The sequence below is a fragment of the Zalophus californianus genome, chromosome X (genome assembly GCF_009762305.2).
Source record: "Zalophus californianus isolate mZalCal1 chromosome X, mZalCal1.pri.v2, whole genome shotgun sequence".
NCBI classification, from domain to species: domain Eukaryota; kingdom Metazoa; phylum Chordata; class Mammalia; order Carnivora; family Otariidae; genus Zalophus; species Zalophus californianus.
In genome coordinates this window covers 110,879,916-110,952,004 of record NC_045612.1, presented here as the reverse complement: position 1 = coordinate 110,952,004, position 72,089 = coordinate 110,879,916, and the positions used below count along the sequence as shown (strand labels likewise).

The window sequence follows — 72,089 nt, the reverse complement described above, 5'->3', positions numbered from 1 at the left end:
TTAATCTTTCTAAGGACTTATGGATTGACATAGTATATATATATACATGGTTCATAAATAAATCGACATAATCTTAGGGTGTATCTTAATGTTTTTACGGGTAGGTGTGTGCATAATCAAAACGTTTAGGGATCATGTAATGAAAACAATGAATGACCAAGAATCATTGCACAGAGTAAGCAGACTCCAGACTCCCCTCCCCCGCCTTTACCTTTTCTTTAAAGGCGGCTGTTTGGCTTCCACAGCCCAGCTTAAACTCCTCTCTGGTAACCAGAGAAGCTTCATTGTCTCAAATTGTTCCCGCCCCTGAAAGCTCCTAGCATTGCTGGTCTGAGTCAGTATTTTGTTGTTTTAGTAATACTGCCCTTTATTGCTTTCTAGTGTTTTCATCTGCGATGGTCTTGTCTTTCCAAGTAGACCTAGGTGGCTCTGGGACTAGATTGAGTCTAGTACATTTTTACTTGACATAATGCTGAGAAAATAGAAAATACTCAATGGATACTTCTGGACTAAACCTTCTAGGACTTTGCTATTCAAAATGTGGCCAAAGGACCAGCAGCGTCAACATCACCTGGGAGCTTATTAGAGCACATTAAATTTGTACTATTCTTTTGCTCTTCTCTACTTCTCTAATTTATCCTGAAGGCCCATCCTATTAAACCAGTTCTTCTCAAGTGTTAATGTTCATGAATCACCTGGGCTGGATCCTGTTAAAATGCAGATTCTGACTCAGTAGGTCTGGGTGAGACCTAAGAGTCTGAATTTTAAAAAAGTTCCCAGGTTGTTCTGGTATGTCTGGTTTGGGAACCATAATTTATTTTTAAGGTCCTTTAAGTATGCTACCCATTATGGTAGCTCTGGCTACATGTAGCTATTGAGCAGCTGAAACATGGGATTTTGAAGCTTAGTATGGAACAGAGAATGTAAAATATCGTTAATATTTTTGATATTGATTGTATGTTACAATGATAATATTTTGGATAGATTGGATTAAATAAATTATGGTTTCCCATTTAGTTTATCTGTTTTTTTAAACATTTTTAATGAAGTTTCTGGAAAATTTATAAGCACATGTGGCTCATGTTATATTTCTATTGGACAGTACTGTTCTAGAAGATTCCCCGAGTTCTCTTAAACATATAATCAATTGAAAATCCACCTCAAGTTCATTCTCCTAAGGCAACACCAGTATATGGATAGCCAAAAGAAAACCTGTAATTAAAAATTAGCACTGCGTGGGGCGGGGCAAGATGGCAGAGGAGTAGGAGACCTGGATTTCGTCTGGTCTCAGGAATTCAGCTGAATAGGGCTCAAACCATTCTGAACACCTACGAACTCAACAGGAGATCGAAGAAAAGAATAGCAACAACACTCTGAACAGAAAAGCAACCACTTACTGGAAGGTAGGACATGCGGAGAAGTGAATCTGAGGCAATATTTGGGAGGATAGACGGCGGGGGAGGGGGCCTCCGTCGGCCGCTTCTGGCAAGTGATAGAGCCGCGGAGCACAAAATTGGACATTTTAGAAGTTGGCTGCGCTGAGGGACGTCGCTCCAGTGGCTAAGCGGGGGGTGGAACCCTGGCTGGGAGGGTGTGGTCTCAGGACCCTCGGGGTCACAGAAAGACCGGGGGTGCCTGAGTGCGGCAGAGCTCCCAGGGATCGGAGCGGGGAAGCCGGCTGCAGAGACGGAGCCGAGGCGCGGGCTCTCAGCTCGGGGTGGCCATAAACTGTGATCCGCGGCCCAGCCGGGCCACTGCTCCTCCAGCGGGGACCCAACAAGCGGCAGAGCCGGGGAGACTCCCCTTCCTCCCCCGGGAGGAGCGGCGCGGGAGTGCACCGCAGGGATCTGCTGGGTTTGGAGACTCCACACGGGGTCGGGAGCCAGAGATAGAAACGCTCGGTCACAGGCCGGGTGAGTACGGAGTGCGACCGGGGACACGGGAGTGATTGACTGCTTTTCTCTGGGGGCACACTGAAGAGCGGGGCCCTGAGTTCTCGGCTCCTCTGAGCGGAGACTGGAGGCTGCCATTTTCACTCTCGTCCTCCAAAGCTGAATGGAAAGCTTGCAGGGAACAAAAGCTCCCGAGAGCAAACCCGAGCACCTTGCTTAGCCTGGACCGGCAAGGGCGGGGCAATTCCGCCTCCGGCAAAGACGTTTAGGAACCACGGCAACAGGCCCCTCCTGCAGAAGATCAGCAAGAACAGCCAGCAAGCCAAGACCAAGTTTACCGATCAAGGAGAACGGGAGAACTCCAGCGCTAGGGGAATACTGCACATAGAATTCATGGCTTTTTTACCATGATTCATTAGTCTTTCAAAGTTATTTTTTTTAACTGTTTTTTTTAAATTTTTCTTTTTCCCTTTTTCGACCAACATCTTATCAAACCCTTTTTTAAAAAAAAAGTTTTTATTTTTCATTTTTAGAGTCATATTCTATCCCTTCATAGTAGTTACCCTTATTTTTGGCATATATATAAGTTCTCTCTTTAAAATTTTGAGATACAGTTTCTTCTAACAGATCAAAATATACCCTAAATCACTAGTGTATGGCTTTGTTCTAGTCTCCTGCCTGATCACATTCTCTCCCTTTTTTCTTTTTTTTAAATCTTCTTTCTTTTTTTCAAACAACTTCTTATTAATTCCTTTTATAAAATCTTTTATAATTTTCATCTTTACAGTCATATTCCATCCCTTCATTGTATCAACCCTTATTTTGTACATATATAAGTCTTTCTTTCTTTAAAATTTTAGGAGGCACTTTCTTCTAACAGACCAAAATACACCCAAAATCTAGTGTGTGGCACTGATCTATGCACTAGCCTGATCATATTTGATCATATTGTTTTTTGTTTTGTTTTGTTCTGTTTTTGTTTGTTTTTATCTTTTTCTTTTCTTTTTTCCTCTTTCTTTTTTCTTTCTTTCCCTTTCTTCTCCCCTAGTTTCAGGTCTTTTCTGATTTGTTTAGAGTATATTTTCTGGAGACATTGTTAACCTGTTAGCAGTTTGTTCACTCATACATCTATTCTCCTTTGGACAAAATGACAAGATGAAAAAAATCACCTCAACAAAAAAAGCAAGAGATAGTACCGTCTGCCAGGGACCTACTCAATATGGACATTAGTACGATATCGGACCTAGAGTTCAGAATGATGATTTTAAAGATACTAGCTGGGCATGAAAACAACATGGAGGTTATTAGAGAAACCCTTCCTGGAGAAATAAAAGAACTAAAATCTAACCAAGTTGAAATCAAAAAGGCTATTAATGAGGTGCAATCAAAAATGGGGGCACTAACTGCTAGGATAAATGAGGCAGAAGAGAGAATTAGAGATATAGAAGACCAAATGATAGAAAAATGAAGCTGAGAAAAAGAGAGATAAACAACTACTGGATCACAAGGGCAGAATTCGAGAGATAAGCGATACCATAAGATGAAACAACATTAGATTAATTGGGATCCCAGAAGAAGAAGAAAGAGAGAGAGGGGCAGAAGGTATATGGGAGCAAATTATAGCAGAGAACTTCCCTAATGTGGGGAAGGAAACAGGCATCAACATCCAGGAGGCACAGAGAACGCCTCTCAAAATCACTGAAAATAGGTCAACACCCCGACATCTAATAGTAAAACTTACAAGTCTCAGAGACAAAGAGAAAATCTTGAAAGCAGCTCGGGAGAAGAGAGTAACCTATAGTGGTAGAAACATTAGATTGGCAACAGACCTATCCACAGAGACCTGGCCAGAAAGGACTGGCATGATATCTTCAGAGCACTAAACGAGAAAAGTATGCAGCCAAGAATACTATATCCAGCTAGGCTGTCATTGAAAATAGAAGGAGAGATAAAAAGCTTCCAGGACAAACAAAAACTAAAGGAATTTGCAAACACAAAACCAGCCCTGCAAGAAATATTGAAAGGGGTCCTCTAAGCAAAGAGAGAGCCTAAAAGCAGCATAGACTAGAAAGGAACAGAGACAATATACATTAACAGTCACCTTACAGGCAATACAATGGCACTAAATCTATATCTTTCAATAGTTACCCTGAATGTAAATAGGCTAAATGCCCCAATCAAAAGACACAGGCTATCAGATTGGATTAAAAAACAAGACCCATCCATATGCTGTCTGCAAGAGACTCATTTCAGACCCAAAGACATCCCCAGATTGAAAGTGAGGGGTGGAAAACCATTTACCATGCTAATGGACACCAAAAGAAAACTGGGGTGGCAATCCTTATATCAGACAAATTAGATTTTAAGCCAAAGACTGTACTAAGAGATGAGGAAGGACACTATATCCTACTTAAAGGGTCTATCCAACAAGAAGATCTAACAATTGTAAATATCTATGCCCCTAACATGGGGGCAGCCAATTATATAAGGCAATTAATAACAAAAGCAAAGAAACACATTGACAACAATGCAGTAATAGTGGGGGACTTTAACACCCTCCTGACTGAAATGGACAGATCATCTAAGCAAAAGATCAACAAGGAAATAAAGACTTTAAATGAGGGCGCCTGGGTGGCTCAGTTGGTTAAGCGACTGCCTTTGGCTCAGGTCATGATCCAGGAGTCCCTGGGTCGAGTCCCTCATCAGGCTCCCTGCTCGGCAGAGAGTCTGCTTCTCCCTGTGACCTTCCCCCCTCTCATGTGCGCTCTCTCTCTCTCTCTCATTCTCTCTGTCTCAAATAAATAAATAAAAAAATCTTAAAAAAAAAGACTTTAAATGACACACTGGACAAAATGGACTTCACAGATATATTCAGAACATTCCATCCCAAAGCAACGAATACACATTCTTCTTTAGTGCCCCTGGAACATTCTCCAGACTAGATCACATCCTGGTCACAAATCAGGTCTCAACCGGTACCAAAAGATTGGGATTATTCCCTGCATATTTTCAGACCACAGTGCTTTGAAACTAGAACTCAATCCCAAGAGGAAAGTTGGAAAGAACTCAAATACATGGAGGCTAAAGAGCATCCTACTAAAGAATGAATGGGTCAACCAGGAAATGAAAGAAGAATTAAAAAATTTCATGGAAACCAATGAAAATGAAAACACAACTGTTCAAAATCTTTGGGATGCAGCAAAGGCAGCCCTAAGAGGAAAGTATATAGCGATACAAGCCTTTCTCAAGAAACAAGAAAGGTCTCAAATACACAACCTAACCCTACACCTAAAGGAGCTAGAGAAAAAACAGCAAATCAAGCCTAAACCCAGCAGGAGAAGAGAAATCATAAAGATCAGAGCAGAAATCAATGAAATAGAAACCAAAAGAACAGTAGACCAGATCAACGATACTAGGAGCTGGTGCTTTGAAAGAGTTAACATGATTGATAAACCCCTGGCCAGACTTATCAAAAAGAAAAGAGAATGACCCAAATCCACAAAATCATGAATGAAAGAGGAGAGATCACAACCAACACCAAAGAAATACAAACAATTCTAAGAACATATTATGAGCAACTCTATGCCAGCAAATTAGATAACCTGGAATAAATGGATGCATTCCTAGAGATGTATCAACTACCAAAACTGAACCAGGAAGAAATAGAAAACCTGAACAGACCTATAACCACTAAGGAAATGGAAGCAGTCATCAAAAATCTCCCAACAAACAAAAGCCCAGGGCCAGATGGCTTCCCAGGGGAATTCTACCAAACACTTCAAGAAGAATTAATACCTATTCTCCTGAAACTGTTCCAAAAAATAGAAATGGAAGGAAAACTTCCAAACTCATTTTACGAGGCCATTGCCTTGATCCCAAAACCAGACAGAGACCCCATCAAAAAGGAGAATTAAAGACCAATATCCTTGATGAACATGGATGCAAAAATTCTCACCAAAATACTAGCCAATAGGATCCAACAGTCCATTAAAAGGATTATTCACCATGACCACGTGGGATTTATCCCTGGGCTGCAAGTTGGTTCAACATCCGCAAATCAATCAACGTGATACAATACATTAACAAAAGAAAGAACAAGAATCATATGATGCTCTCAATAGATGCAGAAAAAGCATTTGACAAAGTACAGCATCCTTTCTTGATCAAAACTCTTCAGAGTGTAGGGATAGAGGGTACCTACCTCAATATCATAAAAGCCATCTATGAAAAACCCACGGCGAATATCATTCTCAGTGGGGAAAAGCTGAGAGCTTTCCCCCTAAGGTCAGGAACGCGACAGGGATGTCCACTATCACCACTGCTATTCAACATAGTATTAGAAGTCCTAGCCACAGCAATCAGACAACAAAAAGAAATCAAAGGCATCCAAATTGGCAAAGAGGAAGTCAAACTCTCACTCTTTGCAGATGATATGATACTGTATGTGGAAAACCCAAAAGACTCCACTCCAAAACTGCTAGAACTCATACAGGTATTCAGTAAAGTGGCAGGATATAAAATCAATGCAGAGAAATCAGTGGCATTCCTATACACCCACAACAAGACAGAAGAGAGACAAATCAAGGAGTCGATCCCATTCACAATTGCACCCAAAACCATAAGATACTTAGGAATAAATGTAACCAAAGAGGCAAAGGATCTGTACTCAGAAAACTATAAAATACTCAGGAAAGAAATTGAGGAAGACACAAAGAAATGGAAAAACGTTCCATGCTCATGGAGTGGAAGAACAAACATTGTGAAGATGTCAATGCTCCCTAGAGCAATCTACACATTCAATGCAATCCCCATCAAAATACCATCCCCTTTTTTCAAAGAAATGGAACAGATAATCCTAAAATTTGTATGGAACCAGAAGAGACCCCGAATAGCCAGAGGAATGTTGAAAAAGAGAAGCAAAGCTGGCGGCATCACAATTCCAGACTTCCAGCTCTATTACAAAGCTGTCATCATCAAGACAGTATGGTACTGGCACAAAAACAGACACATAGATCAATGGAACAGAATAGAGAGCCCAGAAATGGACCCTCAACTCTATGGTCAACTCATCTTTGACAAAGCAGGAAAGAATGTCCAATGGAAAAAAGACCGTCTCTTTGACAAATGGTGTTGGGAAAATCAGGCAGCCACATGCGGAAGAATGAAACTGGACCATTTCCTTATACCATACACAAAAATACACTCCAAATGCTTGAAAGACCTAAATGTGAGACAGGAGTCCATCAAAATCCTAAAGGAGAACACAGGCAGTAACCTCTTCGACCTCAGCCGCAGGAACTTCTTCCTAGAAACATCACCAGAAGCAAGGGAAGCAAGGGAAAAAATGAACTATTGGGACTTCATCAAGATAAAAAGCTTTGCACAGCAAAAGAAATAGTCCAGAAAACCAAAAGACAACCCACAGAATGGGAGAAAATATTTGCAAATGACATACCAGATAAAGGGCTAGTATCTAAAATCTCTAAAGAACTTATCAAACTCAACACCCAAAGAACAAATGATCCAATCAAGTAATGGGCAGAAGACATGAACAGACATTTTTCCAAAGAAGACATCCAAATGGCCAACAGACACATGAAAAATGCTCCACATCGCTCGGCATCAGGGAGATCCAAATCAAAACCTCAATGAGATACCACCTCACACCAGTCAGAATGGCTAAAATTTACAAGTCAGGAAACGACAGATTTTGGCGGGGATGCGGAGCAAAGGGAACCCTCCCACACTGTTGGTGGGAATGCAAGCTGGTGCAGCCACTCTGGAAAACAGAATGGAGGTTCCTCAAACAGTTGAAAATAGAGCTACCATACAATCCAGCAATTGGACTACTGGGTATTTACCACAAAGTTACAAATGTAGGGATCCGAACGGGTATGTGCACCCCAATGTTTATAGCAGTAATGTCCACAATAGCCAAACTGTGGAAAGAGCCAAGATGTCCATCGACAGTTGAATAGATAAAGAAGATGTGGTATATATACGGAATGGAATATTATGCAGTGATCAAGAGGAATAAGATCTTGCCATTTGCAACGATGTGGATGGAACTGGAGGGTGTTATGCTTAGTGAAATAAGTCAATCAGAGAAAGACATGTATCATATGACCTCACTGATAGGAGGAATTCTTAACCTCAGGAAACAAAGTGAGGGTTGCTGGGTTGCTGTAGTGGTGGGGGGGGTGGGAGGGATGGGGTGGCTGGGTGATAGACATTGGGGAGGGTATGTGCTATGGCGAGTGCTGTGAATTGTGCAAGACTATTGAATCACAGATCTGTACCTCTGAAACAAATAATGCAATATAGGTTAAGAAAAAAAAAAGAAGAAGAAGATAGCAGGAGGGCAAGAATGAAGGGGAGTAAATCGGAGGGGGCGATGAGCCATGAGAGACGATAGACTCTGAAAAAAAACTGAGGGTTCTAGAGGGGAGGGGGTGGGGGGATGCGTTAGCCTGGTGATGGGTATTAAAGAGGGCACGTTCTGCGAAGAGCACTGGGTGTTATGCACAAACAGTGATATCATGGAACACCACCACAAACTAATGATGTAATGTATGGTGATTAACATGACAATAAAAAATTTAAAGTAAAAATAATTAGCAGTGGGTGTTATACGCAACTGATGAATCATTGAACACTACATCTGAAACTAATGATGTACTATATGTTGGCCAATTGAATTTAAATTTAAAAGATTACAAAACCACCCCCAGAAAGATATTTTTCCTCGTGGAAGAATATACCCTAGAGATGCTATTTTTATTACTTAAAATACTGAGATTTTATCAACATCTCAGATTGCTGTTTATATGTGTGGTGATATAGGTCTCCTCTTACATGGATGAATTTGCATGTAAGTATTGGATTAATCATCTGTGATTAACTTCTTGACGAGTATAGATGATGGATGAGAATGTTGTTATTATATTCAAAGTGTAATGTAATTGTCCCTCAGCTCTTGGATATTTTGCCCCATTTTTCTGGTTTTCTCTTTCCCTTCTGCATTTCAGTTTTGGAAGTTTCTATTAAAAAATCTTCAAGCCCACTGATTCTTTCCTTGGTTGTGTCCAGTCTACTGATGAACCCATTAAAGGCATTTTTTTTTTTAATTTCCCTTAGAGTGTTTTTTATTTCTAGCCTTTCCTTTTGGGTTTGTTCTTAAAGTTTCCATCTCTCCGCTTACATTACCGATCTGTTGGTGCATGTTGTCTGCTTTCTCCTGTTAATGCCATTAGCATGTTAATCATAGTTATTTTACGATCATAGTGCTGTATGCGGCCCATAATTTCTAACCTTTTTGAGTTTTGAAAAATCTATCCTAACATCTTGTCAGGTACAGAAGGAAGGGGCAGGCTTGTGAACATTTAGTCTTTGCAGGCCCTCTTAGCTTAATTGCATGACTGTTCTGTGTCCTCCCTTAGTGCACTGGTTGGAGGGCTGGTGCCATGTTTTGATCCATGCATAGCTCTTTGGTATCATACCCTACACTAGACTCTGGGAAAACAGCAGTAAATAAATACCACTCACCCCTCAGAGAACCCCAGTGTAATGGGAGAGGCCAAATGATGAACAGGTACTTAAGATACAGTGTGTTATGTCCTCTCTATGGGTGGGTGTGGGAATAGTGAGATGCTTCCTGGAGAAAATGGTGCGTAAAATAAGACACAAAAATATGAATAGGAGGCAGCTAGGCAGTGAAAAGGGAACAGTATTTACCGAATACATATATTATTTTGGTTATTTTTTTTGTCATGTTAACAAACCACCATAATGGTGCAAAACAACAATTCTCTCTCTCTCTCTCTCTCTCTCTCTCTCTCTCTCTCTCTCTCTCTCTCTCTCTCTATGGTCACAGATTCTCTTGGTCAGGTACGGAGTGTAGTGGGGAGGGAATATTTTTTCCTGCAGTGTCTGGGTCGTCCTCTGGGAAGATTCAGTTGGCAGGAGCGGCTTGGGAGCAGGGGCCTGGAATCATCTGGAAGCCTCTTCTATCATGTCTGGGATGACTCAATGCCTGGGTTCAGCGGGACTGTTGACCAGAGGGAACTCCACATGGCTTGCCCATGTGGCTTGGGCCTCTCAAAGAATGGTGGCTGGGTTCCTAAGAGAGCATCCAGAAGGGGATAGCCAGACAGTGAGCATTCCAAAGGCGCAAGGGAGAAACAACACTGCTGCTGCTTAAAAAAAAAAAATGTTTTTTTAAAGGCTTCTTCTGATTGACCCTTGGAAGTCACACAGATACTGTTGTGGCCTTGGGAAAATTCAATTCATCACACCATATTAACAGAGCATGGTGTGTTAGGGGCAGCAGACAGCTCACTCTGACTGGAGCATAATGTTCCCCTGGGACTCTTTATTTTCTCTTTTCAGGGGCTTCATTCTACGGAAGGACATTCTTTTGATTCTGTAACAGGCAGTCTGGAATATTGGAGAGTCCTTGGGCCGTGCAATCAGCAGGGCCTGAGTTCGCTTAGTTTCTTTATTTTCTGTATTCATTGCACAGATTCAAGAGAGATATAGTTTTATTGTAAATAAAAAATAAAATTTTATGTGTTGGAGAGTATTTCGTGCTCCCTTTTGTTAATTTTTAAAGTGGAGAACATTTAATTTTTCTCTCACTCTAAAACAATAAAAATAAAGTTACTGTTTCCTCTGGGAGCTTTGATCTTTTTTTTTTTTTTTTTTTTTTTTGGCTTTCGGAGTATCCATGGCTCTCACAGGAACATTCTCTATCCTACCTTTGGTGCTTCAGAATGGATGAATGTGTAGGTAGCATTTTTTCTGGTGAATATAGTTTTCACTTTTATATCTTTTTTTAATTTTTTAGTTCTTGAAAAATGGTACTGATATACTATTTTTATAGTGCAGCTGTGTTTCTTAAAAATATTTTGCTGAACTCTTCCCTTCTAATTCTGGTAAACTAAAAATTCTGCCCTTTGGACACTGAAGGAAAGAAATACTTTCTTTCAGTGGTTCTTGATGTATGTAAGTTCTCCTAGCCCTAGTATAAAATCTCAGAGGGCTTGTACTAAGGTGGCCTCTGACCTGAAGCCTGGAGGACTGAGAAATATTTTGAGTCCTTCCCATGTGAGATGTTTTGGAATTTCTTATTTTCCTTGATCTTCTTTATACATAGTATCATCAGTTCTGCAAAAACACTCTCCAAAGGCAAAACCCTAAAATGTCACCTTATTCCTTTATATGTAAAATTGGTTACTTCTTACCTGATTCTTTACTTTTAATTTGATAGCATGCAACTATGCATCTTTTATAATAACCCATCACTTGAGGTAGAAGCCAAGATCATTGGAGAATGCTCCCCATGACCCGGATACATCTCAGTCATTTACCGTGTTTGTGAATTCTACCTCTTAAATATCTTTTGAATAAAACATTTCTTACACCGATCCCCACCCCCAAGGCATCATGGTGTAGAAGTGAAAAGAACAAGGTTTTTGGAACGAGAGAGTCCTGGGCTTAGTCTCAGCTCTGACACTGTGACCCGGGGTGGGCTTGTCAAGCTCTCTGATTCTCCATTCTGTATAAGATGGGGTTAATTGTGTGTACCTCACAGTGTTTTGTGATTAAATGAGGTAAGAGTTACAAAGTATCTGGAATGTAATGGACCTTTGACAAATGTTGGCTCTCCTTTCAAATCCTTATCTTCTCTGTCCAAAACCATTTCATTGAACTCCAATCAGGGTTGTTGCTTTGGTAATTTCTTTTGTCCAAATTAAGTGCAGACCTCTCATTATGGCTTTCAGCACTGCTCACATTTTGGCAACTGTTTGGTTTCTCTATTGCTGCATAATAAACCAGCCCTCAGCAACCTTTTTATTAGCTGCTTAAAACAACCTTTTAAGTATCTCTCACAATTCTGTGGGTTGGATGGTTCTTCTCCTGGTTTCTCTTGGGGTCTCTGAAGTCAGATAGCAGCTGGGGCTGGTATACGTAAGATGAATGAACTCCTATGTCTGGTACCTTGGCTTGAACAGCTGTGTTCAGGGACCCTAAGACTCCAGGATCCTGGCCTCTTCATTTGGCCTCTCTCTTTGATGGCTCTTGCAGGGTGACCAGACGTGTTACATGGTAGTTCAGGGCTCTGTAAAGTGTAAAATGTAAAACAGAAGTGGTCAGGTCTCCTTAAAGATGAGGCCCAGAACTGCTCAGGTCACTTCCACCATGATTTATTGACTACAAAGGATTCATAGGCTAGCCCAGATTCGATTTGGTAGAGCATTACACAAAGGCGTGGTTATGGGGAGGAAAGGTGCATTGGGCTACCAGCCACCAAGCAACTAATTTAAAAAAAAAAAATACTTTTATCTTCCGTATTTCTTCTCAGTGTACTCTGGCCTCCCAAGTACACAAGATATTTCAAGGCTTTTGTACCTGTGCGTGTAAAAGGTGGTAGGAGTACCATGCTTGTACATGCTCTTCCCGTTGTCTAAAATGCCTTTCTCTTCTTATTTAGATATAAACCTTCTACTCATACTTTGTGACAGCTAGAATGTTTACCTCATCTGTGAGGCCTTCCTTGTGTGGAGAGTCATTCCTACTGTGCTGCTGGGATCTATTTTATATGACCATATCTCACTTATCAGCTTGTTTGGGTCTGTCTCTCAAACTGTATTTGAATCTCTCAAGGGCATGGCTGTGTCTTTTTCACTCTCCTATGACCTAGGGTTTTAGTCCAAGTTCATCTAGAAATAGACCTTGAAGATGAGGCTTTGAATGCAAGTAGGTTGTTTGGAAGGTGATTCCAAGAAGCTCTAAGAGGGAGTAGGAAGTAAGATGGGGAAGGGAAGGAAGACTGTGTAGAATATATTCATAATCATGTTGTGAGCACCTGGGGCTTGATCTCACCAGGGACTTGTGAGAAGCAGTACGAAACCCCTGTTAGACTTGTCCCACCCAATGGTGAGGAAGTTGAGATGTTTATCCACCAACTCCCATCCTTCATTGCTTGAGGGGTATTAGCTCCTGGCATTTGGGCCTGCCTTGTACTCGAGCTTAGCCCAAGAACACCCTCGGGTGGAAAGTTAGGTGGTTGACGAAGAAAGCCCATGTAAGAGCATGCTGAGAGCTAAGAAGAGGGTGGATGGCGGCATGCGGGGCATCTACAACAGTGAATGCCTAGAAAATAACACGTAATCAATAAACGTTGGTTGAATGACATCATTGGATGAGTAAAGCTTGTAAGGGTCTTTTTGATGTCTGAATCCAGAAATAATAAAATACTTAAAAGTTTTTGAGACCATGTCTTTTAAAATCAGAATTTGTGATTTCCACTAATGTACTCAGTATTCTTTCCTTATTTTCTTCTCAAGAATACTTTCAGCTTTCCTGCATAAAATAACCCATACAACATGACTATGGTACAGTGCACCGTGTGATTATAATGCTTTGTTTTTGAACACAGTGTATATGAGATGGGATACACCCATCCTAAAGGAAGGGGTTTGAAGGGTTTGGGCAAGTTACTTTGGATGGAGCTCTGTCTAAAGGTTTTGGCACAGGTTGCATTAATACATTTATTGATGCATCATTTGCTCATTGAGCTGTAAATTGTTCCATTTATACATTTAGTTTTGCCATTGACAGACATCTGAAAAGATTCTTTTTTTTTTTTTGGTAGTTCTAGTTGTTATTATTTTTTTTATTATGTTAATCACCATACATTACATCATTAGTTTTTGATGCAGTGTTCCATGATTCATTGTTTGCGTATAACACCCAGTGCTCCATGCAGAACGTGCCCTCTTTAATACCCATCACCGGGCTAACCCATCCCCCCACCCCCCTCCCCTCTAAAACCCTCAGTTTGTTTTTCAGAGTCCATAGTCTCTCATGGTTTGTCCATCTGAAAAGATTCTACTACATTTTATTTTTATTTTCTATATAACAATTTTCTTCAGGCCACTTGCATTCAGGACCTGCAAAGTTACCTTAATAATTAAAAGAACAAAAATCCCAACAGTTAATTCACACACAGTGCAACCAACAGAAAACAGTGGTGTTGGGAAATGACATATTTATTAGTGTTGAGACAAGCACATCTCCCTGGACTTCTTAACATAGTTTGGATGTGACTTGATTTATAAATTAATCTGTACAGTAAAGAGGCATCTTTTAAAGAAGCGAGGCTCTCAAGCTTGGGTGAATGTCAGAATTACCTAGAAGCTTATCACAAATACAGATTTCTGGAACCCATCCTACTGAAATACATATTTAATATGCAAACCAGATCAGTGTGAAGATCTTGCGGGTTTGAGGATTGTTATCTGAAAGATAGTAAAACCACTTAGCCTGCCTGAATGAAGTTTAGTCCACCTCAGTTATTAACTCCCTGTGGACCAAGGCCATTGTTTCATATTGATTTGGCTTCTGCGATGGCACCAGTACAGTGTTGCATATATATAGTGAACCATTAGTAAATACTTACTGATGACAACTGTTTTAAGGCCAGCCTATTTGTACTTTACTAAATCAAGGAGGAAAGCTATTCCAACAAATGGTATACCTTGGGTAAATATAAAAAGACATCTGATGTCTTGCTGGGTTTGCAATTTGGCATCTTGGTGGAATTTTGAATCAGTTACCTTGCTATTTAACACATTCTTCAGATCATTCAGTCAAAGGTATATTAAGTGTATTCCATCGATGGATGCTTTCTCTAGGTTATCTCCTTTAATTTCTACAACAATCCTGTGAGGAAGCCTTTCTTATCCTTATTCTGTAGATGTAAACACAATTTCAGAGATGGTAAGTAACTTGCCCGAAGTCATACAGCAAGTAAGTGATAGAGCTGGGATTAGAGTCCAAATTCAGCCATTCCCAACGTTCATGCTATTTTCAAGACACAAAGAGTCTTCTCAAGGCATCTTCCAAGTCCAAGTTTACTGTGAAGCAGCACTTGATGGGGTTGGGATGTGAAAGATGGGAAGCAAAGTTGGGTTCTTTTTTAGCCAGATTTGATTCTGAGGATCCTCCTACTAACCCCTTCTCTTACCCTGATCTTTTCCTTGGTCTTAATTCCTTTTCCCTCCTAACTCAAAACAATAAGCACATAGATGATGAGAGAGTAGCCAGTATTGGTGGTAAAACCATTCAAGTTTCTAATTTTTCTTTCAGCTCTTCCCTGGATTATTCATATTTTTGCCTCAATTTTCCAATTAAATTTTACAGTGGAAACCTGACATAAAGGGAATGAAGCCCTTAGCTATAAAATGAGCTTCAAGAAGCAATACATGAGAAGTTTACCAGAAAGGTTTTTTTTTTTTAATGATTAGAATAACTATAGTTGAGGTCAGCGAGTTATGGGTGGCTACACCAAATAGAATTCTCATGTTCAAGAGGCATTTAGAAAGGTATTAGGAGGTCGTATTGCAAGAGTTGACACAAGAAGAGGTCAAGATATATTGGGGATTTTCTGTTTTATTGGAGGTCAAGGTGAGAATATTTTCAAGTAGCATCAAAGCGAATGTGAAAAGTCGTCTCAGAGATAAGAGAAATGTGAGAATTGCAAGGCATGGATCATTCCCAAGATTGCTGTCTTGGGAGCCTTTGGGGATAAAAGGAATTAAGATTGGTTACACTTAAATTCCGTCCTGCAAATTGTCCTAATGCAGAGAAGGCTGTCAAGGTCAGGAAGGTCATCTGATAAGAGACCAAAGTAGGTGCCAATGGATGTGCATGAGTCATATGTTCTCATAGCCAGAATCACATCCTTAGTTGCTGTTCACGGTGAGAAAACTAAGTGTAAAGTAAGCAAAGAACCAAATGAATTCTCAGAAGGGTGGGCAGAATGTTCGGAAGCTTTACAGAATGTCAGAGGCATATTCGACTTCATATTATCGTTGCTATTTACAATGGCTATCATTTGCATTTTATAGCACCATTGGTCCATTCTTTCCTCTCTTACCTTCTTCTCTCCTCAGGAATTTTGTTTAGTTTCTTTTCTTTTTCTCTTATATAGCAGAAAAACCATATCTACTGACAAATTTGCCTTCAAAACCTCAAAAGAGAATGTGATCTGAGGGTAACCCAGGGAAGCCAGGATAGGTGGCTTCCTGTAATCTCTTCTGGTGTTTCTTGGCATGATTGCTTCTTAAACCTCTCTCCTTCTTTCACCCCTTCAATATGTGGAGAATTCCATGCTTACTGCACTCTCTGCATGGCTGGGTTATTTTTCCATGTGCCTCCATTTGTGGTGCCTGAGGGGGCTTTGGCTCTAGCTGGAGGATTTTACAGTAAAAAAGGATGACCATTTCTTTTTCTTTTCAAAACACATCATTGTAACCCTCCTTGACATGATGGGGAGAGACAGTAAGAGCATGAAGTGGAAAAAAATCAGTTATGATGGCTGTTGGAGGAGTGAGAATTGGCTCCGGGAGGGCTAAAGTGGTAAGACACTTGAAGGACATGCCAAAGGCAGAAAGGTTGTTATTCATCTGCCAGTCACCCAACTGAACTGTGAACTCCATGAAGGCAGGATCCATATCTTTCTTCCTTATTGTAAAGATTAGCTTCTTTACAGCAAAATTCCTGGTATGTAATAGGTGCTCAATAATTATTTGGTGAATGAATGAATGATGACATTCTGTCATAACCATTAGACACCATTATAATTATTTGAGCCATTCAGCATGGCTAATTCCATAATAACTTTGTACTTAGAGTCCAGCTCTCTACATGTTATTCACTTTCCTTTTCTATTGCCATGTATCCCTCTCACCTGGTACATTTGAAGCATCTTAGAAGTCAGGGACATCAACTAGATATATTATCATCCTCAGACCTCAATTCCTAGCATAGTGGGCCATATATAGTAGGAGATTAGCATGTATTTTTATAAATGAATTAAATACCATTCATCATAATACTATGACTACAAAGGAAAACTTTCAGACATTTGAAAGTGATATTGTAAGAGATTTGGGGAGCAGATTTTAAGAGATGATAGAAATCGGCTTCTAAGGATTACCTTGAACTGATATATACTAGTACTCTCCAGTGGAAACTGAAAATTCCAGCTTGGTACTGATGATGACTGGTTCACTGGCATCTTACTTGAACAAATGTTGGTTGATTTTCGAAAGGATATGCTTTAGTAATAAAACAGGCAGAAGATGAGTTTTTGATGGTTTAGTTTCCACAGTTGGTGAGATATTTGCAAGGGTGTTAGAAAGATAAGACAATTCATTTTTCTTAAGGCAAGGATTTAAATCAGATCTCTTCCTGGTGCAGACATCGAATGCCATTTCCAGAAGGGCTGTATTAGGACCTACTAGGTACATCATGTAAGTAAGTTTTCTGCTTATTGCTAGCTCCTCTAAATGTACCTTATAAACTATTCCACAAGAGGAATGACACAAGTTGAGTTTGTGTCAAACAATGGAAGTCAAAACATACAGCAGATGAATATACCATTACTCCTGCCTGATTTTATCGGAAGTCAAAGATTATAGGTCTCTACTAAGGAAGGAGGCCTACAGGTTATTGCGTTAAGAGGAAGCCTGGTAGTAAGTAAGGGTATTGATTTTGGAGCCAGGCAACTTGGATTCCATTCCTGGTTCTACCATTTACTACTCATGTGACTTCATTCAAGTTACTTCACTACTTTGTGCCTCAGTTTACTTCTTTATAAGATGGAGATAATAGTCTTCATCTCATTGCTTGTCACGGGGGTTATGTGAGTTAGTATCTGCAAAGCCCTCAGAATGGTGTCTGGCATGTAATAAGGCCATCTAAGTGTTTTCTGTTATCGTTAGCTTAAGCCTTTGATCTACATTGAAGAAACTGAGGTCCATAGTCAAGAATCATTGTATGTAAGGCCACAGAGTCTAGGCTTGAACCTAGCTGTGCTCATTCTAAATTCAGGGCTTTTTGTTTTTTTTTTTGTTTTGTTTTGTTTTTTTTTTTGCTCTGCCATGATGACTTATTACGTGAATGAGATGAGTTCAGTAAACCCCAAGAAATTGGAATTTCATCAAATGCAATACTTTTTTAAGGTAAGAGCCCAAAACAGCCAGTGATACTTAGGACTAGTATCAACAAGTATATATTAACTTTTGGCCATAGGCATTGTTGCAAATATGCTGGTGCCCTGCCCTTGTCTCCTCTAGGTCACTGGACCGGTGCATGCTATTAGCATCCTTCTACAGACATCTTTGTCTCTGCCTTTGGGTTTTTTTTCTTGACCTTTGTATAGGAAGGCCAGAAATATCCAGGAGCTAAGTCCCCTGGGGGACAGTCTCCCCGCCAATGATGGAAAGGATTTGAAGAAAAAATACCCCATGTACTTGCCCCTCAGATGAGATGACACACACACACACACACTGAAGCTTATTCTATGCTCTGTCTCCCAGAAGTCCCCAGCAAGACAAAGTCTCGGGAGCCCATGGTAGACACCTGCTCCCTGATAACACATCCTGAATTGGCTGCTTTCTTTTCTTACCTCACTTCACTTTTCTCTACTAGCAGTTTCTGGGATCACCTTGCAAATAAACTTGTTGCACTCAAATCCTTGTCTCATAGTCTGCTTGACCTCATCGAATGCTGATTAAAAATAAGCAAGAGGTATAAGTACTCTCTGATTTGGGGCTAGCTATACCCAAATGACTGATGTTCTAGAAGATGAAAAAAAAAAAAAACAAACCTGGCTGTGAGGCCCCTCAGAAAAAATGGACATGTTTTTGGAGTGTCTGTTTCATCTATAACAAACTAGGCCTACTTAGAAATAGAAAGTTCTCAGAAACTTTTAAGCCCTGAAGGAAACTGGAAATGTTTGAACAAATAAAAATACTTACATAGCTTATATAATTTTTAGCACCCTTCACAGATCTAAAGTCACTTTGTTAATTTAGGAACATAAAAATGCATTATGTATAACTTGGTTGGCTCCTAAAAAGTATCATGTTTGATATCTTGAGAGATGTGAAGGCCTGGAAAATTTGAGGGGCAAAAAGAATATTTTGAAAAGGAATCTTGAAATGCCATGATTAAATACAATTCCAAGTTTATTCTATAAACTGGTCAGGTATAGGCTGCTGGTTCAGGTGGGGTTATTTCCCAGGTCCTGAAGTTGCAATAGGAGGTCAAATTTCAGGGAAATTTGGGAGTTTGGTCTATGGGCACGAGACACTGGAGTTCTGGAGTGTGCTTAAATGTGCTGCAGTTTCGGTTTGGGGTACTTGGGAATAGCCCTGAGTTGTTCCATTGTCCTACGTTTTCAAACCCCATGGAGTGAGTCCTTGACATTCTCTCTGCATCTCAGGAGATCTTCAGGTACCACTATATTCATAAATCCATCTGTAATATGAAAACAACATAAAGACAGCTCTGTTGAGATGAAAATGCTGGGTAGTCTGTAAGACCCATCCATACGCTGGCTAAGGGACTTGGATCCTCATACCAGCATCGCAGAGATGGAGGTATATAACCACACTTCCTTGCAAAATCATATAACTAAATCATTTAGCAAACGACATTCCCCTGGCCACAGGGATTGGCTTGAATGTGGCTTTTTTAGCTCAATGGTCAGAGTTTTTGTTAAATGCATGTAAATTGCTACCTGAAGTCACTCTCTGAAATCAGCCTTTAAAAGAGGGTAGGCAGAGCTGAGAAAATTGTCTATAATTTAGGAGTGAAGCCAGAGGCATGATCAAACTGTACCTGAAACTGACACTGTCTATGGGCTTCTCAGTTAGATGAGCTGCTGAATCCTCCATAGCGTTTTAGCTTCTTCATATGAGGAATTCTATGTCTTACACCAGAAGGCATCCTTTTGGACACATATAGGCATAATAGGAACCTGACCACTAGAACGTATTCTTTGAAAGTAATTCAGTAAGAATTTTGCTTTAACTATAATCTGTCACAATAAGCTGTGCTCTCTAGCCCCATTTAATGGACTTTTCTGGAGTTGATGTTAGATGTGGCTGAGAAATCTGAACATCATTACGAATTCAGCAGAGGACAAAGTTCAGGGTCTTTTTGAAGTGGAGGTTCAGTATAAACATCATAGAGGAGGATGCTGTCTAGCAGTCAATAATAGTTTATTATTTTGTAAGCACATTTCACAAAACGAACTGGCTACATTCCAATTTGAATAAGCAAATTAGAATAAACAGTTCCACCTGGCTTAGATACCGATTTTATTTGGGCAATTGGCCATTCACTTGGTATGTAGTATTAAGCATTCAACAGCTGGTGCTCCCCCACCCATGAGGCCTTTCTTTTCAGAAGATAATTACTTCGGAGACTGACAAAGAACTGGATCTGAGCTGTGATCTCATTCAAGACCAAGGGTGTATTAAAATCTTAGGATATCACTATTTTAAATAATGATGAGAACTCACAAAATGGAAATCTTTTCTCTTTAAGACACATTGTAAGCACTTTCCTCTAAGAATGAGGAACATACTTAAAAGGTCTTTCCTTTAGATATTCATTTAAGAAAGTATTTAAACTTACCGAGTGTGGCCCTGTGCCCATGATGGATAATTTTCTCTTGGTGAGATGTTAGCAATTTGTAGAATACAAACAAAATGAAATATGGTTTGGCCATATGCATTATTTTTTAATTAGGGAATGTTTTCCATTCTATCAGGCTCTCTGCCTGGGACACTCCCCATGCCTCAGGATACACATGGCGAACAGGTACACATCCTCTGTGTCTCAGCTTATGGTCGTTCCTCTAGGAAATCTCACCACCACCACCACCACCACTCACCCATCCACTCAGAAAAAGCTATGCACATACCCCTCTATACCTAGCACTCTGTACTTGACCATCGCAGCAATAATTATACTGTTGTAAGTGCCTCTCTACTCGTCTTTATCCCCAACCGGGACATAGAGGCTTTGAGGCGGGCCCCATGATCCCTACCTCCTGGTGATTACATTCTTGTATGATTTTTAACCCTTGATTTCAGGGTCTCTGACTTGCTTCTAATCAATGGAATATGGCAAACGTGATGGGATGTCACTCCCATGATTAGGTTACATTGTATAAAAACTGTCTTATCAGCAGGCTGACCCCAGAGACTCTCCTTGGTAGCTTTGAAGAAGTCAGCTGCCAGGAGCCCTATAGCTGCAAAGATGAATTCTGCCAACAACCTGAGTGAGCTCGGACGTCCTATCATTGTTTCTATTTTACAGCTAGAAATTTGAGGTTAGAAGTGTTAAGTATCTTTCCTTAGGGCACTCTGTGAGTAATTGGTGGAACCCGGATCTTTGAATTTCCAGGATGCAGCATGGTGACTAGCACATAATAGGTCTCCAAAAGATGCCTCTCAAGTCCATGCGTGAGGCCCAGGCTGGGTAGAACAATTCAACTCAAGCACTTGTGAATCCACCCATGCTTTCTAACACAAGCCTCTTCGCGTGGATGATTAGAATAGAAAACCTAGTGTAGCTTGAAGCACCTTACTTTAGGGTTTGGTGACCAGATCCATCAATACTTAACATTTTGAAAACCTGAAAGAGGAAAGTCAGAATTGGCACCTGTAGGAATTAATTCTGTGCTTTGTCTCCAAACATTTTCTTGTTAATGCTCCTTTTTCTCTAGATGATCAGCTCATCTGGGTGGAAGGATGGTGCACTGTTCTTTGGTTGAGTGACCACACTGTACTCTTCCTGGTTAGCCTGGCATTATGGATGGGGACTAGAGTGATGGAAAGATGAGCAGGCAGGCACACTTTGCAATTAGGCCTCTTGAGCTGTAACAATGTGTGTTCAGTCTTCATCTTTTACAATTGTCTCTTGTCCTTAAGATATGACCATGACATTTTTTTAAAGTTACTGGGTGCTGTGAATAATTTCGTCCTCTGGAAATGTCTTTTCGGATGCTGCTTGAAATCTTTTTATGACAGATTTTTAAACGGAGTACTTAAAACTGCTAAATTCCTTCCCTCCTTCCCTCCTCCCCCCTTTCCTCCCTTTCTTCTTCTCTTTCCCTCTCTTCCTCCCTCCCTCCTTCCTTCTCCACATTTACTGAGCACCTACTAGGTACTGGAGTTCGAAAGGTTATACACATCTGACAACATCCCACATCTCAGAGTTTACGTTATAAAGTGTGTGCATGCGTGTGTGTGACAGGGGGTGTTTATAGAAATAAAAAGTCAAAGAATAAACAAAAATGTCTATTTAAAATATTATGATCAAGAGAAAATAGGGTGAGGGGTGCCTGGGTGGCTCAATTGTTTAAGCATCTGCCTTCAGCTCAGGTCATGATCCCAGGGTCCTGGGATTGAGCCCCCACATTGAACTCCTTGCTCAGTGGGAAGCCTGCTTCTCCCTCTCTCTGCCTGCCATTCCGCCTGTTTGTGCTCTCTCTCTCTCTCTTTCTGTGTCAAGATTTTTTAAAAAGAGAGAGAGAGAAAACAGGGTAATATGATAGAGAGGGATTAGCAGGTGAATTCCTTAGGTTGGGTGAGCAGGAAAAGTCTTTTAATGATGTTTTGAGCTGGGACAAGAAAGAACCAGCCATGCAAAGATCTGATGGAAGAGAATTGCAAGCAGAGGGAATGGTTAATACAAAGCTTCTGAGGTGAGAGTGAGCTTGGTGTGTTTGAGTACCAGCGGTGAGGTCACTGTGAGTGACTTGTAAGGGAGGAGAAGAGAAGTATGGGGACAAGGTTATAGATATGGCCAAAGATTAGATCATAGAGGGCCTTGTAAGACATGGTAAAGAGTTAATATTTTTTTCTAACTACAATGGATAGCAATTAGATGGTTTTAGGCAGAGAAATGGCAATGATCTGATTCATTATTACAGAAAAACTTACTGGGTGGTGTGTGTGTGTGTGTGTGTGCATTATATATATATATATATATATATATATATATATATATTTTCTGTTTGCACTTCTGAAATGTTGCATATTTCCAAGACAATTCTTATTACTGTGGACAAGATTAGTTGTTCAGGGGCAATAATGGAGGTAGTGGGATGAGTCAGGAGGTCATTGTATGAATTTAGGTGATAAAGGTTGCTAGAACTAAGATGGTAACAGGTGAGTGAGAGAATTAGGCAAATTTAGGATGTGTTTGGAAGGTTGAGTTGATAAAACTTGCCTATGGATTGGGTGTGGAGCATGAAAGAAAGAAACAGGAATCAAAGATAGGTTTTGCTTGAGCAATTCGTTTAGAAGATGGTTTTATTACTAAGATGGGAAAAACTGGGGGAAGCACAGGTTTGGGTTCTGGAAGGGTGATCAGAAATTTTCTTAGGTATGGTGCCTGGGTGGCTCAGTTGTTAAGCGTCTGCCTTCAGCTCAGGTCATGATCCCAGGGTCCTGGGATCGAGCCCCGCATCGGGCTCCCTGCTCAGCGGGAAGCCTGCTTCTTCCTCTCCCACTCCCCCTGCTTGTGTTCCCTCTCTTACTGTCTCTCTCTCTGTTAAAAAATAAATAAAATCTTTAAAACAATTTTTTTCTTAGGCCATCTTAGGCGTGATTTTCCTATCACATCTTCAAGTGGAGATGTCAGAATTGGATACAACAGGCTAAAGATGAAGATCTGGGATCATCAGCTTATCAGTGGTCTATAAGGCCATTCATGGGATGAGATCACCCAGGTAGAGTTCAGATTGAGAAGAGAAAGAGACCCAGGAGTGAGCCATAGACCACAAATGCACAAGTCAAAGAGAAGAGGAGAAATCAACAGAGAAGACTGGCCAGTGAGATAATCAGGAGTATACAGCTGAGAAAATTGAGAAAAGAAAATACTTCAAGTTGGAGGGAATAGTCAACTTGGTCTAAAGCAGAGGTTTTTAAATGTTTTTGTTCCATCCTGTCTTTTGTTGGATACGGAGGCCTATGGAACACTTCTCAGAAAAACATACATAAAATATATAGGATTACAAACTATACCAAGCAGTGTGTAAACTAGTATATGTGTGCTTTGCTTACTTTTTAAAAATATACACTGTGAGCAGTTACTTCATCTACATTGCATTGTCAAGAAAAATACATAGGATTACAAAGGAAATCACGGTGAAGTAGAGTTGTCAAAATACTAAAATATTTGATAGTAATATATTTTTTATTGAAGTCTAATCAATAGTTTTATATTACTTTCAGGTGTACAACATAATGATTCAACAATTCTATATATTACTTGTGCTCACCATGATTAGTGTACTTCCCATCTGTCAGCATACAACATTATTACAGTATTATATAGACTATATTCCCTTTGCTGCACTTCTTGTCTCCGTGACTTATTTATTTTATAACTGGAAGTCTGTACCTCTTTATCCCCTTTATCTGTTTTACCAGTTCCCTTTACCCCTCTCCCTTCTGGCAACCACCACTTTGTTCTCTGTATTTAAGCATCTGGTTTTTTTCGTTGTTGTTGTTGTTGTTGTTTATATCTTTGTTTCTTTGTTGTTTTGTAGATTCCACATATACATGAAATCATATGGAATTTGTCTTTCTCAGTCTGACTTATTTCACTTGGTATTATATCCTCTAGGTCCATCCATGTTGTTGCAAATGGCAAGATCTCATTTTTTTTATGGCTGAGTAATATTCCAGTGTGGGGGTGTGTGTACACACACCTCTTCTTTACCCATTCATTTATTGATGGCCCTTGGGTTGCTTCTTTATCACAGCTGTTGCAAATAATGCTGCCATAAACATAGGGGTGCATATATCTTTTCAAATCAGTGTTTTCATTTTCTTTGGATAAATACCCAGGAGTGGAATTACAGGATTATATGGTATTTCTATTTTTAATATTTTGAGGAACCTCCACACTGTTTTTCATAGTGGCTGCACCAATTTACATTCCTGCCAACAGTGCGCAAGGGTTTTTTCCTCCTCATCATCACCAACAGTTGTTATCTCTTGTCTTTCTGATTCTAGCTGTTCTGACAGGTAGAAGGTAATGGTAGATCATTGGGGTTTTGATTTGCATTTCCCTGATAAGCAGTGATGCTGAGCATCTTTTCATGTGTCTGTTGACCATTTGTACATTTTATTTGGAAAAACATCTATTCAGGTCCTCTGCCCATTTTTAATCAGATTGTGTGTGTGTGTGTGTGTGTGTGTGTGTGTGTGTGTGTGTGTGAAATTGTTTCCTTATATATTCAATATTAACTCCTTATCAGAGATATCATTTGCAAATATCTTCTCCCACTCAGGGGATCTCCCCTTCCCTCTTAGTTTTGTTGGTGGTTTCCTTTGCTGTGCAAAAGCATTTTACTTTGGTTGTAGTCCCAGTAGTTTATTTTTGCTTTTGTTTCCCTTGCCTCAGAAGACATACCTAGAAAAAGTTTCTACAGCCGATGTCAAAGAAATTATTACTTATGTTTTCTTCTAGGAGTTTTACGGTTTCATGTTTCACTTTTAGGTTTTTAATCTATTTTGAGTTTATTTCTGTGTATGGTATAAGAAAGAGGTCCAGTTTTATTCTTTTGCCTGTAGCTGTCCAGTTTTCCCAACACAATTTGTTGAAGACACTGTCTTTTCCCCATTGCATATTCTTCCCTCCTTTGCTGTAGATTAATTAACCATATAAGCGTGGATTTATTTCTGGGTTCTCTATTCTGTTCCATTGATCTATGTGTCCATTTTTGTGTCAATACTATACTGTTTTGATGACTATAGCTTTGTAATATAACTTGAAGCCTGGAACTGTGATACCTCCAGCTTTGTTCTTCTTTTTCAAGATTGCTTTGGCTATTCAAGGTCTTTTGTGGTTTCCTATAAATTTTGGGGATTATTTGTTTTAGTTCTGTGAAAAATGCTATTGGTATTTTGATAGGGATTGCACTGAATCTGTAGATTGCTTTGGATAATATGGACATTTTAACAATATTTATTCTCCTAATCCATGAACATAGACTATCTTTCCATTTGGTTGTTCCCTCTTCAGTTTCTTTCACCAGTGATTTATGGTTTTCAGAGTCCAGGTCTTTACCTCCTTGTTTGAGTTTATTCCTAGGTATTTTCTTTTCCTTTTTTGTGGTGCAATTGTAAATGGGACTATTTTCTTAGTTTCTCTTTCTGCTACTTCATCATTAGTGTACAGACATGGAACAAATTTCTGTATTTTGTGTCCTACAACTTCATTGAGTTCATTCATCAGTTCTAATAGGTTTTATATTTGTTTTTATTAACATATTCTATAACTAGATCTAGTAGCAAGTTACTATTGTAATCTCCAAGTAGTGATGAGCTGAGATGATATTTGAGATAGCTGCAACACCTTTAATGTAACACATAAGATGTAATATGAAAATGTAATATGTATAAGATGTAATATGAAAATATGTAATTTTATGACAAAGTCACAGGTACTTCTAATACCAGTTTGTTTCTAATACTGTGGCTTATTGACTATGTTTAAAACTCAAGAAAACTAAATTTCAGTTAAACACTGGTGAAAATAAAGACATTTTTTCCATGCAAGATCATATACTGATTTCAAAACCACTGGTCTAATGTTAAAAGGTAAATCTTCAGAAATGGCACTCAGTGATGTGGATTATTCTAAGTAGTGACTTAATTTGCTATACTTGTTTAATCTTAAGCACTACTCTTAGGCTTGTTAATGTTCTAAGTCACTGTTAGAAAAGTGACATTAAAAGGGCATAGGAGCAAAGAGAGAGGAAGTGGGTGGAGTGGGGAGGGGAATGCTGAATATTCTTTTCTCTAGTTATTTATGTTGAGAAACATTAATATTCATAAAGATGTCTAATATTAAAACTGATTTGGAATTGAATTTATTAGGGCAGAAAACGTTTAAATCTGCGTCTACTCCCATTATTTGATATTCAGAATACTTTATAGGGAAGAAGGATAGATACTTGTATAAAGGTTCTACCTTTGTTCTTTTGTTCTTTCTATTGCCTCTTTCAAAGCTCTTGAATACCCCTTATAGTCCTCTCTCTCTATATATCTAATTATATACTGACATACAAAATATAGGTAACTTGGGGCTCTTTAAAATACAATGCCCAATTATGAGTGTGCTGTTAATTTTGAGATGTCAAAGGTAGGTGCTCAAAAATTATTTCTTTGTTGACTGCTAGATAGAAATGATTTCCTTACTCCTCTGTTCTACCTTGTATCTCCCCAGAAATGGGGGGGGGGTTCTAAAAGTCTAAACACTTATACCTGTATCCAACATAACACCAATTCCATGATGAACAGTCCATCAATTTGTTTGTGTTATACTGTAGTGCAGTGGTTGGCAAACTATAGCTTGTGGCCTAGTTTTGTATAGCCAGCAAGCAAGAATGCTTTTTTTTTTTTTTTACACTTTTAGGGGGGGTCTAAAAACAAACCAAACAAAAAACAAACCAAACAAAAAACAAAGAAGACTATCCAACTGAGACCATACGTAGCCTGCAAAACCTAAACTATTTACTATTTGGCCTTTTACAGAAAAAAGTTTGCTGATCCCTACATAGTGGCATGCACCCATGTATGTCTAGGAAACTTTCTCAGCTGTGACACTGGAGGACAGATTCATTCTCTCTCTCTGCATTATCCGAGTCAGCAATCTCCCTTTGTTGTTTGTTTGATTTGCAATTCTACCACTCGTAAGCAAAATACCTATTCATAATTCAAATATGTCATAGCTCTTCCAAAAGTTCAACAGAAACCTGACTTTTTCTTTTGTTCTTAATTGGAAAGCTGCAATAATATTGTATATAGCTACCAATTACTGAGCACTCTCAGTGTTCTAAGCACAGAGCTGGTTACTTTACTACATTATGAAGTATGTATTACAGAGGAGGGAACAAAGCTCACAGTTTAAGTAATTTGATTAAGATATCACCACTCAATAGGTGGCAAACCTGAAAAACTATCCATATTCTTTGTGACTCAAAGTTCGTATACATTTTATTGTGGTCATGGGATTTAAGTGATCTGACAAAAGAGGACCTCTTCATGCTCTTCCCTCTGAACATAGCATAACAATAAGTCGGTATTGATTTCCTCATTGACATTTAAGGTTTGAATGGAGTGACATTGTTTTCTCATTGCATATAAATATAAAAATTTCAAATAAATGTTAACAATTAGACTGTTACTCTCTTGGGGACTCAAAACATCATAAAGATGTATAAAATGTATTGTGCCCCATTTTTTTAAATTTAAAAATTTTTAATTTTTTTATTGAAGTGTAGTGGACATGCAATATTATATTAGTTTCAGATGTACAACATAGTGATTCAACGTTTATATACATCATGAGGTGATTACCATGATAAATCTAGGCACCATCTGTCTCCAAACATAGTTGTTAATTATTAGCTATAGTCCCTGTGCTGTACTTTGCATCCCCGTGTCTTATTTTATAACTGGAAGTTTACACCTTTTAATCCTCCTCCCCGACTTCACCTATCCCCCTGCCCCTCCCCTCTGGCAACCACTAGATTGTTCTCTGTATTGATGAACATGTTTCTGTTTTGTTTTTTGGATTCCACATATAAGTGAAATCATACAGCATTTGCCTTTCTCCATCTGACCTACTTCACTTAGCGTAATACCCGCTAGGTCCATCCATGTTGTTGCATATGGCAAGATTTCATTATTTTTATGACAATATTCCATTGTTTGTGTGTGTATACATATATGCATGTTACATCTTGTTTATTCATCTATCAACGGACAGTTAGGTTGCTGCCACATCTAGGCCATTGTAAATAATGCTGCAATGAACATAAGGGCACATATTAAATTTTCAAATTACTATTTTCTTTTTCTGTGGATAAATACCCAGAAGTGGAATTGCTGGATTGTATGTTATTTTTGTTTTTAATTTTTTGAGGAACTTCCGTACTGTTTTCCATAGTGGCTGCACCATTTCATATTCCCATTATCAATGCACAAGTGTTTCTTTTTCTCCATTTCCTCACCAAAACTTATTATTACTTGTCTTCTTGATAATAGCCATTCCGACAGATGTGAGGTGATTTCTCATTGTGGTTTTGATTTGCATTTTCCTGATGATGAGTAATGTTGAACACCTTTCCATGTACCCGTTGGCGATCTGTATGTCTACTTTGAAGAAATATTTATTCAAGTCTTCTGCCCATTTTTTAAATGGATTGTGGGGTTTTTTTGATAGTGAGTTGTGTGAATTCTTTATATATTTTGGATATTCATCCCTTATCAGTTATATCATTTGAAAATATCTCCTCCCGTTCAGTAGGTTGCCTTTTCATTTTGTTGATGGTTTCTTCTGCTATGCAAAATCTTTTTAGTTTGATGTAGTTCCATTTGTTTATTTTTGCTCTTCTTACTACCGGGCCCCATTATTTTGCTGAGAAATACATGCATTCAAAAATGTGGGGATGATTCTAACCAGCTTAGTTCAGATTCTCTAGAGCCTGTGACAGGGATTAAATGCAGATACTTCACTGGGGACGTACAAGCACAGGGCAGTGAGAGTAAGGATAAAGGAGGTAAGGCAGGGAGAAAGGGAAGTAATGCAAGGTGATGTGTGACAGTGTTTCACAATGAGCCACAAAGAGACAAAGCAGATCACTTGGCAGATGTGTCCACTTGGGATGTCTGTGAATGTCTGTGCATAAGCTGTGTGGATAAATTGTACCTCTGAACAGTTCATGGGAGGGAGGATGGAGAGAGAATTTATGTGCCAGGCTCCCTCCCGTCTCATCTTTGCCATTGGTTAGGGAGTGAAGTCCTCCACACTTCTAGGCTGTGTCATTCTGATTCTTTGGTATCTAAGAGGATGGTTCATCCCATTCTGTGGAGTAGTGGTCTGTTCTAATTCAGTGTAGGAAGAGCCAGAAACACCAAGGAAATGGCTGGTCACCAGGTTGCATGTCAGAGGCCAAGGCAGAGCATTCAGAATTTCTGAAGCAACTAAGTGGTTGATACCAGATGGTGGAACCACACAGGTCTGAGGGAGTTGATGGGCCACAGAAGTGGCTGAGGCAGAGCAAGCAGCTGTGGACCCAGGTGGCAAGGGTATAGAGATTCTGAGTATGCACAAAAAATGCGATGTCATACAATCATTGAATATCCAGTGTAAATCATACATTTTCAAGTTCTAATAGATTATGTCAAAAGATCATGAACTCCTTAAGGAAATGCGTGCTAGCTCATTTTGTATATGCAGTCAGATAAGCAACTCAGATTTGGTCTTGATCAGATATTAAAGAATTTTTCTTCACTTATAACAGAGATGATTTATCTAAGTCTGAACATTTACTAAAGCTTAATTTAGGTTGATGCACCAGACTGATACTTTTTCATTTTTAATGTGGTGGACTGTTATTATAAATTAGATCTTTCATCATGGAAACAGCAGCTTCCAATTTTTGAAGACAACCAATGAATGGTTATTTAAGTAGTGGCTCCTCTATCAGTATAGATTGGATTCAGAAAATGAATACACACACACATTCATTCATTTCTCCACTGCTAATATGGTTGACAATTATAGAACTTTTTATTTTCCATCTCTGGCTTCTCATGAGGACACCCATAAGACACCCTCAGTGTCACATTGGCTTGGCTCTTTGTATCTAGAGAGAGAGTTGAAAAAGTCACTGTTTCAAAGAACAAGTATAGCCTCAAAGGTAAAATATGAAAAGTTGAAACATTTACAAAGGCACAATTTGATCTTTCAGAAGAAGGAGCCTAAGTTGATAATACAGTTGGGAATGCCCTCCTATTGTTTTTGTTTTCCCCTTCCTGAGCATTCTCCCAGCTCAGCTATTGTGGGCATCCCTGATGTTCCCTGAGCAGGGATTTTAAATGACTCCAGAACAGATTGTTCTCAGACTGAATTGTGTGCAACAGATCTTGGGAGTTTTAGTTCATAGCAAGTAAATGGTACCCCTGTAGGGTCAAGAAACAACCCCCTCATATTCTTAGAATATTTTCATTTCTCTTATAGATCAAGTTGGATCAAAATGGTTTAGAATTGTTTCCTGAGAAAATATGTTTTTGTCAATTGTGGTCTATAGTCTTAATGATCCCTGCAGAGTCTGACGTTTATAGCAGTATTTTGCTCACTAAAAAAGCAGCCAGTGTTTAGTGCCTTGATGACTGAAAATCCACACAGCTGTTTGTATGTCCTTAAATACTGCTGGGGCGAAGTTCGGTGGGCAGAAGGCAATGAAATGTAGCACATGTCCCTATCATAAAATCACTCTGTATCTCCCTTTAAAAATTGCTTTTAGGCTTTTTTTTTTTTTTTTTTTTTTTTTTGAAGGTTGAGATCTAAAGTAATGCTAACAGTTTTCTTCACAAAACAGTGTCATTGCCTCCTCCTACGGTAAACCTTGACTTAGTGAACCAAATGCTGGGAATTGCTTTGGCTTAGACCTGTAAGATAAAGAGGCCAATGGGCAGGAAACCAATTGACATCAGGGATTTCATTAATAAAACAACTTCCAGGGAATGGTCCTGGGTCAGATCCATTAAGGCAGATTGTTCATGTTTTATGCCTCTCCATCTCCATCTGAAGTATAGTCATCTTTGCAATGAAGACTGCAGGGCACTATACAGCCTTCAGGTGATAAAGGGTAACTCAGATTTACTAAGGTGAAAAGGGAGGAAAGCCAGTTTTAAAAGTGTGAGCTGCAAATGGTGAAATAAAGGGGGGTTTTGGGTAAATGTTTGTTTTCTGCAAACACTTTACTCCCAGACCATTTTAGTTAAAGTCATTATTTAGTATTAATAACTATATGCTTTGTGATACTCCACTTGTTAAAATTTTCCACTGTGACAGATGAGGTCAACCTTATGGTTGGCAAAACATTACCAATATTCGTTTGTAGCAGAGTGTTGATATTGAGCCTCCTAGGAGCTCCAATCAAAACACATCACTTTGCTTTTAAGCCTCGAATTATGGCCAATACTGCCATTAGTGAAGGAAAGATGATGTTATTACTCACTTTCCAAAGGAAAAAAAATATATGGAAAATGGGAGAAGGCAAAAGACATTCCTTATTATTACTGTTTTGTTGGAGTACAAAATAAAAGAACGAATTACCAGATAGTTCTTGCCTTTGCTGTGGCAATTTGGCCCCACCATTTGATATTAACATTCATGAAGAGATATCTATAATTCTCCGGAGCCCAGGAGTAATATCCCACCCCATTCAGGTAATCCATCACTCTGAAGGGTGGGCAGATAATAGAAATGTATGTTTCATTTATCACTCCCTGCCAGTAGAGAAAATGACAGTCATATTGAAACTCTTTAATATCATGCTTGACATGCAGGAGTGGGTTTATTATTTGCCCAGGTTCCCATTCTGCCCAGGGCTTGGTCAGCATCTTTTCCTTCTGAGACAGAGAGCAGGAGAATGGGAGGGCCCATTTGAGCTGCTGTGGGCCAGAGCTAAAACAAATCTCTCTAGATCTGTGGTTATCAAGTGATATGTGTGCAGGAGGTGAAATGGTGCGTAGATGGGGACCTAGGTTGTATATTAGTATCTCTGACTTGGGAACACTATATATTTTGCAAAAGCACCATCACCACTAAAGTTGAAAAATACTAATCAAGTCTGAACAGGTATTGTTACTAAAAAAATGGTTTATCTTTATTGAAATCGTAATAGTAAAACATGGGATGTTCCCCCCAAGACAACTGACGTGCTATATTGCAGACTACAGAGATTGTATTTTCATTCAACTATATGCCCAGAGTCTAGTGTTTATACATTGTAGGAGTTTAAAACTTACACCCTGAATGATTAAATAAAGTCAAAAATATAATTACAGGGTCTCTGAATTCTTATAGTTCTCATTACATAATGAAACTTGCCTTGTCTCTTTCTACCACTGTGTTCAGTCTCTTTTCCCCCCCACTCATTTTTTTAAAAAATATTCTCTGCCTATTGTGTCATCGCACCTTTGGAAACTAGCCTTAACCATGTGGGTGCAGAAGAAATCCATGGTAGGTGAGGAAGTGGAAGCTCAGTGAGGTGAATTGGCCTATCTGAGGTGACTCAGCTAATAAGTGACTAAGTTAAAGATAACCGGGATTCAATCTGAGTTCTGTCTACCTTCTGGGCACCGTGATTTTCCTGCTTCTCTATACTGCTGCCAGAGGATATTTATATGATTTGTACTAAGAAATGTCATCTGTGAACTAATTAAGGCATCTACTAAACATGTATTGAAGAGCGCTTTGTCTTATGCTAAGCGCTGGGGTAAGGTGACTAAGACATGGTTTTCCCAGGTTTGGAAAACCACCTTCTAGAATAGGGCATCATCACCAATAAGGCAAACACAGAGTGATATAGTAAAGAGCTATAGGACGACTGAGGATGGAGCTGCTGCTGCTGCTGCTGCTTCTTCTTCTTCTTCTTTTTTTTTTTTTTTTTTGAGCTTCTATCTCTACCTCTGGAATCTGGAGTGCCTCACAGAGTAGGGCACATTTAAAATTGGCCTTGAAAAATCAGTAGGAATTTGTAGTGAAATGGATCTTTGCATTTAACTCTCTGGTGTGACCCTGGGCAAGCCAATTAAATTTTTGAATTCTTAGTTCCCTCTATCTCAAGATTTTTATGAAGATAAAATATGATTTGAAAGCATTTTGAAAAGTTTCAGATACTATTCCAAGTAGTATTCTAAAAAACTATGGCTCTCTAGGATAGGAAGTAAGGCCTGATCCATTAGAAAAACAAGATGCACACACTATTTCTAGAAAAATGCTGGGCTTTGATGTTATTATTTGGAAAATTCATAGTCCCCAATGCAGCTAAAAGGAGTAACTGCCAATTTTCTATAACATACAGATAGTCTTCTAAGTCACACTCAGATCATTTCTAGGAAAATTGGCTAGCAGTCAGGGACGGACATCTGTACTACCACAGAGTGGTTGAGGGTGTGCCTTATGAATCATTTCAGCCATCAGCTGTAGGGGAAGGGCTTTGCTTTGGACCTAACTCACAGGATATACATTTTTCAAGGCAAACCCAGATCTGCCCTTTTCACCTTCTTTTTCTCTCATGGGGTAATTTATAGGAATAAAAAAAAGCTGAAAAAAATGTCCCTGGGCCACATAAGTCAAGGGTGTCATGGCTGAGAGAATGTTTTAATAATGGAAAAATGCAAAGCTGGTGGGAGCTGAAGTGGGCTGTTTTTATAATCTTCATATACTGGAACATAGTAACTTAAAAGCTAAACTTTTATAGATCATGGGCAGGGTCCAAACTTATTTTTTTCATGTTTGATAAATAATAAAGGAACACAGGTGTTCGTGTGTGTATGTGTGTGTGTAGTTCACTTATTTATACTATGGGAACATGTGTCTGTCTTCCAAGGGAGTTCTTTTTTGTGTGTACAAATCTTACCTAATATTAGCTTATTTACAATGATGGACAAGACCTGTATCAGTTAGTTATGGCTGAATAACAGACTACTCCAAAACTTAGTGCCTTAAAACAATGGCTATTAATTAGTGCTTATAAATCTATAAGTTGGGTGGATGATTTTTCTGAACTAAGGTAGGCTGTGTGGGACTTATTTAGTCTTCTGGGGTCAACTGTGTGCTAGCTAACAAGGAGTTGAGGCTATTTTGATGTTTGTAGGGGAGATTAAAAGAGATATATGTGCTAGGGTTGTATTTTTTTTTTCCATTTTTGGGGAAGAACCACCCTCACTTCATATAAATCAGGTAGTATAAAAAGTGTGGTTAAGTTTATTATTAAAAGGAGATATAAGAGTAGGCATTTCCTTTGTGTACATAGCCCATCAGTGGACTACATCCCAGCGTAAATGGACTACGTTGAGAAAGTTCATCTTGACAAATGTCATGAGATTGACACACTGTTCTATTTTTAGGTTAAGCATTATTCTTTGTTTTTGTTGTTGTTTTTTGGTTTCCTGTAAAAGGTGGTGCCCTTGAGAGAGCATCAAAGCGTAAGTGATCATCTGTTAACTGAGTTTCTCACTCTGAGAAACTTGGTGGGGAGAGAGGGGGGCACTGACAGGTTAAAGGGCCACAGGAAAAAAAGGTGAAGATGAAATTCAGTCTGATTCACAGTTTTGCCCTAGGAAAGGCCTTTAATAGGCCCAATCCACCTCTGTCAGCTTTAGACTAATCCTTCTACAGAATTAAAAATGAAGAGAGTGGTTTGGATGTTTGAGACAAATTGGATGGATATGATGGAGACTGGTAGACAAAACATCATAGAAGGATCCTGGAAGCAAGCAGAGGCTACTTAATGACATGACAAGAGCACAAGGCTCTGAGAACATTTGCAGTTCTCTTTTTCCTTTTCCTTTGAGAGGGAGTTGTATGTTTAATGGGACAGGTTTGAGTATTATACAGAAAAAAGGGAAAGGCTGCTGCTTATAACCTCCCACCAAACTCCTCTGATGGGAATTTTGTTTCATAATTAAATTAAATCAGGTTGTAATCCCTTACAAACTCAGCACCCTTTACCTACTAATAGTGCAATCAGTCTCAATGCCATTTATAGTTAGAGCAGAAAACAATATTTAAAACCAATTTTCAGTCTCATTTCATGAAAAAAAAACTATCACTCTCTCTTATTTATGATAAACTCATTCGAGTAGATCCAGGCACAATATAAACAAGTGATGGAAAATCCCTAGGAGGTTTTGGCTCATACATTCGGAGCAGACATGCTCTGGAAAACACAGACGTTCTCAGGAAACTGCAGTCTGCTGAAAATGCCAGGAGATTTCAGGAGACTGGACTCTTCATTAGGACTTGGCATCTTTCATTGGTTTTGCATAGGGAGTGGATCAACATTTTTTCTCTGATTGTCTGTTTGTCCAACTCTTTTTTTTTTTTTTCTGATGCTGTTTCAAATGGGTAAGATTTGAGGGCTTAAAGAAAATACATGCATGGGATCAAGGAAAGCACATGTTGCAAAGTGACCCAAGTCATGACCCATGAGAGCTCACTCTTGGTGACTTGAAAGGGAGGTTAGACAGTTTCCACGGAGGTCGGGCCGTGTGTGAATGTGATGGAAGTGACAGTGTGGACTAGTGGAAAGCACACAGACTTTGGAGCTAGATGGAACAGTTTGAATTTTGGCTCTCTTATTGGAAGCTGTGTGACCTTAGGCAAACTACTTAACCTTTCTGAGCTTCAGGTCCCTTATCAGGAAAATGGAGAAAAACATCTATTCTGCAAAGGTTGCCAGGATGTTTAGCTGAGGGCATATTGCTGAGAACTTGGGACAAAATATTCCTCCGTCCCTCCCTCCCTTCTTACCTTTATTTCCCTGATCAAATATTTACTGAGCACGTACCACATGCTATCAGTGCTCTGTCCATATTCCCTCGGATCCCTTTACAATTTTTGTGCACTTGACTCTCACAGTGTTTTTACTCCCAGAAGCCAGAATCTGTATCTGCTTGCCAAAGGGTTGCCCTCGAGCTTTGTCAGAGAACCAGAAAGGCCTGAGAACTTACATCCCCTTGTGGGCATCCCGTAACCAAGAACAGACAGGTAGGAAGGAATAAATGCTCTGGTCATCATGTCCCGCAATGGGGATAACTCTGAGGTATGACCTAGACTATCTCCAGAGCTCCCTTGCAGGATTAAGCCAAAGGTACCGTCCTTGGGAGTTAATGTCCTATCCTTGTTTGATCTCCTTTCCTTCCTAGTCCCATTGCCCTAGTCCCCTCCTGATTTCTTGGGAACACTTCCTAATAAACCAATTTCACATGAATCCTTATCTCATGATCTGCTTTGGGGAAACCCAGCCCAAGTCATGCACCTTCCATATACCCCATACTATTCTGGGTGCTAGAAATGCAGCCATGAACAAGTCAGACATAACTTTACTGTCTTGTTTTATTACCTGGGAACACTAGTAAGAACGTGTGGTAAATAAGTTCCCACAGTAAAGACTGCACTGCAGACGTTCTGCACAATTCTACACTTCCTCTGGGGGGGGAAGGAATATAGGCTTCCGAGTTAGAACTTGTGAATCTGCGTCCTGACTTATTCATATAGTAGCTATAAAACCTTGGGTAGCTGCCATTTGTCTTCGGAGCCTCATTTTTTCCATTTACAGTGAATTTACTAGGGCCTGCCCTGCCGAACTCACAGGCCTGCTGTAGAGCTGACGAACGTAGAATATGTAAAAGCCTCTATGGCCCAGAACCCAAAACTTAGTCATTCCCTGGAGACATTAAGCGAACAATCAACAAGGCAGGCCTTTGAAAAATGAAAGTACACGGTGTCATTTTGCAGAACATGTTACATATTTTATAAGGCACTGCTTTTAAAAATTAACTTTACTGTTTTTATCCTTGCTGAATTAAGCGCAAATCTGAGAGGGTTGGTACACCGTCATGAGCTTGGTGTGGTTAAAATGAATGTCAGGCTGACGCATTAAAATAGGCAGCACAACAGGTGACAGCAAAATGTAAACAGACCTCCTGGTGTTCTGCTCAGTGTGAAGTGTTGACAAAGAACAGGCTCATGGAGCAAGTCCCTTGAAGAAGCCCTGCCCTGACCTGTTCGCCTCCCAGACCCGCCAGTGCCAGGGTATTAAGAGCTGCCTCACATAACTCCATCTTCTGCTGAGTGGCTGCCAATCCTCTTCTTTCCTCTGAGCCTGCAGAAAGATTCCCTTTGATGAACTCCATCTTGGTCTGCTGTTGCTTCTGGGGGAGCGAGAGCCCTGAGGGGCCGGATTCAGATTTTCCAGAGTTCATTATGTCCATAGATGATTGTGATGGTAAAATCCAAAGTGGGTTAAGCTAAAAGGGGACATTCCCTGGAGGGATACAAGGGTGTACCTAAGAGTCTAAGGGCAATACATGAATTCACACCTCACCAGAGACTGGAAACAGGACCTCGGAAGTCAGCATAAGTCAAGGCAGACCCTTCCCATCTGTGCTCACTTCTCTCTTCGGGACACCATAGTCTTTTATCTCTGCTAATCTCCGTCATTGGCTTCATACTTCTCCTACTCTTCAGGCTGCTGATTCTTCTGCTCTGTTTTTTTTTTTTTTTTTTAATGGCATGTCATAGCTGTCTCTAAATGGTGGCCTTCAGTCAAGTTTACATCAGCTTACAAAATGACTGCCTACACTTAGTTGTCCTGACCTTTCTATGTCCCAGTAACAAATGGTGAAAGACATTTTTTTTTTCCTGCCAATCTAGACTTTGTATTGGTTTTCTTGAGTCAAAGTCCACTTTTTGTCCAGTCAGCTGGGGTGAGTGAGGGGTGAGAGCATAGCGCACTGATATGGCTTCAGTCTTGCCTGTTAGGAGGAAGAGGATTGTTAAAGAAGGGGAACTCAGGGTGGGCACACATTCTGAACCACATTTATGGCAGTGGTTCACATGCCTTTGTGACGTTTCTTGCTACACTTGTATCACTCGTGTCTATTTAGCTCCCAGGGGGGAAAAAAAAAAAAAAACCCACCACAAGCCAACCAGCCAAAGACAAGTCTGACAGAACCATCTGGACTCCATGAAATTTGACATTATTCTGGCTTGTCTTAAACCCATCCTTCTTTTGAAACCTACAGTCTTTTGACAGTTTGTTCCTAAGCAAGAAGGACTATATACAGAAAAAGGTACTATTGAGGCTTTTTACTAATATAAATCTGTTACTATTCTGGTTTATTTTTCAAAGGGATTTAAAAAAATATTCCATTAGCTCCTTAAAAGTGTTATTTTCCCATAAATTCTGGTGGCGCATCCATTTCAGTGAAGAGTAAACAAGCACACATTGCTGTCAAGTATTTCAGCAGCCCTGGAATTGGACTTCATTAAAGCTAAGATGGGACTTTAATTTGTACAGTCTGATTCATGTTTTATGGTCAAAGTAAAATAAGATAAAAAGGAGAAAAAGAGAGAGTCCACTTTTGTGGCTCCAACTGATCTTTCTCATTTGTGTATCTCCACAAAGCCCTCTGGGGGGGCGGGGCGGGAAACACTCTTTCAAGTAACTGGCACTTGCTAGAAACTACAGGAAGTTATTGTTCTCTACCAGAATGCTTCCTCTTCAAAAGATGAATCCAATCTGAGAAGACAATCAAGTTCTTTTGTCTGCACAGAAGGGAAGCTATAGACCTGAAACCCAGCAGATTTGGTCATTGTAAAGAGCTTGGAACCTTTCAGGTGGGCTGAGATGTGACTGGGCTGTGGGCAAGACCACTACATCAGACACCTACACAGCTCAGTTTTGGAGTGGAGAGACTTCCTTACTCTGAGCATATACCAAGGCTTCAAAGTAGTCTCCCATACCTCAGGCAAAGCTTATACACAGTAGAGGTGCTTCTCTGCGGCTTCCAAAGAAATGTTAAACTCTGATTACTGTGTCCTAGGCGTGGGAACTCTTGCTCTTGTTTTCACAGGGGCAGACCTGTGGAGACCAGAGATGAATGTAAGTCTTTGTGAAATGGGTTCAGAACTGAGCTTTTCCTGCTGTTGCTTGCATGGAAGTCGTCACACTTGTCAGCAAGCTGTTTGAGTAGTGGGCTGGATCCGTTCCATTTGCCATTCCAGGTCTACTTTCTGTCCTTTTTCCAACCTGCTCTGTCCCAGCAGGATAACTTTTATGGATTGCCTCTATGGGTTCCCTTGCCCTTTGGCTTCTACTTGCTTGCCCCAGTAAGAGTGAGGTGGGCAGGGGGAGAATAAGATCAGGGTCTTTATTCCCCCAGCTCCCTCCCTGCCCAGTCATTGTGGGTTGGCTTCCTTTGCAGAAGACTACAACCAATTAGGTCACCAGTGCCCTTGCCTTTTCAGGTTTTAGAGTGGTAATGGATCCCTGCTGTGCTATATTCAGAGTACTGGATTATCCATGTTAGATGCCCTTAAATAATCCTTGTTAAACTCACCCCTATTTGAGTGGGCCTTTTTCCTGCCAGGATCCTCACTGTTACAAGTAGGGATAGCCCTCACATTCTCCCCTGGGTTCTTTTCCCTAGATCTATTTCCAGCCTTCTAACCTGCTTCATGGTTAGGCAACCCCGCCCCCCAAAATAAAGAACCAATTTTCAGCAATACTGGAAGGATGCTCTGTGAAAAATATCCTCTATCCCCCACTTCTCTTGCAATTTCTTTATTAGGAGATGAAATCTTTCATTCTATTTATAGAGATAAGGCTTTAATTTAAAAGGATACCTGGAAGAGGCATCACATTCACTAGTTTAAGAATAATGGAGGATTAGAGCTAGGTTCTAGACATTAAGAACACAAAGACTGTCTCTGATCTCAAGAAATGTATAGTGTAGGCCAATAACTGACACTAAATTCTTTCTTGATAGTATGTTTTGTTAGAGAAATAGGAAGGCTCTGGGCTTTTGATGACAGAGACAAGCTCAGAGAGAGTGGAAAGGGTTAATAGCTCCAAAAACAGAGAAGCTACTTATCTCTCTGAATTTGTTTCTCCCTCCTTTCTTCCGGCATATTTGGATTCTTTTTAGAACTTGAAGGAAACTTGATGATAATTTACTCTACATTCATCCTTAACAGATTAGAAAATTGTAGGGCTTTCAGAGGTTGTGGTTTACCCACGTCATACAACTGGACCCTTGTCCCCTAGGTTTTTCAAAAGGCCTTGTTGAAATTTCACAGCGCAACAATTGAGGGACTGAGTTGTGGTTGGGGTTGGAGATGCCTGTGAAGGAAGAATCAAGAATGTCTGATGATTAAGAGGGAACTGGGTTAGAAAGAAAGCACTTCTCTGGGTGAGTCAGTGTGGAGAGAGTCTTTTATGTGAATCTTACAAATGATGAGGGAGAGGAAAACAAAACACTCATGTATAGTGTCTTAAACAGTATGTACTATGTCTTTTTGGAATTGGAAAATCTAAGTACAGGATTCTAAGAATTTGGTGGGTACAGTTTCCCCAGAGCCGTCTTACTGACATGTAAGTGATGGAACTAATATTTACAGATCCTTGCCAGGTGGCCCAGCTATGTAAATGTATACAAATTGAATTTTGGTATCTGGCTCCATTTGGCCATATTGATATAGGTCTCAGCAATTAAATATCTTGACACTAGGCTCTCATCTTCAGTTATCCCTTCGCTTGTCTGTTTAACCTCAATATTGATATTATTGGGGAAGGCTTTGGAGAAACACAAGAGGCTGGCAGCCTTGAGAAAGGACTCACAGTGAAAGCCAAAAGCACACAAAAGGCGCATTCCTAGAGTGATGCAACCCCACAGTGGATGGACAGAAGGCTGGGAGACTGGCCAGATGAGATCATGTCTTGGAATAAGGCCACAATGATAAGGGAAGAATGAGGTATGACTTCCAGGTGGTGTGTTTATTGCTTTTAATTTTGTATAGAGGGGATATCTGTCAGAGAGGTGACTTTTGGAAGAAGCCCCACACTGCGTATTTTAGTCAGTATTTTGCAGTGTTGAGATCACAACAGTCTAGCTAAATGAACTACACCATACATACATGTGTATAGATAAACACATATATATGTCATTGCTGTAGAGTTTTGCCAGAGAGTTATGAGATACAAAGTTTATATGTAAGTGTTTAGGTTACAGAATTTATAGGATCATGATAACTTGCTGTCTTAGCTTCTTCCCACTCTTTGGGAGGCTGCTCCACTGATAACTGAGCGGTAGAAACTACATTCTCTGTACCTTAACACCTCAGGAAATGCGCTGAGATGGGGTGCGGAGGATGACCTGGAGAAAGGATTAGGCACCTGGGCATTGATTTGGCTAGGACATTTTTAGAGAGCACCCACCCTGAAACTTATCAAAGGCTTATGATCCTGTGTAATGAATCCTGTACCTACTTGCAGGACTTCCGGGATTTCCATGATTTATATAGAAAACTAATAGTTCCAGGCTGTTACCTCCCCTGGCACTTGGCCAACTCCCCCAAGAACCCCAGGTTGGGAGACAGAGCTACACATCCTTCTCCCACCCTGATTTCCCAACCTTGAGAGGTTCTGCCCAAAGACCAACAACACACAACCATTTTGTGCATTCATCACCAAGTACTGTGATTAGAAATGCATGGTATTCAACTTTCATGGCTGTTGCCTTAAATGGGCTCTTAATCTCCATGGGCCTTGAACTGTGACAAGACTTCAAAGGAAGTGATCCCCAAACCAATGGCTTGAGCACTCTGAAGTTTTCAAAGATGTGCTTAGTTGCAGCCGTTAGTTCCCTAGCAGGGAACTGGCAGGCAGCCATCATGCTCGGTCCGGCATTCACAGCACATGTAGGTTGTCAGGGGGGAGACTTGAGAAACACTGTTCTTTGTAGGGCCTGGGATTGTTCCATGTGTTGTAAAGCCTGATAGAACCTGTGAAATGCATGATGAATGCGTCTGAAATTCTTGTCTTAAGAAAATCTTGAGAAACAGATGTTAATGGAGGCATTTCCTTCTCTGAGTCATTTCATAGTCATTGCCATAATTTTCTTCTCTGCCATTACCATTTCATGGCTGTTCTAAGTTCCTACTTTTGGTCAAGTGATTCAACAGTTCCCTGCTACTTGGTGAAAACAAAAAGAAAATTTTAGAAGCAGTGCACCTTTCCCTCGATTGACTGGAGGCATTTTTTTTTTCCATTGAGTTGGATGTTCTAATTTTGCTTTGTTCCCATTTGTCACCCCATCTCTGTTGACTCTGCCTTTTAAATTAATCCCTCTGCCCATATGACTTAGTCTCATTGCTAACACTTCTCCCCATACAACCTCATCTGTTTGAATTGCCTAGTGTCAGTCATTGCTTAGGGAACAGAAGAAATGAAAATGGCTTCTTGTATTTATTTCATTCCCTTTTCCTGCAAGATTATTCTACCAAGGGGGACTTTTGAGAAGGAGCTTTGGCCTATTCAGAGGCAGAGAGTATTCACAGACATGTACAAAGTCTGCCCCCGATATTTAATCATTGAAATTATTCTTTGCATTCAACTCTAGCCAGTGATCAGGAGATTTCTCAGGCCACTTAAAATGAGGCCAGCTCATCCTTGGGATCTGGTCTTTGCAAATGCTCTGAGTTGCTATTCCTATTTAGTTGATACAGATTCTTCCGCTGAGGTCTCAGCAAGAGCTGAAGTTGCCTTCCCAAGCCTTCTCATGACTCATTGCAACCTTGCGGAAGTTACTCCTGGAACATTCCCAGAGGCTGGAGCACTGGAATCTGCCAAGTCACACAGCAGCCATCCACCTGCACCCTAAACTTACATGTCATCAGACCTGTTATTTTGTTGAAAAATCACACTGCACTGTGTAGCCCAACTGTTGTTCTTATCTCTACAAGGAAGGAGGAGGCCTGAGGCGGCTTGGGTTATAGTTTCCACATTGCTGCCGAGCAGCTGGGTGTACTTGAGCAAGTGGGCTTTTCTCTCGGTTTCTTCATCTCTACAATGACGTGGTTGTTATCCAGTACAATTCTATATAGTTTGGAATCATTCTTCTTCCTAAATTTGGGCATGGGATTTATGTTCCTCAGCCCTAAAACAGATTCTATTTCTAAACTTTGGTCCTCACTTTATTATTGCCTACTCTTTTTCCTATTATTTCTTTTGAGTGATGCCTTACCATTTAATCATTGAAAAACATTTTTATATTTATCTAAGAGTTATTAATATATTAATTTTTGAATATAATAGCATCAAATTATTTTTAGTATCGGTGAATAATTTTCACATTTCCTGCCATGAATTTTACTATGGTAGTAAATTTTTATTGCAGTGTTAACATACATGCAAAAAAGTACACAAATAATAAACGTGGAACTCAATAAATTGTCACCAAGTGAACCACATGTATTCGGAACCCAGATCAAGAAACAGATTAATAAGCTTCTCCAAAGCTCTCTTTATTCCCTATTGAATTCACTCACCTCTCCCCCTATAAGGGCAACCACTGTGCAAACTTCTAACACCATACAGTTATATTACTTGTATTTAAACTTTAAATAAATGGACTCATACTATACTGTTTGGGATCTGGCTTCTTTCCCTCACTGAGAGTCACATACGATATGTGGGGTGCTGTAATTTGCTTATTCTCATTGCTATTTAGCAGTGTAACTGTTTAAACGATTTTCCTAAACTAGCATAGGAATTCAGCCCTGTGTTTTCATACCATATAAATGATGATGATGTGCTTCTTTGGGGAAAGAGTGTATATGCTAGAAATTATAACATTGGAATGGTATAAGATTTTCTAACTTTTTTCCACCTGTGGCCATGGCAACCATTGGAAATGCTGAGGAACTTGGTGCTTAAAAGTGGCTACCAGACTGTTTTTTGGATAGTTCAGAGGAAAAGCAGGCTCCAATAAACCTTACTCTATTTCACTGAGCAAAGTAATTACAACATAGAAGCTCCACTACATATTACGTTGTCAGTGTTATTTGGAAAATAGATATGGGAGGACATAATCAACAGTGATTAATAGGTCAAATAGAGGTTCCAGGTGGGAATAGAAACACAATGAGAAGGAAGCCAACAAAAGTCCGGCAGGCCAAAGTCCAATAAGCAAACCACAAGCTCAGGCTCAGTGCATGTACCCAGGGCATTCTGAGTTCAAATTTGAATTTGTCTATCATCGGCTATGCCTTTGAAAAGATAGGCATACTTGGTTGAATCTCTTTTTCCTACTTCTAGGGAAAGCGATTTCAGTACAATGAAATGCTCTCTATTTGTCAAGGTTATGTATTCTAGTGAAGGAGACATTATATGCCATTTTGACACGGATGTCAAAAAATCCTCATGTTAGGAATTATTCATGTGCAAAATCTCAAAGTTCCAAGTAGGAGTATTATCTCCAACTATTTTCCCTACATGCCTAGTTTCTCCTATACCTGTTGACAAAGAAGATGCCCTAGAATTTTTTAGTGCTTTTTCACCTATCTGCTAAGGGACAGTTAGTTGTTACTTGCTTTTTCAGTATTTTCACCAATCACCAAAGTGAGTCAAAGCAGCAGATTCACTACCGTTAGATAAAGGCCTGGATATTTTCTTCTTGTTTCTTGGTTAGGGATGAAAAGTTTTCCCTCATGCATTTCCTTCTACCCATCAGGATTTAGAATGGAGGCAGCATATATTTTTCTTATTGAAGTGTAGTTGACACACACTGTTACATTAGTTTCAGGTGTACAACATAGTGATTGAACACGTCTGTATATGATACTATGCTCACCACAAGTGTAGCCACCATCTGTTACCATACAATGCTCTTATAATATCACTGACTATGTAGCCTATTTGGTACTTTTCATTCTGTGACTTACTCATTCCATCACTGGTAGCGTGTACCCCCCACTCCCCTTTACCCATTTTGCTCATCCCCCACTCCCTCCCATCTGGCAACTGCCAGTTCTCTGTATTTATGGCTCTGTTTGTTTTGTTTTTTTTAGATTTTGCATATAAGTGAAATCATATGGAATTTGTCTTTTTCTGTCTTGCTTATTTAACTTAGCATAATACTGCCTAGGTCCATCTGTGCTGTCACAAATGGCAAGATCTCAATCTTTTTTTTAAGGCTGCATAATATTCCATTGTACATATATACCACATCTTCTTTATCTATTCATCTCTCGATGGACACTTGGGTTGCTTCTATATCTTGGCTATTGAAAATAATCCTGTAGTAATCATAGGAGTGCATATATCTTTTTGAATTAGTGTTTTCATTTTCTTTGGCTAAATACCCAGTAGTGGAATTACTGGATATACAGTATTTCTATTTTTAATATTTTGAGGAACCTCCATACTGCTTTTCACAGTGACCGCACCAGTTTACATTCCCACCAAGAGTGTGTGAGTGTTCATTTTTCTCCACATCCTCACCAATGCTTGTTATTTCTTGGCTTTTGATTCTAACCACTCTGACAGGTATGAGGTATAGTTCATTGTGGTTTTGATATGCATTTCCCTTCCCTGATGATTAGAGATGTTGAGCATCTTTTCGTGTGTCTGTGAGTCATCTTTGGAAACAAAGTCTTATTTAGGTCCTCTGCCCATGTTTTAATTGGATTATTTGGGTTTTTGTGTTGAGTTGTATGAGTTCTTTATATATTTTGGATATTAACCCCTAATCAGATATATCCCAGTTGCAAATACCTTCTCTCATTCAGTAGGTTGTCTTTTCATTTTGTCAGTGGTTTCCTTTGCTGTGCAAAGCTTTTTATTTTAATGTACTCCTAAAAGTTTAATTTTGCTTTTGTTTTACTTCTTGAGGAGACGTACCTAGAAAAATATTGCTAAAGCTGATGTCAAAGAGATGACTGCCATTGTTTTCTTTCAGGAGTTTTATGGTTTCTCGTCTCACATTTAGGTCTTTAACCATTGAGTTTATTTTTGTGTATGGTGCGAGAAAGTGGTCCAGTTTTCCCAACAACATTTGTTGAAGAGACCATCCTTTCCCCAATTGTATATTCTTGCCTCCTTTGTTGTGGATTAATTGACCATGTAAGCAGGGCTTTTTTTCTGGGCTCTCTATTCTATTCTATTGATCTATGTGTCTATTTTTGTGCTAGTACCCTACCGATTGGATTATTATAGCTTTGTAGTATAATTTGAAATCCAGGTTTGCAATACCTCCAGCTTTGTTCTACTTTCTCAAGATTACTTTGGTGATTCAGGGACTTAGGTGGTTCCTTACAAATTTGGGAGATTATTCTAGTTCTGTGAAAAATGCTACTAGTATTTTACTAGAGATTGCATTGAATCTGTAGATTGCTTTGGGTAGTATGGTTATTTTGACAATATTGGTTTTTCTAATCCATGAGCATGAAATGTCTTTCCATTTGTGTCATATTCAATTTGTTTTATCACTGTTTTATAGTTTTCAGAATACAGGTTTTTCACCTCCTTGGTTAAGTTTATTCCTAGGTATTCTATTCTTTTTGGTGCAATGGTAAATGGGATTGTTTTCTTAATTTCCTTTCTGCTTCTTCATTATTAGTGTATAGAAATGTAACAGATTTCTGTATATTAATTTTGTATCCTGCAACTTACTGAATTCATTTATTACCTCTAATAGTTTTCTGGTGGAATCTTTAGGGTTTTCTATGTATACTATCATGTCATCTGTAAATAGTGAAAGTTTTATTTTTTCCTAACCAAACTTCATGCTTTTGCTTCTTTTTTGGGACCAAATTGCCGTGGGTAGGACTTACAGTACTACGTTGAATAAAACTGGTGACAGTGTACATCCTTGTCTTATTCCGGATCTTAGGGAAAAGCTCTCAGGTTTACACCATTGAGTACGATGGTAGCTGTGGGTTTTTCATAGATGGTTTCTATTATGTTGAGGTATGTTCCTCCTAAGCCTACTTTGTTTAGAGTTTTTTTTTTTTTTAATTGTGAATGGATGTTGAATTTTGTCAAATGCTTTTTCTGCATCTATTGAGATATGATTTTTATCACTTATTTTACTAATGTATATTATATTCATAGATATGTAGATATTGAACAATGCTTGCATACCTGAAATAAATCCCATTTGATCATAGTGAATGATCCTTTTGCATTGTTGAATGCTGTTTGCTAATATCTTGTTGAAGGATTTTTGCATCTATGTTCATCAAGGATATTGATTTGTAGTTTTCTTTGTAGTGCCTTTGTCTGGTTTTGCTATCAGGGTAAGGGTGACCTTGTAGAATGTATTTGGAAGATTAACTCCTTTTTCTATTTTTTTGAATAGTTTGAGGAGAATAGGTACTAACTCCTCTTTATTTATTTATTTATTTTTTATTTCAGACTGGCAAGGATTTAAAAGCTTGATATTATACTCTGATAGCAAGTGTGTGGAAAAAGTCTTTTTTTTATGTTATGTTAATCACCATACATTACATCATTAGTTTTTGATGTAGTGTTCCATGATTCATTGTTTGTTCATAACACCCAGTGCTCCATGCAGAATGTGCCCTTTTTAATACCCATCACCAGGCTAACCCATCCCCTCACCACCCTCCCCTCTAGAACCCTCAGTTTGTTTCTCAGAGTCCATAGTTTCACATGATTTGTCTCCCTCTTCAGTTTCCCGTGCTTCATTTCTCAGAGGTACAGGTCTGTGATTCAACAGTCTTACACAATTCACAGTGCTCACCTTAGCACATACCCTCCCCAATGTCTGTCACCCAGCCACCCCATCCCTCCCACCCCCCACCACTCCAGCAACCCTCAGTTTGTTTCCTGAGATTAAGAATTCCTCATATCAGTGAGGTCATATGATACACGTCTTTCTCTGATTGACTTATTTCGCTCAGCATAACACCCTCCAGTTCCATCCACGTCATTGCAAATGGCAAGATTTCATTCCTTTTGATGGGTGCATGATATCCCATTGTATATATATACCACATCTTCTTTATCCATTCATCTGTTGATGGACATCTTGGCTCTTTCCATAGTTTGGCTATTGTGGACATTGCTGCTATAAACATCAGGGTGCACATACCCCTTTGGATCCCGACATTTGTATCTTTGGGGTAAACACCCAGTAGTGCAATTCCTGGGTCATATGGTAGCTCTATTTTCAACTTTTTGAGGAACCTCCATACTGTTTTCCAGAGTGCCTGCACGAGCTTGCATTCCCACCAACAGTGTAGGAGGGTTCCCCTTTCTCCACATCCCCGCCAACATCTGTCATTTCCTGACTTGTTAACTTTAGCCATTCTGACCTAACTCCTCTTTAAATGTTTGGTAGAATTCACCTCTGAATCCCTCCGGTTATGGACATTGTGTACTGAAAGTTTTTTGGTTATTGATTCCAATTTCATTACTAGTAATTGGTCTGTTCAGATTTTCTTTGTCTTCCTGATTCAGTTCTGGAAGACTGTATGTTTCTAGAATTTATTCATGTCTTCTAGGTTGTCTAATTTTTTGGCATATAATTTTTCATAGTAGTATCTTATAATCCTTTGTATTTCTGTGGTATAAAGTATTACTTCTCGTCTTTCATTTCTTTATTTTGTTAGTCACCATACAGTACATCATTAGTTTTTGATGTAGTGATCCATGATTCATTGCTTTCATATAATATCCAGTGCTCCATGCAGTATGTGCCCTCCTTAATACCCATCACCAGGCTAACCCATCCCCCCACCCCCCTCCCCTCTAAAACCCTCAGTTTGTTTCTCGAAGTCCAGTCTCTCATGGTTTGTCTCCCCCTCTGATATCACCCCCTTCCTTTTTTCCCTTCCTTCTCCTAATGTCCTCCATGCTCTTCCTTATGTTCCACAAATAAGTGAAACCATATGATAATTGACTTTCTCTGCTTGACTTACTTCACTGAGCATAATCTCCTCCAGTCCCACCCATGTTGACATAAAAGTTGGGTATTCATCCTTTCTGATGGCTGAGTAATATTCCATTGTATATATGGACCACATCTTCTTTTCCATTCATCTGTTGAAGGGCATCTCAGCTCTTTCCACAGGTTGGCTATTGTGGACATTGCTGCTATGAACACTGGGGTGCATATGGCCCTTCTTCTCACTACATCTGTGTCTTTGGGATAAATACCCAGTAGTGCAATGGCTGGGTCATAGGGTAGCTCTAGTTTTAATTTTTTGAGGAACCTCCACACTGTTTTCCAAAGTGGCTGTACCAACTTGCATTCCCACTAACAGTGTAAGAGGGTTCTCCTTTCTCCACAACCTCTCCAACATTTGTTGTTTCTTTGTCAATTTGTTGTGCCTTGTCAATTTTTGCCATTCTAACTGGTGTAATGTGGTATCTCAATGTGGTTTTGATTTGAATTTCACTGATGCCTAATGATGATGAACATTTTTTCATGGGTCTGTTAGCCATTTGTATGTCTTCTTTGGAGAAGTGTCTGTTCATGTCTTTTGCCCATTTTTTGACTTGATTATTTGGTTGTTTTGGGTGTTGAGTTTGAGAAGTTCTTTATAGATCTTGGATATCGGCCCTTTGTAATGTCATTTGCAAATATCTTCTCCCATTCTGCGGGTTGCCTCTTTGTGTTGTTGACTGTTTCCTTTGCTGTGCGGAAGCTTTTTATCTTGATGAAGTCTCAAAAGTTCATTTTTGCTTTTGTTTCACTAGCCTTTGGAGATGTATTTTGAAAGAAGTTGCTATGGCCAATGTCAAAGAGCGGTCACTGCCTATGTTCTTGTCTAGGATTTTGAGACCTTTCATCCATTTTGAGTTTATCTTTGTGTGTGGTGTTAGAGAATGGTTGAGTTTCTATCTTCTGTGTATAGCTGTCCAATTTTCCCAGCACCATTTATTGAAAAGACTGTCTTTTCTCCATTGCATATTTTTTCCTGCTTTGTTGAAGATTATTTGACCACAGAGGTGAGGGTCCATATCTAGGCTCTGTTTTGTTCCATTGGTCTATATATCTGTTTTTGTGCCAGTACCATGCTGTCTTGGTGATCACAGCTTTGTAATAGAGCTTGAAATCGGGCAACGTGATGCCCCCAGCTTTGTTTTCCTTTTTCAACATTTCCTTGGCGATTTGGGGTCTTTTCTGATTCCATACAAATTTTAGGATTGTTTGTTCCAGCACTTTGAAAAATGTCATTGGAATTTTGATCGGGATGGCATTGAAGGTATAGATTGCTCTGGGTAGCATAGACATTTTAAAAATGTTTATTCTTCTGATCCATGAGCATGGAATGTTTCCATCTTTTTGTGTCGTCTTCAATTTCTTTCATGAGTGTTCTGTAGTTCCTAGAGTATAGATCCTTTACCTCTTTGGTTAGGTTTATTCCGAGGTATCTTATGGTTTTTGGTGCTATTGTAAATGGAACCGTTTCTCTAATTTCTCTTTCTACAGTTCCATTGTTAGTGTATAGGAAAGCAACTGATTTCTATGCATTGATTTTGTATCCTGCCACATTACTGAATTGCTGTATGAGTTTTAGTAATTTGGGGGTGGAGTCTTTTGCATTTTCCACATGAAGTATCCTGTCATCTGTGAAGAGAGAGAGTTTGACTTCTTCTTTGCCAATTTGAATACCTTTTATTTCTTTTTGTTGTCTGGTTGTTGTTGCTAGGACTTCTAGTACTATGTTGAACAATAGTGGTGAGAGTGGGCATCTTTGACATGTTCTTCTCTCTCCCCTTATTAATGTGTTCTGTCACATTGATTGATTTGTGAATGTTGAACCACTCTTGCATCCTGGGGATAAATCCCACTTGGTCATGGTGGATGATCCTTTTAATGTATTGTTGGATCCTATTAGCTAGGATTTTGTTGAGAATTTTGGAATCCATATTCATCAGGGATATCAGTCTGAAATTCTCCTTTTTGATGGGGTCTTTGTCTGGTTTGGGGATTAAGGTAATGCTGGCCTCATAGAATGAGTCTGGAAGCTTTCTTCTGTTTCTATTTTTTGAAATAGCTTCAGGAGAATAGGTATTATTTCTTCTTTGAATGTTTGGTAGAATTCCTCAGGGAATCCAGCAGGCCCTGGACTCCTGTTTTTTGGGAGGTTTTTGATTACTGCTTCAATCTCGTTACTGGTTGTTGGCCTATTTAGGTCGTTAATTTCTTCCTGTTTCAGTCTTGGGAGTTTATAGGTTTCCAGGAAGGCATCCATTTCTTCCAGGTTGCTTAATTTATTGGCATATAGTTGTTGATAATAATTCCTAAGAATTGTTTCTATTTCCTTGGTGTTAGTCGTGATCTCTCTCCTTTCATTCATAATTTTCTTAATTTGGGTCCTTTCTCTTTTCTTTCGGATAAGTCTGGCCGGTGGTTTATCGATCTTATTAATTCAATTCAAACAACCAGCTTCTAGTTTGTCGATCTGATCTGTGTTTCTGGTTTCTAATTCATTGATCTCTGCTCTAAACTTAATTATTTCTCTTCTAATGTGTGACTTAGGCCTCATTTGTTGCTTTTTCTCTAGTTCTTTAAGGGGTAGAGTTAGTTGGTGAATTCGGGATTTTTCTATTTTTTTGAGTGAGGCTTGAATGGCTACGTATTTCCCCCTTAGGACCGCCTTTGCAGTATCCCATAGGTTTTGGACCGATGTGTTTTCATTCTCATTGGTTTCCATGAATTGTTTAAGTTCTCCTTTGATTTCCTGGTTGACCCAAACATTCTTGAGTAGAGTGGTCTTTAGCTTCCAAGTGTTTGAATTTCTGCCAAATTTTTTTCTTGTGATTGAGTTCCAGTTTTAAAGCATTGTGGTCTGAGAATATGCAGGGAATAATCTCAATCTTTTGGTATCGGTTGAGACCTGATTTGTGACCCAGTATGTGGTCTATTCTGAAGAAAGTTCTGTGTGCACTCGAGAAGAATGAGTATTCTGTTGTTTTAGGATGGAATGTTCTGTATATATCTATGAGGTCCATCTGGTCCAGTGTGTCATTCAAAGCTCTTGTTTCTTTGTTTTCTGCTTAGATGATCTGTCTACTGCTGAGAGTGGAGTACTGAAGTCTCCTACACTTAACGTATTGTTATCAATATGACTCTTTGTTTTGGTTAACAGTTGGCTTATGTAGCTGGCTGCTCCCATGTTGGGGGCGTAGATATTTTCAATTGTTAGGTCTTTTTGTTGGATAGACCCATAAGAATGATACATATGATACACACACTCCTTCTGTGCCTCTAACTACAGTCTTTAGCTTAAAATCTAGTATGTCTGATATAAGAATTGCTACCCCAGCTTTCTTTTGGGGTCTGTTGGCATGGAAGATGGATCTCCATCCCTTCACTTTCAGTCTGGATGTATCTTTAGGTTCAAAATGGGTCTCTTGTAGACAGCATATGGATGGGTCCTGTCTTTTTATCCAATCTGCAATCCTGTGCCGTTTTATGGGAGCATTTAGGCCATTCACATTGAGAGTGATTATTGAAAGATATGAATTTATTGTCATCATATTGTCTGTGAAGTCCTTGTTTCTATAGATTGTCCCTGTAAATTTCTGTTGTATATCACTCTTGGGGTCTTTCTCCTTTTATAGAACCCCCCTTAATATTTCTTGCAGGGCCTGCTTAGTGGTCACATATTCTTTTAGTTTCTGCTGCTCTTGAAGGCTCTTTATCTCTCCATCATCCATTCTGAATGACAGCCTTGCTGGATAAAGTATTCTTGGCTGCATATTCTTCTCATTTAGTACCCTGAATATGTTTTGCCAGGCCTTTCTGGCTTGCCAAGTCTTTGTGGATTGGTCTGACGTTATCCTGATGTTCCTCCCTCTGTACATAAGGAATCTCTTCCCCCTAACTGCCCTTAAGATGGTTTCCTTGGTTCTAAGATTTGCGAGTTTTACTATTACATGCTGGGGCGTTGGCCCGTTTTCCTTGATCTTGGGAGGGGTCCTCTCTGCCTCTATGACATGAATGTTGGTTTCATTTCCCAGATTAGGGAAGTTCTCAGCTACAATTTGCTCAAATATATCTTCTAGTCCTCTCTCTCCTCCCCCTCAGGGATCCCAATAATTCTGTCATTCGAATGTTTCATGGTGTCACTTATTTCTCTGTTTCTGTTTTCATGGATTTTGAGTTGTTTCTCCCTGGCCTCCTCTTTATCCTTCTTTTTTATCAATTGGTCTTCTAAATCACTAATTCATTCTTCTGCCTTGCTTACCCTAGCTGTTAGATTATCTAGATTAGATTAGATCTCGTTGATAGCATTTTTAAGTTCTGCCAGTTCAGCTTTCATTTCTGCCCTTTAGAGCTTCTATGTTGCCATTAATCGATTTCTCCATTCTAGCTATGGTCTTCATAACCGTTACCCTGAAGTCCATTTCCAACATCTTGGTTATATCTGAATCCACTGGTAAATCTGTGGCAGAAGTCACAGTCTCTGAGTGTTTCCTATTTTGGGGGTTCTTCCTCCTAGTCCTTCTGTTGAGGGGTGGTTGAGGGAATGTACAGAGTCCAAATTATTGACCACAACCCAAGCAAGATGCACTTGTTTTTTTTTCTTAATATTTTTATTGTTATGTAATCACCATACATTACAGCATTAGTTTTTGATGTAGTTTTTCATGACTCATTGTTTGCGTATAACACCCAGTGCTCCATGCAGAACGTGCCCTCTTTAATACCCATCACTAGGCTAACCCATCCTCCCATCCCCCTCCCCTCTAGAACCCTCAGTTTGTTTTTCAGAGTCTGTCGTCTCTCATGGTTCGTCTCCCCCTCCAATTCCCCCCCTTCATTATTCCCCTCCTGCTATCTTCTTCTTCTTTTTAACATATATTGTATTATTTGTTTCCGAGGTACAGATCTGCGATTCAGCAGTCCTGCACAATTCATAGCACTCACCATAGCACGTACCCTCCCCAATGTCTATCACCCAGCCACCCCATCCCTCCCACACCCAACCACTCCAGCAACCCTCAGTTTGCTTCCTTAGATTAAGAATTCCTCATATCAGTGAGGTCATATGATACATGTCTTTCTCTGATTGACTTATTTCACTCAGCGTAACACCCTCAAGTTCTATCCACGTCATTGCAAATGGCAAGCTCTCATTCCTTTTGATGGCTGCACAATATTCCATTGTGTATATATAGCACATCTTCTTTATCCATTCATCTGTTGATGGACATCTTGGCTCTTTCCACAGTTTGGCTATTGTGGACACTGCTGCTATAAATATCTGGGTGCACGTACCCCTTCGGATCCCTACATTTGTTATCTTTGGAGTAAATACCCAGTAGTGCAATTGCTTTTTTTGGATGGAGTGTTCTATATATATCTGTTAAGTCCATTTGGTCTAATGTGTCATTCAGATACTGTTACCTTGTTGATTTTCTCTCTGGATGATCTTCCCATTGATGTCAGTGGGGTGTGAAAATCTATTATTGTATTATTGTCATTTTCTCCCTTTATGTCCATTAATATTTGCATTCTATATCTATGTCCTCCAATGCTGGGCACACAGATATTTAAAATTGTTATAGCTTCTTATTGGATCAATCCCTTTATCATTATGTAATGCCCTTCTTGGTCTCTTGTTACAGTCTTTGTTTTAAAGTCTATTTTGTCTGATATAAGAATTATGACACTAATCAGAGAAAGACATGTATCACATGACCTCACTGATATGAGGAATTCTTAATCTCAGGAAAGAAACTGAGTGTTACTGGAGTGGTTGGGGGTGGGAGGGATGGGGTGCCTGGGTGATAGACATTGGGGAGGGTATGTGCTACGGTGAGCGCTGTGAATTGTGCAAGACTGTTGAATCACAGTTCTGTACTTCTGAAACAAATAACGCAACATATTTTAAGAAAAAAGAAAAAGAAGAAGATAACAGGAGAGGAAGAAAAGGGGAGTATGTCAGAGGGGGAGACGAACCATGAGAGACGTTGGACTCTGAAAAACAAACTGAGGGTTCTAGAGGGGAGGGGGGTAGGGGGATGGGTTAGCCTGGTGATGGGTATTGAGGAGGGCACGTTCTGCATGGAGCACTGGGTGTTATGAACAAACAATGAATCATGGAACACTGCACCAAAAACTAATGATGTAATATATGGTGATTAACATAACAATAAAAAATTAAAAAAAAAAGAATTATGACACTAGCTTTTTTTTTTCACTTCCATTAGCATGGAATAGATTTTTCCATCCCTACACTTTAAGTCTGCCTTTAGGTCTGAAGTGAGTCTCTTGTGGGCAGCATATAAATGGGTCCTTTTTTAAAAAAAATCCATTGCATCACCCTATGTCTTTCGATTGGAGCATTTATACCATTTACATTTTAAGTCATTATTTATAGGTATGTGCTTATTGACATTTTGTTAGTTTTCTGGTTATTTTTATAGTTCTCTGTTCCTTCCTTCTCTTGCTCTCCTTCCTTGTGATTAATGACTTTCTGTAGTGTTAGGCTTAGCTTTCTTTCTCTTTTGTGTATCTATTATAGGTTTTTGGTTTGTGGTTGCCATGAGATTTATAAATAACTTCTTAATTATTTATATAGCAGTCTATATTAATTGATGGGCACTTAAGTTTGAACACATTCTAAAAAAACATCATTTTTACTTCTGCCCTCCATATTTTATGTATATGTTACCCTATTTTATTTTATTTTTTGTGAGTCCTATTAATTAAGATATAAATAATTTCACTACTTTGGCCTTTTAACCTTCATATGAGCTTTATAAGTGCTTGCTCTACTACCTTTATGTTTGCTTTTACTCATGAGATATTTTTCTTTCATAATTTTCTTCCAATTATGGCCTTGTCTTTTCCTCTTAAAGAAGTCCCTTTATCATTTCTTGTAAGGCTGGTTTAGTGGTGATGAACTCTTTTAGCTTTTGTTTCTCTAGGAAACTCTATCTCTCCCTCAATTCTGAATGATAAGCTTGGCAAGTAGAGTATTCTTTGTTGTAGGTTTTTTCCTTTCAGTACTTTAAATATATCATGCCACTTTCTTCCAGCCTGCAAAGTTTCTGCTAAAAATTCAGCTGACAGCCTTATGGGATTTCCCTTGCATGTAACTAGTTCTTTCCCTCTTGCTGCTTTTAAAATTCTCTTTACCTTTAATCTTTGACATTTTAATTATTATGTGTCATGGTGTTGTCTTCCTTGGGGTACATCTTCTTTGGAATGCTCTATGCTTCCTGAACCTGGATTTTTGTTTCCTTCCCCAGGTTAGGAAAGTTTTCAGCCATTTTCTTTCTCCCTCTCTCCCCACTCCCTTTTCTTGGACCCCTGTAATGCAAATGTTTGTTCACTTGATGTTTTTCAAGAAATCTCTCCTCCTGTTCTCATTTCTTAAAATTCTTTTTTTTTTCCTTTTTGCTGTTAAAGCTTGAGTGCTTTATATTACCTTGTCTTCAAAATCACTGATAAATTCTTATGCATCCTCTAATCTGTTGATTCCCTCTAGTATATTTTTCATTTCATTTATTGTATTCTTCAACTTTGGTTCTTTTTTATATATTATGTATCATTGCTGAAGTTCTTACTGAGTTCATCCACTCTTCTCTTCAGTCCAGTGAGCATCTTTATGCCCATTACTTTGAACTCTTTATCTGGTAAATTGGTTATCTTTGTTTCATTTAGTTCTTTTTCTGAGGTTTTGTCTTGTTCTTTCATTCAGAGCATATTCCTCTGTCTTCTCATTTTGTTTGACTTTCTGTCTTTGTTTCTATGATTTAGGCAGAACAGCTACATCTCATAAATTTGAAGAAATAATCTTGTGTATGGCCATCCCCTTTGTAGACTATGTGTGCCTGGTGACTTTGGCTGGCTTGCTGGAGCTGTGGCTGTCATGAGCTGGGGGCCCCTGGGCACTCTGTGCTGGGGACCCTGGTGGGATGGCCTGAGCTGAAGTGGGCATGGGCTAGGGCAGTCCTGATGCTCTCTGGATAGATGGCACCATGGCAAGATAGATGAAACTGAAGTGGGTGCATGTCAGGAGCTGAGGTGAATGTAAGCTGGGGGTACCCATGGCACTGCATGAAGAGGTTGTCCTGGGAAGTTGTCTGGAGCTGAAGTGGTATGGGTCTGGAGTGTTCTGGAGTGCTTTGCACTTGTGTCACTTTGGCAGGATGGCTGGAGCTCTAGTAAGTGCTCACCAGGGTGCCCTAGTGTATGCCATGCTAGGGCCACCTTGGTGGGATGGCTGGGGTTGGTGTGGGCTAGGGACCCAGGGCTCACTGAGGTGGTAGGCCAGCTAGGGCACTTAAATCCTGCTTCCTTCCGATCTATTGAGGGTGGAGGGGAAATGTAAACTGTGGTGCTCATCAGCCCTTCTGACCTAGACAGAGTTTCTGCAACTCCCCTACCATTTGGTGGAATTCTACAGCTGGCTTTTTTATATTTCAGTTGGTTTTTTAAACTGCAGTTTTTTTCTGTGCCCCAGGGCATCTGGGGCTGGTATAGACTAGGGGCCCAGTACTTTCTGAGGTGGCTGGCTATGGTACCCACACCCTGGAGGAACACATTTATCTGATGTGAGATAAGTAAATAACCCAGAATCCATTTAAAACATCATGTACATAAAAGAAATGTCAGCAGTCTCATGCCCTTCAGAGTTCATCAGTCTCTCACTTGACAGGGACACTTAATCTGCTGAGGCTAATGTGAATTGGGGCCATCTGTGCCATAGTTAAGTGAATGCTGTAGGCTTGGAGGGGGTTTCAACAAGCTGATCTTAATTTTTTTTTTTTTTTTAACAACTGGACTCAGGCAACATGACTGTAGCTTTGGTATTCTATAGTGGGACACTACTTGGGAGCTGTGAAGAAGGTTATAGGGAGAATGACTGATTGATTTGGTAAGAAAAAAGTGGTACCCAGGAGAGGATACTAGGATTTTAAGGACTAAGTTGCAATAAAATCCCATGTTTGTAATTATTCTAATCACTGATCTCCCCTTTTCTCCATTTTTCTTTAACATTAATTTATTCTTTCACTTTATTCACAATTTTTGAGATTACTTTTAGGTGATAAACACTATTTTCTACTATTATTACTACTCTTATTACTAACAAATGTATATTGCATGCTGAGTATATGTCAGGCATTACTTTAAGTATTTCACATATTTTATACAATTGTTAAAATAATCTGATGGTAAAGGTATTATTATTATGTCCAAGGTAGAGCTGAGGAAAGTGACTTAGAGATTTTAAGTAACTTGCCCAATATCACCCAGTTATTAAGTGGGAGAAACAGTACATGAACCTAGGCAATAATACAACAGAATAAACAACAGTATTAACTACTAATTTTCTTACTTCATGAGTGACTACTGAGGATAACTTTTAAATGAGTGCATAAACTAATTTTAATTCATGCTTTTTATTTTTATTTTTTTTACATTTTATTTTATGTTACATTAATCACCATACATTACATCATTAGTTTTTGATGTAGTGTTCCATGATTGTTTGTGTATAACACTCAGTGCTCCATTCAATACGTACCCTCCTTAATACCCATCACCGGGCTAACCCATCCCCCCAACCCCCTCCCCTCTAAAACCCTGTTTGTTTCTCAGACTCCATAGTCTCTCATGGTTTGTCTCCCCCTCCAATTCCCCCCCTTCGTTTTTCCCTTCCTACTATCTTTTTTTATTTTTAACATATAATGTATTATTTGCCTCAGAGGTACAGGTCTGTGATTCATCAGTCTTACACAATTCACAGTGCTCACCATAGCACATACCCTCCTCAGTGTTATCACCCAGTCACCCCATCCCTCCCACCCCCCACCACTCCAGCAACCCTTGGTTTGTTTCCTGAGATTAAGAATTCCTCCTATCAGTGAGATCATATGATACTTGTCTTTCTCTGATTGACTTATTTCGCTTAGCATAATACCCTCTAGTTCCATCCACGTCGTTGCAAACGGCAAGATTTCATGTTTTTTGATGGCTGCATAATATTCCATTGTATATATATATACCACATCTTCTTTATCCATTCATCTGTCGATGGACATCTTGGCTCTTTCCATAGTTTGGCTATTGTGGACATTGTTGCTATAAACATTGGGGTGCATGTACCCCTTCAGATCACTATATTTGTATCTTCGGGGTAAATACCCAGTAGTGCAATTGCTGGATCGTACGGTAGCTCTATTTTCAACTTTTTGAGGAACCTCCATACTGTTTTCCAGAGTGGCTGCCCCAGCTTGCATTCCCACCAACAGTGTAGGAGGATTCCCCTTTCTCCGCATCCTCACCAACATCTGTCATTTCCTGACTTGTTAATTGTAGCCATTCTGACTGGTGAGAGGATGCTTTTTATTTTTAATTTTCAGTCTTCAGATAAACTCTCAAGTAAACTTTATGGTTTCTACATATTTATTCATTGCCTTATGTGTCACTGAAAATCCATATCCCAGTTCTCACCCCCAAATCAAAATTCTAAAAAGTATTATCTGTACTTTATTAGTCCATAGTGATATTAAAAAGAAGAAATAGATTTGTCTTCTGTTAAGTAGGGAATTATGACATGTACAACAAATAACTTTGAAGTCAATGTGTTAAGTTCAACAAGATCTGTAGAAGAAAAAGTTACAGAAATTTAGAAGTAAGAGCATTTAGGTTGAAAAATAAAGAGTAGCTAGGAATTTGACATGAAAAGAGAGAGGTCATTACATATGGAGGCTACAGTTACAAAGAATGGAAAGGCATATTTATAGAGCTGCAATAAATTCATCTGAGTGGAATATGGGGAGGGTCAACGGTGTTCTTGAGCAGATGGACTCCTATAGGCTAAGTAGAATCAATTGTTAAATATTCAGGAATTTTTGTGAGCCAATTTTAAATCTTTGGTAGCTTGAAGTTGATCATGGTGGGAGTATTAAAACCATGAAAACTGGCAAATAGTACAAATTATGGATTTGTTTCTTAAACTCATGAGAGGTGGTTTTCCACATCACTGGTTGTGTGAGAGAAATGAAAGAGACAGGAAAGGAAGCAGTGTTTGGCCCCAAATTCCACCCCCCCAGGTATGTAGGCATTATTCAGTAAGTAAGAGTGGTTATGGAAGGTCATTTGGCAAGACATCAAAGTAACTAGTGAGGAGAATAGTGATACTTAGATGTGACTCATTGACTCTTAGTACCTCCGGTATGAGAGAGACTTTAGTGGTCCAAATACTCATCTGATGTTGGAATTGTGATTCTGCTTTCATTTCCCCTGAATTCTCCAAGTTCTTTAGTCAGGTGACTGGATTTTCAAAATACTGCAGTAATGCAATGTGTATATATTTTCTTTGCATATAGGTATTCTGTTTAAGCTAGATGAAAACAGTTTGAGCACTAATTTTAAATAATTTTAAGCAGTGAGATACAACTGTCTTGCCAGTGTTGGTGCCATCTTTCTGAATGCAGATGATTCTAAATTACAAAACAGACTCATGTCAGATTTAAAGAAGAATGGAATTTGTTGTGGTTGCCATATTCAATGCAAGATAACCTCAGCCTTGAAAATAGATAATCAGATTATGCACATTTAAAAATAATTTATGTCATAGGCTTCCCTAGTGTAATTAAAATGTGATTTAAAATACTACTTATAATGTTGACAAAAGTTGTTGAAACAAGCATTTTGATGTTTGAAGGTACACCTGCCCTGAAAACTCATTACCCTTTTTTACTCCATGGTTCCTTACAATTAATCTTTACTAAAATGATTCTCATGTGTAAAAATAACCAGAAGGCCTACTTTTTATCCTGATCAAATCAGGCTTTTTAATATCTACATTATAAAAAATATGTTTAGTCTATTTTGCTTCCTGAATCAAGTGTATGAATATGCCTCAGAACAATTTTTAACAGGATTTTAAGAAAAGTGGTTTAGGTTAATTCTTGGCTAATCAGAAGTTATTTGCTGAGGGGCACCTGGGTGGCTCAGTTGGTTAAGCGTCTGCCTTTGGCTCAGGTCATGATCCCAGGGTCCTGGGGTCAAGCCCCACGTCCAGCTCCCTGCTCAGCGGAGAACCGGCTTCTTCCTCTCCCTGTCACTCTGCCTACTTGTGCTCTCTCTCTCTCTGACAAATAAATGTAGTCAATATACCTGTATATGTCAGGTACTAGATTAGTCACAAATAAGGTGAGAAATATCCTAGGTTTAGCTTGAGAGGCCACTATCTTAAAGGCTACATTAGAGTTGATTTGTTAACAGCCACTGATTGAGACTGTCCAAGTTTTGTGAGTTGCTAGAACACCATGTTGTAAGGCTGATAAGAAATAAAATTCTCTTTATTCTAAACATCACCACAGACTTTGGTCACAACCTTGGGAAGCTGCTTGTAAGTACATTTTATTGCTATGGACAACAGGCTAAGACAGGGCAGAAAGGGCAAAAAGAAAAAAAAATATGCCACCAAATTGAGGTTTGCATTATAACCTAACTAGAATGGGTCAAGAGTTTTATATTTTCTCTATGGGAAAGACAATTAAAATATAAGTGATATTTTAAAAAGCCAGTATAGTAGCTTTGATCCTAAGAGAGGAAACTGACAATGAAAGCAGTTCAGTTGTCTCAAGTAAGTTGTGGTCCATAGGGAAGGGTGGGAGGTATAAAGGAGGAAACTCATGAAGAATTACAACATTTTAGACCTAGAACATTCACATTTTCCAGATGAAGGAACTAAGGAAAGGTAAATGGTTTACCCACAACTGATGCCATTGGTGGTACTTTTCTAATTTCAGGTGATGACTTTTTTTTTTTTTTTTTGTAGAAGGTTTGAATTCGTTTCCTTTTTGATTCTCACTTAGGCTTTCTGTCAATGCAATACTGATTATCTCCATTTTGGTGTATTTAGGCTTCTAAAAAAAAAGGCTACTAGAGTTTATTTCACAAGTATTCTTTGAAGGCCTTTTTTTAATGCCAGGTCCTGTGCTAGCCACAGGTGATATAATGGCAAGACACTGTAATGCAAACATAGTGTAATTAGGACCAACCATCACAGACAGACCATTTTTCACTAGGAGTTTATTCAATTTAGTTAACAGAAACCAAATTTTGGGATTATAAATAGATCCAATCTTATGCAATGTATCATTCTACCAATTCAAATCATCTCAAGGGAAAAAGCATATTACACTGCTCAGCAATGGAGAAAGTCCATTGTTTTTAATTTCTTACTGAAGTTTCCTAAGGGGCCAAAGGCAATATTCACTTTTGAATTTTATGAATTTATGTCCATGAGGTTTAGATGCAAAATAAATTCATTTTCTGTAGGACTTCTCTAGGGACTTGGTTGGTTCAAGCTTCTGTTCCAAATAGATTTAAGAACCTCGAAACATAATGAAACTGTCCTATTCATGGCATGCCACCTGACTCTCCCATTCATGCCTGCCTGGGCTAAAAGTAGAGCAAAACAGTACAAACACATTTTCTACTCCTAAGTAGCATATTGATGCCCACTGTTGAGTCCGAATATCTAAAGTGAAAACATACTTGCATATTCAGCTAAGGAGAGCCTTGAGATGATTTCATTACTTTGCTGTAAGGCTAAAACAGCTTGAAATTTGAAACCCGTTGAAAATATAAGGGTGAGAGAAATTTCTTCTAGAGTGAAAGAAGCAAACAAAATGACAAAGATAGTATCGTAAATCTCTCAACTTTCACTTGGTTTTAACTATAAGACTCCTACTTGAAATATTTTAGAAAGCATTCCCCCCCCGCCCCAGAATTTGTGATACCGTAACTACCAGTGGAATTTATAGTCCCAGATTTCCACTCATGGCCTCAGCATTAAACCCATCACTCATGGGCACACCCAGGAATGTGAAGTGCGAGGCTTCTATAGAGATGCTATTCCAACTTAGGGTTAGGAGGGCTCCTGCTGTTTGGAACAAATTAGCTCTAGGAATTATAGTGATACTACGGAATGCTTGGTGACTAACACTTTAAGATTTTGGATTTACATGACTTGCCTTTTGCAGCACATTAATAGTCATTTTTCATTAATAAGACAATTTCATATATATTTTGGTCCTAAGCTTTCAAGTTAGTATAGTTGATGGGATCCTGTGGTGCTGTCCAGAGGTGGTATTTATCAGAAGAATGAAGTATGTTGAAGAGTGGCTATCCAGCTGGGCAGCTGAAACACCATAAGCCTCTGTGAACTCTCCTCATGTTATAACTCGGCCTTCTGTCAAAAGAATCACAGTCAAGGGTCAGATCAACAGGAAATGTTTTATATTCCCACAGTGTATAAGAGAAGGAAAGGTATAGATGCCCTTGGTTTCAAAAAATAGTTTACTGCGTATTTTCTGATGACATAAATTTAAAGGCAATATAGTAATTATAAAAAATGGGTGCAAGAAAGAAAAGTATCCATAATCCTATCATCCAAAGGAAAATATTAACATTTTGTTACATTTCCTTCCATAGTTTTTCTAAGCATATTTTTAACTAATGGAGATCATTCCAGAAACTTTCTTTTGTTGTCTGCATTTTTGGGGTGGTTATGAAACTTTAACTCCATGTCTTCTCTATTAATAAGTTTCTAGAGATTTAGTCATCCTTCTCTTACAAAAGTAAAGTATAAGTTCTATTTAGTTTTCAGTGCTTTTCCCTTGTTGGCTATTTGTTTCCTTCAAGATTTATTTATTTGAGACAGAACACGTGAGCGGGTGGGGGGAGGGGCAAAGGGAAGAGAGAATCCCAAGCAGACTCCCAGCTGAGCATCAAGTGACTGAGCCACACAGGCACCCCTCTTATCTGCTATTTCTTAAAAATAATCAGCCTAAAATAATCCTTATGCAAAAGCAGCACATTCTGGGGTACAAATTCTCCCTATCTCACTGGACAAGTCTCTTGAATAGTTCAGTTCATTTAAACAGTGTCTCTTTTTAGGAGGCAGTGATACAGATGGGCTCCCAAATTATTGCTTATGCCATACAGCAATTAGGTGTAAGGCATTTCTCTGGCAACAAAACAAATATAGAGTTTAATGACTGGAGCAGGCGGCCTGTTAAGAAAGATTTCTTTTTTTAGAAGATTTTATTTATTTGGGAGAGCACAAGCAGGCAGAGGGAGAAAGAGACTGACTCTGAGCAGGGAGCCCGATGCGGGGCTCCATCCCAGGACCCTGGGATCATGACCTGAGCCGAAGGCAGATGCTTAACTGAGTTTCTAGTTGTTGGGGGCTGTAGCATCTTTTGCAGTTTGAATGTCTCCGATGAGGTCCTCAAGTGTTCAGGTAAACTTTCAGAGTTAAACTTTCTGAGTGGCCCACACAGCAACAGGCATAAAGATTTTAAATATGAATTATTGTGATTTCTTGGAAAAGTAGTGATTCCAAGTCAAAAGTATGGGAAGAATTTGGAGACTACTAGAATTCAGGATCCAGTCTAGTTTACAGGTAAAAAAAAAAATCTCAAAGACAATTAACAGAACTAGAATTTGATACACAAGTGTGTATTATAGTTACGACTGAATCTATCAGACATAAAGCAAGATTTTGTTTGAAAGATCTAGTTTCAATAAATGGGCCTGCTTATTTCCATAGGTGCAACAAGAATAGTGGTTAATCATATAGGCTCTTTTCATAGGGAATCTCAGATTGGACTTTTAAAAGCCTCTTCACATGTTTAGACTTCACCTGCAATATCTACAGATCTGGGTAGACTCCTCCCTTCTTGAGGTCCCCAAAATATCCTGTTTCCTGCACCTGCCACAAAGTGACCTTCTTTGCTTACCTGGTTAGGTTGCAGGGAACGCTGTAAGTACAGTACCAGCTGGCTTTTCCAAGGGGCTTTATTGGCTCCATCAAGTAAAATTTCATTCCTTAAAGTTGTCATATGTGAGTCTACGCACAATCATTCTCAAATAAGACATTCCAGTCAAAGCCTTGGTACTACAACCAGTGTTTCCAATTTTGTACTGTTAGAAGGAAAACAGATTCTTACCAAACTTACATAAAATAATGATTATGCCATGAAAATAAGAATTCTAACAGTTTCTGAATTCTGGAGGGATCAGGTAGGGAAAAAAAGTAATTGTATCATCGTTGTTCACAAAAAGGTATACTCTTTGTGATGTAACTCACAGATATATATTTTTTGTGCTTTAGGTCATAGCTTAAGAGAAAAGATTTTCTTAAATCTGGAACAACAAAACGTTGTTGATTCTTTAATATTTTAAAGAAAAAGGCATAAAAATTTTATAATGATTGTCATCGGTTCATTCAGTCCCATGTAATTAATGGAAAGGACTCTGACAAGTCAAGAATTAATCTCTGAAGACGAAGCACTTTTGCAAAAGCATTAGAATAAAAAACTGTCTATAAGTGACAAAAGGCTTTAAAATGGCCATGGTTAAAGATCTGATGAGCAATCAGGTTATTTCTGCAACATACATTTTAAGATGGTAACTAGAATTATTAATATCTCTCTAAGGAGAGAGAGCAAATTTTTGAGATGTTCCTGTAGCCCTCTGGCAGTTACTTCCGGGTCAAAAAGACTGCAGTTAGTATTTGGGAGAATTTTGTCAAAAGTTTTGGACATTGGGCTAAATAGGATCACAGATCTATATGAAACAGTAATTATCTGTTTAACCAAAGTGACAAAAGATTTACAGAAGCTTACACAGTTGTGAGCAAAACTTTGAACAAGTCCATTTTCTGAAGAAATCAAAGACCTACAAATGCTTTTCTTTACCTTTTAAGTAATCCAGAAGTCCAAAAGACTTTTTCCTTCAGCAGATGAAAGAAAACTAAGTTTTAGTTTTACATAAGTACACTACTGATGTCAAAGCTTATTTTAATAATTCAATTTTAGCCATCTTGACTTCATAAAGTAAAAATTTCTCTTTCCAACTTTTTATATCCATTGAGTTTACACTTCATTCTCCTCTTTGCCTTTCTGAAAGAACCAGCATTCATTTTCCTTAACAAAATACCTTTTCTTAGCCAAAACCACATCCTAGTTACCATTTCTAGTTTTAATTACACATTAGAATTCTTAGAAAGCTTCATTTCTAGTGAAAACTAAGAATCGTGAACTTTGGCAAATTTATGAATATATTTCATGACTTCTAGAAACAAGCCTTTTCCAATGTGGCACAAGGCTTTTTTACTAACAAACTCAAATATTTTTAATTCCTCTGCACTAAGTGGCCAAAAGTAGGTAAAACTATGGTAATTAATATTCAATATTTTATTGTATTTGGAAATGATCTAGATATTCAGAAATAAATTGTTTGTTATCATTTAACTTAACACAGCAAAACTCTGAGGGTGGAAGTTACCAAAAAGATCTGAGAAGCTTTTACCAGACATAACTATTACTGAAAAGTTCACCAAAAAAATCTCTTATCTCATTTCATCTCTCTACATCACTTGCTCCCGACATTACATTTAGATTACTCAGCAAAATTTCACAAAACATTAGACACCTAGCCATCATTTTGAGGTATTTTTGCTCTGATAAATTTTGTAACAGAGATAACACAAATTTAGTACTAAGCTCACATAAAAGTTGCATGTCTGCATTATATTTAATGCTGATAACTCTGAAGACATTCCTATTTTAATTAAAACAACAAACTTAATCTTTTTGGTAGATCTTATTTATCTCAGATCGTGTTGACTAGAAACACATTTGGATTAGTTACTGGATTTCTGTGAGTTCAGAAATACTTAGTTCATATAAGTGCCTGTTTTTCCTTAAGCCAATTAAATCGAGCTCTTTTACACATTAATTTAAGCAATTCCATCTAGAGGAAGAAAAATATCACACATCTACAACATACACAGACACATAAACATACAGATGCCAGCCGAAACCTTAGAGTTAATGTTCTAAAATTTTAGCCGTGAGTCAGGTACAATACAGGTTTACAATGTTATCTGAAAAACACTTTTCTAAATCGAAATGGTGTAAAGTGAAGAAGCTTACCATGAATTTACGTGGAAAAATTTTTTAGTATCTTAGGTGTTTCTGAGAACATAGACATGAAATAAATGGAGAGAGAGAAAGCACAGATGCGCAGAGACCCAGTTCAAAGCTATGAGGGCAAGAAGCCTGGTGGAGCCACCCCTGCTGCGTGAGGTGCTATTACCAGATTGCAACAAAATACACGCTGAACGCTATTTTGCTTTTGACCGTCTTTAGGTAAAAGTGAAAATTCAGATTTCTTACGGTTAGTAAAAACAGGTGCTAATGTGGGTCTTTTGTAAAAGTGAAGTGACAGAACATGAAACTTCAAAAAGCAGGGATATCTGTAACACAAAACTGACTTGTTTACAAAAGAACAGTTTCTGGCAGTTAAAAGTGTGGAGAAGACACTTAAGAGTTTTAATTTGCCCAATTTTTAAATGCCTCCTTTGCATCTCAAAAAAATTTTGAGTCCTAGAGAAGATGGGGTAGAAACTCGACATCAAAAAGGGGAAAATACCTGAGTTGAGGGTACTTACTATTTAAATATTTCCTTCTCTTTCAGGTTCCTTCGAAGGAGCTTCAGGGTTTACTGTATTATGCCTTTGTAAAGTCTGTATAAAGTACTCAACACAGGCCTTCAAATGCTTTTTTCTGAGTGTACAATCCAACATCAGATCAATTCACCTTATGGGGAAAAGCCTCTACTATTGATTTTATGAGTTCCTGAACATTGGCTTCCATCTGAGCATTTGTAGGAGGCCCTGGCAGCAACTGTGCAGGTCATCTGTTGCCGCTGTAAGGGAGGTTTCCCCCAGGGGGCCATCTGGCATGTCTGTTAACTGCATTCTGATTTTGGACAGGAAGAACACCGCTCAGCAGCCAGTCAAGGGCCCTGTGGGTGAGGCTGTCCATCTCCACAATTCTAACTCTTCTCTAAATTTGGTAGTCTCTTCTGAAAATGGAAGGGAAAAAGGCTTTGCAATTTTATCTTGTTACAGGAGTCCCTAAGGCTAGGTGTTAGAGTCTTTTGCATCTTCTCAATTTGGTGTTTCCATATGTACCAATAAGACAATCGTTTGGGATGATGGGTCTCTGAAATGTTTTTCAAATATAGAAGCTCTGCCAATTCAGGGAATCCACTGTGTGACCACAGATGAGTAGGATCACTCCAATCAGTGAGCCTTTTTATGGCTTAATCATGGATGTAAGAGGAATGTCCAGAAAGTGCAAAACAGCCTGCACAAGATCTGGAAAGTTCACTCCCAGAGTTGGCCTAAGAAAGCAAAGACTTTTATTGTCCAGGCAGTATGAATGGTGTAGTGCAAATGGTATCTCTGGTTCTGAGAAGCCTCCAGTCACAGAGCAGCTAATCTCTGACACAAGGCAGGTGCTACTGGAATGTGACTTTTCCAGCACTAATGAGACAATGAAGGTTGAGGTGACAAAAGGCCCGTTATGACCTGGGACCCCTTTTGACTAACTCCCCTGTGAACTAGCGTGATCAGAGAAAATGCTGTTTCTGGGCTCCACAGTCTATTTGGCTTTTCACCAGATGCAGGCTGGTACATGCATGCATCCTCAGGCTAGCACTGACCAGACTGATCATAAAGTCAAGCTCTGAAGACAGAGAACAAGATAAAAGGAAAACCTTGTCCAACCTATGGTTCTCCTCCTTATGACAAATGGTAAAAAATAGACAAAACATGACCATCTCTGGGAGGAAGAGGATCAGTAAAAAGGAAGAGTACTGATAACAAAGTCTTGCTTGATATGTTGTACCCAAGAACTAGTACAAGCAAATATTTTCTTTTGCTAATCTAAATTTTGAAAAAAAAGGACGTGATATTTTTACCTTCCTCTCTTGACTGGGCCCTATAAAGATAGATCTGGGAAAACTGGACTATGCTAAGAAATCTTACCTTTCACCAGCTTCTGACAGCTTTTCAGGATCCCATCTGTAGGCTTTGGAGTGAGTCTCATGGCTCAATTTTCCCTTTCCCCTTCTGTGTTCTTCATTGAAACCCCACTGCAATAAAAAGATTAACAAGAGAAACAGAAGTTTCTTGACATGTATACCCACTGCATACATGGAAAATACCTAGGAAAACTGAGCAACTCCTCTGCATTTTTACATAAAATTATAAAAGCACATTTCCTCATTCTGCAGGTACTTAATTTTATTGGCTGCGTAAGCTTTTGTTTACAGGTGTACCACAATATAAGATATCCCTTTTACTACTGGATACATATTACTATTGCTTATGTTCTACATATGAATGAAACCATATGATAATTGTCTTTCTCTGCTTGACTGACTTCACTTAGCATATAGCACGGAGGACCACAGGGGAAGGGAGGGAAGTCTGAAGGGGGCGAAATCAGAGAGGGAGATGAACCATGAGAGACTATGGACCCTGGGAAATGAAGTGAGGGTCTCAGGAGGGAGTGGGAGGGAGGGGGTAACAGGGTGATGGGTATTAAGGAGGGCACGTGTTGTGCACTGGGTGTTATATGTAACTAATGATTCATTGAACACTACATCAAAAACTAATATGTACTATACAGTGGCTACCTGAACATAATAAAAATGTTGCTTAAAAAATATATTTCTATTGGATATAGGTGGTGTGGTTTTTAATTTTTTTTTTTTTTAGTAAAGCTGTGTAAAGGTCTTTGGATGACAACTCTTACCAGTGACAGTAAGATGACAGGTTGGGGGTACTTGAGTATTAAAAAAAAAAAATCATACTGCTATCCCTATCACTTGCTTCACCCAACTGATTGATAATGTTAACTCACTGAATTGGTATATGAGACTCTAACACCTAAAGCTACAGCCATTAATTTAGAATAAAACTGGAATATTGGATCAGAGACTTGCTGAATTTCATAATTTTACAGCTTTGTCTCCTACCTTTGAAGGTAACTGGCTCAAAGGTGAAGAGCTGCCACCACTGACAAATGCCTAACATGTCTTTCTTCATGGCTCTTCTGGACAGACATTCCCTGCATTCTCATTTTCATGTTTAAGATGTTTGTTTTTCTAAGCTGGCATTAAAAAAAAAAAAAATCCTAGGGCGCCTGGGTGGCTCAGATGGTTAAGCGTCTGCCTTCGGCTCAGGTCATGATCCCAGGGTCCTGGGATCGAGTCCCGCATCGGGCTCCCTGCTCCTTGGGAGCCTGCTTCTCCCTCTGCTTCTCTCTCTCTCTCTCTCCTCCTCTGTCTCTCATGAATAAATAACTAAAATCTTAAAAAAAAAAAGAATACTAAAAAAAAAAAAAAAATCCTAAAAACTGCCTGCCCAATTTGACCGGTTGGAAATTTGTGGTTATCAGAGGGATGTGGGTAGGGATGGGAGAAAGAGGTGAAGGGGATTAAGAGAAACCTATCATGATGGGCACTGAGTAATGCAAAGAAGTGGTGGGCCACTTTATTGTACACCTGAAACTAATATAGCACTGTATGTTAACAGGAATGAAAATTTAAAAACTTAATAAAATATATTTTACTTCTAAACATAGAGCAAAAGCTTAGGTGCTCAGTAAGGAGCTAAAGCCAAATTCTTAAATATTTGTGACTCTGCCAAGCTCAATATCACCTCTTTTGACCAATTTTACATAAAAATGGATGACATTTGTCTTAAGTACTTTAGATAGTGTCCTTCATTTCCCTCATGGTCAATATCTCTTCTACTGTTTGAAAGCCAGCTAGGAAAGGAATTTTAAGCAGAAGAACTTCCATGTAGTTTTTAATTGAAACCTTTAATATGTTTTTAATCCCAATTTTTATTATAAGCAGAACTTTTAAACAGCCAAAAAGAGTTAATTTCAGAGAATTTTACAGGAAAAACAGTACATTTTGCCAATTCACTGACCTTCCTGTTAAGTAGGCAAGAGGCCACCATTAGAATCTATTGGGGTGGACAAAAGTAAGATCTGTATATCCTTTCCAAAACAACTGTGGGAAAAAATAGGAAATAAAAATAGCATAAGAAAAAAAAAATCTGTCAATCAGATTTATTTGTTCTGCTTATGTCTACAATCTAAAATCTGCTTATATTTAAGAATATTTTAGGTAATTTTAAAATTTGTTGTACTAGGTAACTAGAAAAATCATATTGCCATAAAGCACTTAAAAATCTTTGGAAAGGGGGAGACAATATCCTTTTAATTGGGTAATTGAGCTTATAACAAAATAAATAGAGGAAATCCTCAAGGGGGAACGATTCAAGAGAAAGTTGAAAACCAGAGTCTAAGTACCTGAACTGAAGTGGAAGGTGCCTTAGGTAAAGAGGGGATGATTGCTAGTCTTATTAACCTAGCAGATTGGTTTTTAGTGCCTTCTTGGGGATAACAGACAAGTAGGCTTGTATAGTATGGCAGATGGAAATGAAATACACACACATACGTCAAGTTAGGACTCTCAAAGGACTACCTCCTCAGTTAAAGGATTGAGAAGAGGGAGAAAAGAAGTTTGTTGTCCTGGCCTGAGTGGGGGAAAAAATATCCCATGATAATGTGTAAATTTTTCCCTCCAATAGTAGTTGTTCTGTGTTGCATTCCCACCACCAATACATCAGAGTTTTAAATTTTATGTTACTCCACTGATTAAGCAGCCACTGCACTATAAAATCTTGCTATAATTCATAGCAACAGACAAAACATGCAGTTAACTATAGAAAAAAGGGACCCCAATTTATGATTAGAATCAGTATTCTGGAGGCCTAAATACACAGTTCAAGCAGCACCCTTTAAAAATGATGCCTTGAGGAGGAGAAGGAAAGATGGCAGAGGAGTAGGGGACCCTATTTCAACTGGTCCCCGGAATTGAGCTGGATATCTACCAGACCACTCTGAGCACCCATGAAACCAGCCTGAGATGTAAGAAGATCTGGATCTCTACAAACAGAATATTGCAGACAGTTGGTTTCGAGGTACGAAGCGGGGAGCCGTGATTCCGCGGGCCGATATTGGAGGATAAACGGCAGCGGGAGGGTGCCTGGCCG

The 72,089-nt window shown here is 39.1% G+C and overlaps 1 long non-coding RNA gene across 1 annotated transcript; it reads left to right on the top strand.

Moving 5' to 3' along the window:
- Nucleotides 1–38,293: 38,293 nt before the first annotated feature.
- LOC113931303 lies at nt 38,294–67,768 on the top strand. Its single transcript, XR_003522716.1, has 3 exons — nt 38,294–38,434; nt 38,854–38,981; nt 67,646–67,768. It is a non-coding gene; the product is annotated as an uncharacterized LOC113931303 (long non-coding RNA).
- The last annotated feature ends 4,321 nt before the right edge of the window (nt 67,769–72,089 follow it).